Raw genomic sequence first — 70589 nt, 5'->3', positions numbered from 1 at the left:
AGATCTCTGGGGCAGGAGCTACTGTGGGGCTTATGTGGGTCAAATCAATGGGGCAGAGCTGCTCTTGGGAACATGTGGGTCAGATATATGGGGCAGGAGCTGCTGTGGGGCTGATGTGGGTTAGATCTATGGGGCAGGATCTGCTGTGGGGCTGATGTGGGTTAGATCTATGGGGCAGGAGCTGTTGTGGGTCTGATGGGGGTCAGATCTATGGGGCAGGAGCTACTGTGGGTAAGATTTATGAGTCAGGAGCTGCTGTGTGGCTGATGTGGGTCAGATCTATGGAGCAGGAGCTGCTGTGGGGCATATGTGGGTCAGACCTATGGGGCAGAGCTGCTCTTGGGAACATGTGGGTCATATCTATGGGGCAGGAGCTGCTGTGGGGCTGATGTGGGTCAGATCTATGGGGCAGGAGCTGCTGTGGGGCTGATGTGGGTCAGATCTATGGGGCAGGAGCTGCTGTGGGTCTGATGTGGGTAATATCTATGGGGCAGGAACAGATGTGGGCCTGATGTTGGTCAGATTTATGGAGCAGGAGCTGCTGTGTTGCAGATGTGGGTAAGATCTATGGTGCAGGAGCTGCTGTGGGGCAGATGTGGGTCAGATCTATGGTGTAGGAGCTGCTGTGGGGCTGATGTGGGTCAGATCTATGGGGCAGGAGCTGCTGTGGATAAGATCTATTTGGCAGGATCTGCTGTGGGGAATATTTGGGTCAGATCTATGGGGCAGGAGCTGCTGTGGGTCAGATCTATGGGGCAGGAACAGATGTGGGCCTGATTTTGGTCAGATTTATGGAGCAGGAGCTGCTGTGTTGCAGATGTGGGTCAGATCTATGGTGCAGGAGCTGCTGTGGGGCAGATGTAGGGCTTATCTATGGGGCAGGAGCTGCTGTGAGGCTGATGGGTGTTAGATCTATGGGGAGGAGCTGCTGTGGCGCTGATGTGGGTCAGAGCTATGGGGCCGGAGCTGCAGTGGGGCCGATGGGGGTCAGATCTATGGGGCAGGAGCTACTGTGGGGCTGATGTGGGTCAAATCAATGGGGCAGAGCTGCTCTTGGGAACATGTGGGTCAGATCTATGGGGCAGGAGCTGCTGTGGGGCTGATGTGGGTCATATCCTTGGGGCTGAAGCTGCTGTGGGTCATATCTATTGGGCAGCAGCTGCTTTACATATGATGTGTGTCAGATCAATGGGGCAGGAGCTGTTGTGGGGCTGATGGGGGTCAGATCTATGGGGCAGGAGCTACTGTGGGGCTGATGGGGGTCAGATCTATGGGGCAGGAGCTACTGTGGGGCTGATGTTGGTCTCATCTATGGGGCAGGAGCTGCTGTGCGACAGATGTGTGTCAGATCTATGGGGCAGGATCTGCTGTGGGGCTGATGTGGGAAAGATCTATGAGGAAGGAGATGCTTTGGGGCAGATGTGGGTCAGATCTATGGGGCAGGAGCTGCTGTGGGGCTGATGTGGGTCAGATCCTTGGGGCTGAAGCTGCTGTGGGTCATATCTAATGGGCAGCAGCTGCTTTACATATGATGTGTGTCAGATCTATGGGGCAGGAGCTGCTGTGGGGCTGATGTTGGTCTGATCTATGGGGCAGGAGCTGCTGCGGGGCTGATGGGGGTCAGATCTATGGGGCAGGAGCTGCTGTGGGGCTGATGTGGGTCAGATCTATGGGGCAGGAGCTGTTGTGGGGCTGATGGAGGTCAGATCTATGGGGCAGGAGATGCTGTGGGTCAGATCTATGGGGCAGGAGCTGCTGTGGGGCAGATCTATGGGGCAGGAGCTGCTGTGGGGCAGATGTGGGTCAGATCTATGGGGCAGGAGCTGCTGTGGGTCAGATCTATGGGGCAGGAACAGATGTGGGCCTGATGTTGGTCAGATTTATGGAGCAGGAGCTGCTGTGTTGCAGATGTGGGTCAGATCTATGGTGCAGGAGCTGCTGTGGGGCAGATGTAGGGCATATCTATGGGGCAGGAGCTGCTGTGAGGCTGATGGGTGTTAGATCTATGGGGAGGAGCTGCTGTGGTGCAGATGTGGGTCAGAGCTATGGGGCAGGAGCTGCTGTGGGGCAGAAGTGGGTAAGATCTATGGGGTAGGAGATGGTGTGTGGCTGATGTGGGTCAGATCTATGGGGCAGGAGCTGCTGTGGGTCAGATCTATGGGGCAGGAACAGATGTGGGCCTGATGTTGGTCAGATTTATGGAGCAGGAGCTGCTGTGTTGCAGATGTGGGTCAGATCTATGGTGCAGGAGCTGCTGTGGGGCAGATGTAGGGCATATCTATGGGGCAGGAGCTGCTGTGAGGCTGATGGGTGTTAGATCTATGGGGAGGAGCTGCTGTGGTGCAGATGTGGGTCAGAGCTATGGGGCAGGAGCTGCTGTGGGGCAGAAGTGGGTAAGATCTATGGGGTAGGAGATGGTGTGTGGCTGATGTGGGTCAGATCTATGGGGCAGGAGCTGCTGTGGGTCAGATCTATGGGGCAGGAACAGATGTGGGCCTGATGTTGGTCAGATTTATGGAGCAGGAGCTGCTGTGGGGCAGATGTAGGACTTATCTATGGTGTAGGAGCTGCTGTGGGGCTGATGTGGGTCAGATCTATGGGGCAGGAGATGCTTTGGGGCAGATTTTAGTCAGATCTATGGGGCAGGAGTTGCTGTGGGGCACATGTGGGTCAGATCCTTGGGGCTGAAGCTGCTGTGGGTCATATCTATTGGGCAGCAGCTGCTTTACATATGATGTGTGTCAGATCTATGGGGCAGGAGCTGCTGTGTGGCAAATGTGGGTCAGATCTATGGTGTAGGAGCTGCTGTGAGGCTGATGTGGGTCAGATCTATGGGGCAGGTGCTGCTGTGCGACAGATGTGGGTCAGATCTATGGGGCAGGAGCTGCTGTGGGGCTGATGTGTGTCAGATCCATGGGGCTGAAGCTGCTGTGGGTCATATCTATTGGGCAGCAGCTGCTTTACATATGATGTGTGTCAGATCTATGGGGCAGGAGCTGCTGTGGGGCTGATGTGGGTTAGATCTATGGGGCAGGAGCTGTTGTGGGGCTGATGGGGGTCAGATCTATGGGGCAGGAGCTACTGTGGGGCACATGTGGGTCAGACCTATGGGGCAGAAGCTGCAGAGGGGATGATGTAGGTCAGATCTATGGGGCAGGAGTGGTTGTGGGGCAGATGAGGGACATATCTATGGTGCAAAATCTGCTGTTGGACTGATGTGGGTCAGATCTATGAGTTTAGAGCTGCTGTGGGGCACATGTGGGTCAGATCTATGGGCCAGGAGCTGCTGCGGGGCTGATTTGGGTCAGATCTATGGGGCAGGAGCTGCTGTGGGTCAGATCTATGGGGCAGGAACAGATGTGGGCCTGATGTTGGTCAGATTTATTGAGCAGGAGCTGCTGTGTTGCAGATGTGGGTCAGATCTATGGTGCAGGAGCTGCTGTGGGGCAGATGTAGGGCTTATCTATGGGGCAGGAGCTGCTGTGAGGCTGATGGGTGTTAGATCTATGGGGAGGAGCTGCTGTGGTGCAGATGTGGGTCAGAGCTATGGGGCAGGAGCTGCAGTGTGGCAGATGTGGGTCAGATCTATGGTGTAGGAGCTGCTGTGGGGCTGATGTGGGTCAGATCTATGGGGCAGGAGATGCTTTGGGGCAGATTTTAGTCAGATCTATGGGGCAGGAGTTGCTGTGGGGCACATGTGGGTCAGATCCTTGGGGCTGAAGCTGCTGTGGGTCATATCTATTGGGCAGCAGCTGCTTTACATATGATGTGGGTCAGATCTATGGGGCAGGAGCTGCTGTGGGTCAGATCTATGGGGCAGGAACAGATGTGGGCCTGATGTTGGTCAGATTTATGGAGCAGGAGCTGCTGTGTTGCAGATGTGGGTCAGATCTATGGTGCAGGAGCTGCTGTGGGGCAGATATAGGGCATATCTATGGGGCAGGAGCTGCTGTGAGGCTGATGGGTGTTAGATCTATGGGGAGGAGCTGCTGTGGTGCAGATGTGGGTCAGAGCTATGGGGCAGGAGCTGCTGTGTGGCAGATGTGGGTCAGATCTATGTTGTAGGAGCTGCTGTGGGGCTGATGTGGGTCAGATCTATGGGGCAGGAGATGCTAAGGGGCATTTTTTTAGTCAGATCTTTGGGGCAGGAGTTGCTGTGGGTCTGATGTGGGTCACATCCTTGGGGCTGAAGCTGCTGTGGGTCATATCTATTGGGAAGCAGCTGCTTTACATATGATGTGTGTCAGATCTATGGGGCAGGAGCTGCTCGGCGGCGGCTGCTAGAGGTCGCTGCCTATGCGGCTCGCCTAGGTCGGCACGGTCTACCCGGCTCTGGGCGTGCCGTGCTGCTCGGCGGCGGCTGCTAGAGGTCGCTGCCTATGCGGCTCGACTAGGTCGGCACGGTCTACCCGGCTCCGAGCGGACCGTGGTGCTCGGCGGCGGCGGCTAGGGGTCGCTGCCCGTGCCTCTTGCGTGTAGCTGCCAGGTCTACCCGCTTTCGGCTAGGCTTTGCAGCCCTGTGAGATGGGGGGGCGCTAAAGCTTCGGAGCTTGCTGGGGGGTCGCTGTAGTTTCTTACCTACCGCTACGTCGACGTAGAGCGCCGCTTACCCTCGGCGCCGCTGCCGGTAGTCGGCGCCGTTCTTTTCCGAAGCCGTTTTTTCTTACGCCTTCCGTTTTCGTCTGCAGGAGCGAGCGCGTGCTCGTCTCCAGAGGCGGCAACGAGCGGGCGCAGGCGAGCGCGGTTGAGCGCCGGGCTGTGGATTTTTTCGGTTGCGGCTTCCCGCCGCTCTTTCGCCATCCCTCGCTACGCGGCCTGCCCGCAGTCCGGATTTCCGGCTCGAACGGACCCCGCTCAAGTGCGCCGGCACGGTCCAACCGCTCCCGGCGGGCACCGCTCGGCTCGGACGTTCCTCGGAATCAGCCAAATGTCGCTCCCGTGGCGTCTCCGCAGGCAAAAACGCATAGCCGGCGCCGCAAAGCTCGCGAGCCGCACCGAGCCGGGGAAACCGTGCCGTGGAGCAGCTGTGGGGCTGATGTGGGTGAGATCTATGGGGTAGGAGCTGCTGTGCGGCTGATGTGGGTCAGATCTATGGGCAGGAGCTGATGTAGGGAAGATTTGGGTCTGATCTATGGGTTAGGAACTGCTGTGGTTCAGATCTATGGGGCAGGAGCAGCTGTGGGGCACATGTGGGTCAGATCTATGGGGCAGCAGCTGTTGTGGGGCTGATGGGGGTCAGATCTATGGGGCAGGAGATGCTGTGGGTCAGATCTATGGGGCAGGAGCTGCTGTGGGGCAGATGTGGGTCAGATCTATGGGGCAGGAGCTGCTGTGGGTCAGATCTATGGGGCAGGAACAGATGTGGGCCTGATGTTGGTCAGATTTATGGAGCAGGAGCTGCTGTGTTGCAGATGTGGGTCAGAGCTATGGGGCAGGAGCTGCTGTGGGGCAGAAGTGGGTAAGATCTATGGGGTAGGAGATGGTGTGTGGCAGATGTGGGTCAGATCTATGGTGTAGGAGCTGCTGTGGGGCTGATGTGGGTCAGATCTATGGGGCAGGAGCTGCTGTGGTTAAGATCTATTTGGCAGGATCTGCTGTGGGGCAGATTTGGGTCAGATCTATGGGGCAGGAGCTGCAGTGGAGATGATGTACGTCAGATCTATGGGGCAGGAGCTGCTGTGGGGCTGATGTTGGTCTGATCTATGGGGCAGGAGCTGTTGTGGGTCATATCTATTGGGCAGCAGCTGCTTTACATATGATGTGTGTCAGATCTATGGGGCCGGAGCTGTAGTGGGGCTGATGGGGGTCAGATCTCTGGGGCAGGAGCTACTGTGGGGCTGATGTGGGTCAAATCAATGGGGCAGAGCTGCTCTTGGGAACATGTGGGTCAGATATATGGGGCAGGAGCTGCTGTGGGGCTGATGTGGGTTAGATCTATGGGGCAGGATCTGCTGTGGGGCTGATGTGGGTTAGATCTATGGGGCAGGAGCTGTTGTGGGTCTGATGGGGGTCAGATCTATGGGGCAGGAGCAACTGTGGGTAAGATTTATGAGTCAGGAGCTGCTGTGTGGCTGATGTGGGTCAGATCTATGGAGCAGGAGCTGCTGTGGGGCATATGTGGGTCAGACCTATGGGGCAGAGCTGCTCTTGGGAACATGTGGGTCATATCTATGGGGCAGGAGCTGCTGTGGGGCTGATGTGGGTCAGATCTATGGGGCAGGAGCTGCTGTGGGGCTGATGTGGGTCAGATCTATGGGGCAGGAGCTGCTGTGGGTCTGATGTGGGTAATATCTATGGGGCAGGAACAGATGTGGGCCTGATGTTGGTCAGATTTATGGAGCAGGAGCTGCTGTGTTGCAGATGTGGGTAAGATCTATGGTGCAGGAGCTGCTGTGGGGCAGATGTGGGTCAGATCTATGGTGTAGGAGCTGCTGTGGGGCTGATGTGGGTCAGATCTATGGGGCAGGAGCTGCTGTGGATAAGATCTATTTGGCAGGATCTGCTGTAGGGAATATTTGGGTCAGATCTATGGGGCAGGAGCTGCTGTGGGTCAGATCTATGGGGCAGGAACAGATGTGGGCCTGATGTTGGTCAGATTTATGGAGCAGGAGCTGCTGTGTTGCAGATGTGGGTCAGATCTATGGTGCAGGAGCTGCTGTGGGGCAGATGTAGGGCTTATCTATGGGGCAGGAGCTGCTGTGAGGCTGATGGGTGTTAGATCTATGGGGAGGAGCTGCTGTGGCGCTGATGTGGGTCAGAGCTATGGGGCCGGAGCGGCAGTGGGGCCGATGGGGGTCAGATCTATGGGGCAGGAGCTACTGTGGGGCTGATGTGGGTCAAATCAATGGGGCAGAGCTGCTCTTGGGAACATGTGGGTCAGATCTATGGGGCAGGAGCTGCTGTGGGGCTGATGTGGGTCATATCCTTGGGGCTGAAGCTGCTGTGGGTCATATCTATTGGGCAGCAGCTGCTTTACATATGATGTGTGTCAGATCAATGGGGCAGGAGCTGTTGTGGGGCTGATGGGGGTCAGATCTATGGGGCAGGAGCTACTGTGGGGCTGATGGGGGTCAGATCTATGGGGCAGGAGCTACTGTGGGGCTGATGTTGGTCTCATCTATGGGGCAGGAGCTGCTGTGCGACAGATGTGTGTCAGATCTATGGGGCAGGATCTGCTGTGGGGCTGATGTGGGAAAGATCTATGACGCAGGAGATGCTTTGGGGCAGATGTGGGTCAGATCTATGGGGCAGGAGCTGCTGTGGGGCTGATGTGGGTCAGATCCTTGGGGCTGAAGCTGCTGTGGGTCATATCTAATGGGCAGCAGCTGCTTTACATATGATGTGTGTCAGATCTATGGGGCAGGAGCTGCTGTGGGGCTGATGTTGGTCTGATCTATGGGGCAGGAGCTGCTGCGGGGCTGATGGGGGTCAGATCTATGGGGCAGGAGCTGCTGTGGGGCTGATGTGGGTCAGATCTATGGGGCAGGAGCTGTTGTGGGGCTGATGGAGGTCAGATCTATGGGGCAGGAGATGCTGTGGGTCAGATCTATGGGGCAGGAGCTGCTGTGGGGCAGATGTGGGTCAGATCTATGGGGCAGGAGCTGCTGTGGGTCAGATCTATGGGGCAGGAACAGATGTGGGCCTGATGTTGGTCAGATTTACGGAGCAGGAGCTGCTGTGTTGCAGATGTGGGTCAGATCTATGGTGCAGGAGCTGCTGTGGGGCAGATGTAGGGCTTATCTATGGGGCAGGAGCTGCTGTGAGGCTGATGGGTGTTAGATCTATGGGGAGGAGCTGCTGTGGGGCTGATGGGGGTCAGATCTATGGGGCAGGAGCTACTGTGGGGCTGATGTGGGTCAAATCAATGGGGCAGAGCTGCTCTTGGGAACATGTGGGTCAGATCTATGGGGCAGGAGCTGCTGTGGGGCTGATGTGGGTCAGATCTATAGGGCCGGAGCTGCTGTGCGACAGATGTGTGTCTGATCTATGGGGCAGGAGCTGCTGTGGGGCTGATGTGGGTAAGATCTATGGGGTAGGAGATGCTGTGTGGCAGATGTGGGTCAGATCTATGGTGTAGGAGCTGCTGTGGGGCTGACGTGGGTCAGATCTATGGGGCAGGAGCTGCTGTGGTTAAGATCTATTTGGCAGGATCTGCTGTGCGACAGATTTGGGTCAGATCTATGGGGCAGGAGCTGCAGTGGAGATGATGTACGTCAGATCTATGGGGCAGGAGCTGCTGTGGGGAACATGTGGGTTAGATCTATGGGGCAGGAGCTGTTGTGGGTCATATCTATTGGGCATCAGCTGCTTTACATATGATGTTTGTCAGATCTATGGGGCCGGAGCTGCAGTGGGGCTGATGGGGGTCAGATCTATGGGGCAGGAGCTACTGTGGGTCTGAAGTGGGTCAAATCAATGGGGCAGAGCTGCTCTTGGGAACATGTGGGTCAGATCTATGGGGCAGGAGCTGCTGTGGGGCTGATGTGGGTCAGATCTATGGGGCAGGAGCTACTGTGGGTCAGATTTATGAGTCAGGAGCTGCTGTGTGGCTGATGTGGGTCAGATCTATGGGGCAGGAGCTGCTGTGGGGCATATGTGGGTCAGATCTATATGGCAGGAGCTGCTGTGGGGCACATGTGGGTCAGACCTATGGGGCAGGAGTTGCTGTGGGGCAGATGAGGGACATATCTATGGTGCAAAATCTGCTGTTGGACTGATGTGGGTCAGATCTATGAGTTTGGAGCTGCTGTGGGGCACATGTGGGTCAGATCAATGGGCCAGGAGCTGCTGTGGGTCTGATGTGGGACAGATCTATGGGGCAGGAGCTGCTGTGGGGCTGCTGTGGGTTAGATCTATGGGGCAGGAGCTGTTGTGGGTCATATCTATTGGGCAGCAGCTGCTTTACATATGATGTGTGTCAGATCTATGGGGCCGGAGCTGCAGTGGGGCTGATGGGGGTCAGATCTATGGGGCAGGAGCTACTCTGGGGCTGATGTGGGTCAAATCAATGGGGCAGAGCTGCACTTGGGAAAATGTGGGTCAGATCTATGGGGCAGGAGATGCTGTGGGTCAGATCTATGGGGCAGGAACAGATGTGGGCCTGATGTTGGTCAGATTTATGGAGCAGGAGCTGCTGTGTTGCAAATGTGGGTCAGAGCTATGGGGCAGGAGCTGCTGTGGGGCAGAAGTGGGTAAGATCTATGGGGTAGGAGATGGTGTGTGGCAGATGTGGGTCAGATCTATGGTGTAGGAGCTGCTGTGGGGCTGATGTGGGTCAGATCTATGGGGCAGGAGCTGCTGTGGTTAAGATCTATTTGGCAGGATCTGCTGTGGGGCAGATTTGGGTCAGATCTATGGGGCAGGAGCTGCAGTGGAGATGATGTACGTCAGATCTATGGGGCAGGAGCTGCTGTGGGGCTGCTGTGGGTTAGATCTATGGGGCAGGAGCTGTTGTGGGTCATATCTATTGGGCAGCAGCTGCTTTACATATGATGTGTGTCAGATCTATGGGGCCGGAGCTGTAGTGGGGCTGATGGGGGTCAGATCTCTGGGGCAGGAGCTACTGTGGGGCTGATGTGGGTCAAATCAATGGGGCAGAGCTGCTCTTGGGAACATGTGGGTAAGATATATGGGGCAGGAGCTGCTGTGGGACTGATGTGGGTTAGATCTATGGGGCAGGATCTGCTGTGGGGCTGATGTGGGTTAGATCTATGGGGCAGGAGCTGTTGTGGGTCTGATGGGGGTCAGATCTATGGGGCAGGAGCTACTGTGGGTAAGATTTATGAGTCAGGAGCTGCTGTGTGGCTGATGTGGGTCAGATCTATGGAGCAGGAGCTGCTGTGGGGCATATGTGGGTCAGACCTATGGGGCAGAGCTGCTCTTGGGAACATGTGGGTCATATCTATGGGGCAGGAGCTGCTGTGGGGCTGATGTGGGTCAGATCTATGGGGCAGGAGCTGCTGTGGGGCTGATGTGGGTCAGATCTATGGGGCAGGAGCTGCTGTGGGGCTGATGTGGGTCAGATCTATGGGGCAGGAGCTGCTGTGGGGCTGATGTGGGTAATATCTATGGGGCAGGAACAGATGTGGGCCTGATGTTGGTCAGATTTATGGAGCAGGAGCTGCTGTGTTGCAGATGTGGGTAAGATCTATGGTGCAGGAGCTGCTGTGGGGCAGATGTGGGTCAGATCTATGGTGTAGGAGCTGCTGTGGGGCTGATGTGGGTCAGATCTATGGGGCAGGAGCTGCTGTGGATAAGATCTATTTGGCAGGATCTGCTGTGGGGAATATTTGGGTCAGATCTATGGGGCAGGAGCTGCTGTGGGTCAGATCTATGGGGCAGGAACAGATGTGGGCCTGATGTTGGTCAGATTTATGGAGCAGGAGCTGCTGTGTTGCAGATGTGGGTCAGATCTATGGTGCAGGAGCTGCTGTGGGGCAGATGTAGGGCTTATCTATGGGGCAGGAGCTGCTGTGAGGCTGATGGGTGTTAGATCTATGGGGAGGAGCAGCTGTGGCGCTGATGTGGGTCAGAGCTATGGGGCCGGAGCTGCAGTGGGGCCGATGGGGGTCAGATCTATGGGGCAGGAGCTACTGTGGGGCTGATGTGGGTCAAATCAATGGGGCAGAGCTGCTCTTGGGAACATGTGGGTCAGAGCTATGGGGCAGGAGCTGCTGTGGGGCTGATGTGGGTCATATCCTTGGGGCTGAAGCTGCTGTGGGTCATATCTATTGGGCAGCAGCTGCTTTACATATGATGTGTGTCAGATCAATGGGGCAGGAGCTGTTGTGGGGCTGATGTGGGTCAGATCTATGGGGCAGGAGCTACTGTGGGGCTGATGTTGGTCAGATCTTTGGGGCATGAGCTGCTGTGGGTCAGATCTATGGGGCAGGAACAGATGTGGGCCTGATGTTGGTCAGATTTATGGAGCAGGAGCTGCTGTGTTGCAGATGAGGGTCAGATCTATGGTGCAGGAGCTGCTGTGGGGCAGATATAGGGCTTATCTATGGGGCAGGAGCTGCTGTGAGGCTGATGGGTGTTAGATCTATGGGGAGGAGCTGCTGTGGTGCAGATGTGGGTCAGAGCTATGGGGCAGGAGCTGCTTTACATATGATGTGTGTCAGATCTATGGGGCAGGAGCTGCTGTGGGGCTGATGTGGGTTAGATCTATGGGGCAGGAGCTGTTGTGGGGCATATGTGGGTCAGATCTATGGGGCAGGAGCTACTGTGGGGCACATGTGGGTCAGACCTATGGGGCAGAAGCTGCAGAGGGGATGATGTAGGTCAGATCTATGGGGCAGGAGTTGCTGTGGGGCAGATGAGGGACATATCTATGGTGCAAAATCTGCTGTTGGACTGATGTGGGTCAGATCTATGAGTTTGGAGCTGCTGTGGGGCACATGTGGGTCAGATCTATGGGGCAGGAACTGCTGCGGGGCTGATTTGGGTCAGATCTATGGGGCAGGAGCTGCTGTGTGGCACATGTGGGTAAGAGCTATGGGGCAGGAGCTGCTGTGGGGCTGATGTGTGTAAGATCCTTGGGGCTGAAGCTGCTGTGGGTCATATCTATTGGGCAGCAGCTGCTTTACATATGATGTGTGACAGATCTATGGGGCAGGAGCTGCTGTGGGGCTGATGTGGGTTAGATCTATGGGGCAGGAGCTGTTGTGGGGCTGATGGGGGTCAGATCTATGGGGAAGGAGCTACTGTGGGGCTGATGGGGTTCAGGTCTATGGGGCAGGAGCTACTGTGGGGCTGATGTTGGTCTGATCTATGGGGCAGGAGCTGCTGTGAGACAGATGTGGGTCAGATCTATGGGGCAGGAGCTGCTGTGCGACATATGTGGGTCAGATCTATGGGGCAGGATCTGCTGTGGGGCTGATGTGGGAAAGATCTATGGGGCAGGAGCTGTTGTGGGGCTGATGGGGGTCAGATCTATGGGGCAGGAGCTACTGTGGGCCACATGTGGGTCAGACCTATGGGGCAGAAGCTGCAGAGGGGATGATGTGGGTCAGATCTATGGGGCAGGAGTTGCTGTGGGGCAGATGAGGGACATATCTATGGTGCAAAATCTGCTGTTGGACTGATGTGGGTCAGATCTATGAGTTTGGAGCTGCTGTGGGGCACATGTGGGTCAGATCTATGGGGCAGGAGCTGCTGTGGGGCTGATGTGGGTCAGATCTATGGGGCAGGAGCTGCTGTGGGTCAGATCTATTTGGCAGGATCTGCTGTGGGGCAGATTTGGGTCAGATCTATGGGGCAAGAGCTGCTGTGTGGCAAATGTGGGTCAGATCTATGGGGCATGAGCTGCTGTGGGTCAGATCTATGGGGCAGGAACAGATGTGGGCCTGATGTTGGTCAGATTTATGGAGCAGGAGCTGCTGTGTTGCAGATGAGGGTCAGATCTATGGTGCAGGAGCTGCTGTGGGGCAGATGTAGGGCTTATCTATGGGGCAGGAGCTGCTGTGAGGCTGATGGGTGTTAGATCTATGGGGAGGAGCTGCTGTGGTGCAGATGTGGGTCAGAGCTATGGGGCAGGAGCTGCTTTACATATGACGTGTGTCAGATCTATGGGACAGGAGCTGCTGTGGGGCTGATGTGGGTTAGATCTATGAGTTTGGAGCTGCTGTGGGGAACATGGGGGTCAGATCTATGGGCCAGGAGCTGCTGCGGGGCTGATTTGGGTCAGATCTATGGGGCAGGAGCTGCTGTGGGGCACATGTGGGTCAGAGCTATGGGGCAGGAGCTGCTGTGGGGCAGAAGTGGGTAAGATCTATCGGGTAGGAGATGGTGTGTGGCAGATGTGGGTCAGATCTATGGTGTAGGAGCTGCTGTGGGGCTGATGTGGGTCAGATCTATGGGGCAGGAGCTGCTGTGTGGAAAATGTGGGTCAGATCTATGGGGCAGGAGCTGCTGTGCGACAGATGTGGGTCAGATCTATGGGGCAGGAGCTGCTGTGGGTCAGATCTATGGGGCAGAGCTGCTCTTGGGAACATGTGGGTCAGATCTATGGGGCAGGAGCTGCTGTGGGGCAGATGTGGGTCAGATCTATAGGGCAGGAGCTGCTGTGCGACAGATGTGGTTCAGATCTATGGGGCAGGAGCTGCTGTGGGGCTGATGTGGGTCAGGTCCTTGGGGCTGAAGCTGCTGTGGGTCATATCTATTGGGCAGCAGCTGCTTTACATATGATGTGTGTCAGATCTATGGGGCAGGAGCTGCTGTGGGCCTGATGTGCGTTAGATCTATGGGGCAGGAGCTGTTGTGGGGCTGATGGGGGTCAGATCTATAGGGCAGGAGCTACTGTGGGGCTGATGGGGGTCAGATCTATGGGGCAGGAGCTACTGTGGGGCTGATGTTGGTCTGATCTATGGGGCAGGAGCTGCTGTGGGGCTGTTGTGGGTCAGATCCTTGGGGCTGAAGCTGCTGTGGGTCATATCTAATGGGCAGCAGCTGCTTTACATATGATGTGTGTCAGATCTATGGGGCAGGAGCTGCTGTGGGGCTGATGTTGGTCTGATCTATGGGGCAGGAGCTGCTGCGGGGCTGATGGGGGTCAGATCTATGGGGCAGGAGCTGCTGTGGGGCTGATGTGGGTCAGATCTATGGGGCAGGAGCTGTTGTGGGGCTGATGGGGGTCAGATCTATGGGGCAGGAGATGCTGTGGGTCAGATCTATGGGGCAGGAGCTGCTGTGGGGCAGATGTGGGTCAGATCTATGGGGCAGGAGCTGCTGTGGGTCAGATCTATGGGGCAGGAACAGATGTGGGCCTGATGTTGGTCAGATTTATGGAGCAGGAGCTGCTGTGTTGCAGATGTGGGTCAGATCTATGGTGCAGGAGCTGCTGTGGGGCAGATGTAGGGCATATCTATGGGGCAGGAGCTGCTGTGAGGCTGATGGGTGTTAGATCTATGGGGAGGAGCTGCTGTGGTGCAGATGTGGGTCAGAGCTATGGGGCAGGAGCTGCTGTGGGGCTGACGTGGGTCAGATCTATGGGGCAGGAGCTGCTGTGGTTAAGATCTATTTGGCAGGATCTGCTGTGCGACAGATTTGGGTCAGATCTATGGGGCAGGAGCTGCAGTGGAGATGATGTACGTCAGATCTATGGGGCAGGAGCTGCTGTGGGGCTGCTGTGGGTCAGATCTATGGGGCAGGAGCTGCTGTGGGGCTGATGTTGGTCTGATCTATGGGGCAGGAGCTGCTCTTGGGAACATGTGGGTCAGAGCTATGGGGCAGGAGCTGCTGTGGGGCTGATGTGGGTCATATCCTTGGGGCTGAAGCTGCTGTGGGTCATATCTATTGGGCAGCAGCTGCTTTACATATGATGTGTGTCAGATCAATGGGGCAGGAGCTGTTGTGGGACTGATGGGGGTCAGATCTATGGGGCAGGAGCTACTGTGGGTCTGATGGGGGTCAGATCTATGGGGCATGAGCTGCTGTGGGTCAGATCTATGGGGCAGGAACAGATGTGGGCCTGATGTTGGTCAGATTTATGGAGCAGGAGCTGCTGTGTTGCAGATGAGGGTCAGATCTATGGTGCAGGAGCTGCTGTGGGGCAGATATAGGGCTTATCTATGGGGCAGGAGCTGCTGTGAGGCTGATGGGTGTTAGATCTATGGGGAGGAGCTGCTGTGGTGCAGATGTGGGTCAGAGCTATGGGGCAGGAGCTGCTTTACATATGATGTGTGTCAGATCTATGGGGCAGGAGCTGCTGTGGGGCTGATGTGGGTTAGATCTATGGGGCAGGAGCTGTTGTGGGGCATATGTGGGTCAGTTCTATGGGGCAGGAGCTACTGTGGGGCACATATGGGTCAGACCTATGGGGCAGAAGCTGCAGAGGGGATGATGTAGGTCAGATCTATGGGGCAGGAGCTGCTGCGGGGAAGATTTGGGTCAGATCTATGGGGCAGGGGCTGTTGTGGGGCTGATGGGGGTCAGATCTATGGGGCAGGAGATGCTGTGGGTCAGATCTATGGGGCAGGAGCTGCTGTGGGGCAGATGTGGTTCAGATCTATGGGGCAGGAGCTGCTGTGGGTCAGATCTATGGGGCAGGAACAGATGTGGGCCTGATGTTGGTCAGATTTATGGAGCAGGAGCTGCTGTGTTGCAGATGTGGGTCAGATCTATGGTGCAGGAGCTGCTGTGGGGCAGATGTAGGGCATATCTATGGGGCAGGAGCTGCTGTGAGGCTGATGGGTGTTAGATCTATGGGGAGGAGCTGCTGTGGTGCAGATGTGGGTCAGAGCTATGGGGCAGGAGCTGCTTTACATATGATGTGTGTCAGATCTATGGGGCAGGAGCTGCTGTGGGGCTGATGTGTGTAAGATCTATGGGGCAGGAGCTGTTGTGGGGCATATGTGGGTCAGATCTATGGGGCAGGAGCTACTGTGGGGCACATGTGGGTCAGACCTATGGGGCAGAAGCTGCAGAGGGGATGATGTAGGTCAGATCTATGGGGCAGGAGTTGCTGTGGGTCAGATGAGGGACATATCTATGGTGCAAAATCTGCTGTTGGACTGATGTGGGTCAGATCTATGAGTTTGGAGCTGCTGTGGGGAACATGTGGGTCAGATCTATGGGCCAGGAGCTGCTGCGGGGCTGATTTGGGTCAGATCTATGGGGCAGGAGCTGCTGTGGGGCACATGTGGGTCAGAGCTATGGGGCAGGAGCTGCTGTGGGGCAGAAGTGGGTAAGATCTATCGGGTAGGAGATGGTGTGTGGCAGATGTGGGTCAGATCTATGGTGTAGGAGCTGCTGTGGGGCTGATGTGGGTAATATCTATGGGGCAGGAGCTGCAGTGTGGAAAATGTGGGTCAGATCTATGGGGCAGGAGCTGCTGTGCGACAGATGTGGGTCAGATCTATGGGGCAGGAGCTGCTGTGGGTCAGATCTATGGGGCAGAGCTGCTCTTGGGAACATGTGGGTCAGATCTATGGGGCAGGAGCTGCTGTGGGGCAGATGTGGGTCAGATCTATAGGGCAGGAGCTGCTGTGCGACTGATGTGGTTCAGATCTATGAAGCAGGAGCTGCTGTGGGGCTGATGTGGGTCAGGTCCTTGGGGCTGAAGCTGCTGTGGGTCATATCTATTGGGCAGCAGCTGCTTTACATATGATGTGTGTCAGATCTATGGGGCAGGAGCTGCTGTGGGCCTGATGTGCGTTAGATCTATGGGGCAGGAGCTGTTGTGGGGCTGATGGGGGTCAGATCTATGGGGCAGGAGCTACTGTGGGGCTGATGGGGGTAAGATCTATGGGGCAGGAGCTACTGTGGGGCTGATGTTGGTCTCATCTATGGGGCAGGAGCTGCTGTGCGACAGATGTGTGTCAGATCTATGGGGCAGGATCTGCTGTGGGGCTGATGTGGGAAAGATCTATGAGGCAGGAAATGCTTTGGGGCAGATGTGGGTCAGATCTATGGGGCAGGAGCTGCTGTGGGGCTGATGTGGGTCAGATCCTTGGGGCTGAAGCTGCTGTGGGTCATATCTAATGGGCAGCAGCTGCTTTACATACGATGTGTGTCAGATCTATGGGGCAGGAGCTGCTGTGGGGCTGATGTTGGTCTGATCTATGGGGCAGGAGCTGCTGCGGGGCTGATGGGGGTCAGATCTATGGGGCAGGAGCTGCTGTGGGGCTGATGTGGGTCAGATCTATGGGGCAGGAGCTGTTGTGGGGCTGATGGGGGTCAGATCTATGGGGCAGGAGATGCTGTGGGTCAGATCTATGGGGCAGGAGCTGCTGTGGGGCAGATGTGGGTCAGATCTATGGGGCAGGAGCTGCTGTGGGTCAGATCTATGGGGCAGGAACAGATGTGGGCCTGATGTTGGTCAGATTTATGGAGCAGGAGCTGCTGTGTTGCAGATGTGGGTCAGATCTATGGTGCAGGAGCTGCTGTGGGGCAGATGTAGGGCATATCTATGGGGCAGGAGCTGCTGTGAGGCTGATGGGTGTTAGATCTATGGGGAGGAGCTGCTGTGGTGCAGATGTGGGTCAGAGCTATGGGGCAGGAGCTGCTGTGGGTCAGAAGTGGGTAAAATCTATGGGGTAGGAGATGGTGTGTGGCAGATGTGGGTCAGATCTATGGTGTAGGAGCTGCTGTGGGGCTGACGTGGGTCAGATCTATGGGGCAGGAGCTGCTGTGGTTAAGATCTATTTGGCAGGATCTGCTGTGCGACAGATTTGGGTCAGATCTATGGGGCAGGATCTGCAGTGGAGATGATGTACGTCAGATCTATGGGGCAGGAGCTGCTGTGGGGCTGCTGTGGGTTAGATCTATGGGGCAGGAGCTGTTGTGGGTCATATCTATTGGGCAGCAGCTGCTTTACATATGATGTGTATCAGATCTATGGGGCCGGAGCTGCAGTGGGGCTGATGGGGGTCAGACCTATGGGGCAGGAGCTACTGTGGGTCTGAAGTGGGTCAAATCAATGGGGCAGAGCTGTTGTTGGGAACATGTGGGTCAGATCTATGGGGCAGGAGCTGCTGTGGGGCTGATGTGGGTCAGATCTATGGGGCTGAAGCTGCTGTGGGTCAGATCTATGGGGCAGAGCTGCTCTTGGGAACATGTGGGTCAGATCTATGGGGCAGGAGCTGCTGTGGGGCAGATGTGGGTCAGATCTATAGGGCAGGAGCTGCTGTGCGACAGATGTGGTTCAGATCTATGGGGCAGGAGCTGCTGTGGGGCTGATGTGGGTCAGGTCCTTGGGGCTGAAGCTGCTGTGGGTCATATCTATTGGGCAGCAGCTGCTTTACATATGATGTGTGTCAGATCTATGGGGCAGGAGCTGCTGTGGGCCTGATGTGCGTTAGATCTATGGGGCAGGAGCTGTTGTGGGGCTGATGGGGGTCAGATCTATGGGGCAGGAGCTACTGTGGGGCTGATGGGGGTCAGATCTATGGGGCAGGAGCTACTGTGGGGCTGATGTTGGTCTCATCTATGGGGCAGGAGCTGCTGTGCGACAGATGTGTGTCAGATCTATGGGGCAGGATCTGCTGTGGGGCTGATGTGGGAAAGATCTATGAGGCAGGAGATGCTTTGGGGCAGATGTGGGTCAGATCTATGGGGCAGGAGCTGCTGTGGGGCTGATGTGGGTCAGATCCTTGGGGCTGAAGCTGCTGTGGGTCATATCTAATGGGCAGCAGCTGCTTTACATATGATGTGTGTCAGATCTATGGGGCAGGAGCTGCTGTGGGGCTGATGTTGGTCTGATCTATGGGGCAGGAGCTGCTGCGGGGCTGATGGGGGTCAGATCTATGGGGCAGGAGCTGCTGTGGGGCTGATGTGGGTCAGATCTATGGGGCAGGAGCTGTTGTGGGGCTGATGGGGGTCAGATCTATGGGGCAGGAGATGCTGTGGGTCAGATCTATGGGGCAGGAGCTGCTGTGGGGCAGATGTGGGTCAGATCTATGGGGCAGGAGCTGCTGTGGGTCAGATCTATGGGGCAGGAACAGATGTGGGCCTGATGTTGGTCAGATTTATGGAGCAGGAGCTGCTGTGTTGCAGATGTGGGTCAGATCTATGGTGCAGGAGCTGCTGTGGGGCAGATGTAGGGCATATCTATGGGGCAGGAGCTGCTGTGAGGCTGATGGGTGTTAGATCTATGGGGAGGAGCTGCTGTGGTGCAGATGTGGGTCAGAGCTATAGGGCAGGAGCTGCTGTTGGTCAGAAGTGGGTAAAATCTATGGGGTAGGAGATGGTGTGTGGCAGATGTGGGTCAGATCTATGGTGTAGGAGCTGCTGTGGGGCTGACGTGGGTCAGATCTATGGGGCAGGAGCTGCTGTGGTTAAGATCTATTTGGCAGGATCTGCTGTGCGACAGATTTGGGTCAGATCTATGGGGCAGGATCTGCAGTGGAGATGATGTACGTCAGATCTATGGGGCAGGAGCTGCTGTGGGGCTGCTGTGGGTTAGATCTATGGGGCAGGAGCTGTTGTGGGTCATATCTATTGGGCAGCAGCTGCTTTACATATGATGTGTATCAGATCTATGGGGCCGGAGCTGCAGTGGGGCTGATGGGGGTCAGACCTATGGGGCAGGAGCTACTGTGGGTCTGAAGTGGGTCAAATCAATGGGGCAGAGCTGTTGTTGGGAACATGTGGGTCAGATCTATGGGGCAGGAGCTGCTGTGGGGCTGATTTTGGTCTGATCTATGGGGCAGGAGCTGCTGCGGGGCTGATTTGGGTCAGATCTATGGGGCAGGAGCTGCTGTGGGGCTGATGTGGGTCAGATCTATGGGGCAGGAGCTGATGTGGGGCTGATGTTTGTCTGATCTATGGGGCAGGAGCTGCTGTGGGGCTGATGTGGGTCAGATCTATGGGGCAGGAGCTACTGTAGGGCTGATGTTGGTCTGATCTATGGGGCAGGAGCTGCTGCGGGGCTGATTTGGGTCAGATCTATGGGGCAGGAGCTGCTGTGGGGCTGATGTGGGTTAGATCTATGGGGCAGGAGCTGTTGTGGGGCTGATGGGGGTCAGATCTATGGGGCAGGAGCTACTGTGGGTCAGATTTATGAGTCAGGAGCTGCTGTGTGGCTGATGTGGGTCAGATCTATGGGGCAGGAGCTGCTGTGGGGCATATGTGGGTCAGATCTATATGGCAGGAGCTGCTGTGGGGCACATGTGGGTCAGACCTATGGGGCAGGAGTTGCTGTGGGGCAGATGAGGGACATATCTAAGGCGCAAAATCTGCTGTTGGACTGATGTGGGTCAGATCTATGAGTTTGGAGCTGCTGTGGGGCACATGTGGGTCAGATCAATGGGCCAGGAGCTGCTGTGGGTCTGATGTGGGACAGATCTATGGGGCAGGAGCTGCTGTGGGGCTGCTGTGGGTTAGATCTATGGGGCAGGAGCTGTTGTGGGTCATATCTATTGGGCAGCAGCTGCTTTACATATGATGTGTGTCAGATCTATGGGGCCGGAGCTGCAGTGGGGCTGATGGGGGTCAGATCTATCGGGCAGGAGCTACTCTGGGGCTGATGTGGGTCAAATCAATGGGGCAGAGCTGCTCTTGGGAACATGTGGGTCAGATCTATGGGGCAGGAGATGCTGTGGGTCAGATCTATGGGGCAGGAGCTGCTGTGAGGCTGATGGGTGTTAGATCTATGGGGAGGAGCTGCTGTGGTGCAGATGTGGGTCAGAGCTATGGGGCAGGAGCTGCTGTGGGGCAGAAGTGGGTAAGATCTATGGGGCAGGAGATGGTGTGTGGAAGATGTGGGTCAGATCTATGGTGTAGGAGCTGCTGTGGGGCTGATGTGGGTCAGATCTATGGGGCAGGAGCTGCTGTGGTTAAGATCTATTTGGCAGGATCTGCTGTGGGGCAGATTTGGGTCAGATCTATGGGGCAGGAGCTGCAGTGGAGATGATGTACGTCAGATCTATGGGGCAGGAGCTGCTGTGGGGCTGCTGTGGGTCAAATCAATGGGGCCGAGCTGCTCTTGGGAATATGTGGGTCAGATCTATGGGGCAGGAGCTGCTGTGGGGCTGATGTGGGTCAGATCTATGGGGCAGGAGCTGCTGTGGGGCTGATGTGGGTCAGATCTATGGGGCAGGAGCTGCAGTGGGGCTGCTGTGGGTTAGATCTATGGGGCAGGAGCTGTTGTGGGTCATATCTATTGGGCAGCAGCTGCTTTACATATGATGTGTGTCAGATCTATGGGGCCGGAGCTGCAGTGGGGATGATGGGGGTCAGATCTCTGGGGCAGGAGCTACTGTGGGGCTGATGTGGGTCAAATCAATGGGGCAGAGCTGCTCTTGGGAACATGTGGGTCAGATCTATGGGGCAGGATCTGCTGTGCGACAGATGTGGGTCAGATCTATGGGGCAGGAGCTGCTGTGCGACAGATGTGGGTCAGATCTATGGGGCAGGAGCTGCTGTGGGGCTGATGTGGGTCAGATCCTTGGGGCTGAAGCTGCTGTGGGTCATATCTATTGGGCAGCAGCTGCTTTACATATGATGTGTGTCAGATCTATGGGGCAGGAGCTGCTGTGGGGCTGATGTGGGTCAGATCTATGGGGCAGGAGCTGTTGTGGGGCTGATGTGGGTCAGATCAATGGGGCAGGAGCTACTGTGGGGCTGATGGGAGTCAGATCTATGGGGCAGGAGCTACTGTGGGGCTGATGGGGGTCAGATCTATGGGGCAGGAGCTGCTGTGTGGCTGATGGGGGTCAGATCTATGGGGCAGGAGCTGCTGTGCGACATATGTGGGTCAGATCTATGGGGCAGGATCTGCTGTGGGGCTGATGTGGGAAAGATCTATGGGGCAGGAGATGCTTTGGGGCAGATTTTAGTCAGATCTATGGGGCAGGAGCTGCTGTGGGGCTGATGTGTGTCATATCCTTGGGGCGGAAGCTGCTATGGGTCATATCTATTGGGCAGCAGCTGCTTTACATATGATGTGTGTCAGATCTATGGGGCAGGAGCTGCTGTGGGGCTGCTGTGGGTCAGATCTATGGGGCAGGAGCTGTTGTGGGTCATATCTATTGGGCAGCAGCTGCTTTACATATGATGTGTGTCAGATCTATGGGGCAGGAGCTGCTGTGGGGCTGATGTGGGTCAGATCTATGTGGCAGGAGCTGTTGTGGGGCTGATGGGGGTCAGATCTATGGGGCAGGAGCTACTGTGGGTCAGATGTATGGGGCAGGAGATGCTGTGGGTCAGATCTATGGGGCAGGAGCTGCTGTGGGGAACATGTGGGTCAGGTCTATGGGGCAGGAGCCGCTGTTGGGCAGATGTGGGTCAGATCTATGCGTCAGCAGCTGCTGTGGGTCTGATGTGGGTCAGATCTATGGGGCAGGAGCTGCTATGGGGCTGATGTGGGTAATATCTATGGGGCAGGAACAGATGTGGGCCTGATGTTGGTCAGATTTATGGAGCAGGAGCTGCTGTGTTGCAGATGTGGGTAAGATCTATGGTGCAGGAGCTTCTGTGGGGCAGATGTGGGTCAGATCTATGGTGTAGGAGCTGCTGTGGGGCTGATGTGGGTCAGATCTATGGGGCAGGAGCTGCTGTGGTTAAGATCTATTTGGCAGGATCTGCTGTGGGGAATATTTGGGTCAGATTTTTGGGGCAGGAGCTGCTGTGTGGCAAATGTGGGTCAGATCTATGGGGCAGGAACAGATGTGGGCCTGATGTTGGTCAGATTTATGGAGCAGGAGCTGCTGTGTTTCAGATGTGGGTCAGATCTATGGTGCAGGAGCTGCTGTGGGGCAGATGTAGGGCTTATCTATGGGGCAGGAGCTGCTGTGAGGCTGATGGGTGTTAGATCTATGGGGAGGAGCTGCTGTGGGGCTGATGTGGGTAAGAGCTATGGGGCCGGAGCTGCAGTGGGGCCGATGGGGGTCAGATGTATGGGGCAGGAGCTACTGTGGGGCTGATGTGGGTCAAATCAATGGGGCAGAGCTGCTCTTGGGAACATGTGGGTCAGATCTATGGGGCAGGAGCTGCTGTGGGGCCAATGTGGGTCAGATCTATAGGGCAGGAGCTGCTGTGCGACAGATGTGGGTCAGATCTATGGGGCAGGTGCTGCTGTGGGGCTGATGTGGGTCAGATCTATGGGGCAGGAGCTGCTGTGGTTAAGATCTATTTGGCAGGATCTGCTGTGCGACAGATTTGGGTCAGATCTATGGGGCAGGAGCTGCTGTGGGGCTGCGGTGGGTTAGATCTATGGGGCAGGAGCTGTTGTGGGTCATATCTATTGGGCAGCAGCTGCTTTACATATGATGTGTGTCAGATCTATGAGGCCGGAGCTGCAGTGGGGCTGATGGGGGTCAGATCTATGGGGCAGGAGCTACTGTGGGTCTGAAGTGGGTCAAATCAATGGGGCAGAGCTGCTCTTGGGAACATGTGGGTCAGATCTATGGGGCAGGAGCTGCTGTGGGGCTGATGTGGGTCAGATCTATGGGGCAGGAGCTACTGTGGGGCTGATGTTGGTCTGATCTATGGGGCAGGAGCTGCTGCGGGGCTGATTTGGGTCAGATCTATGGGGCAGGAGCTGCTGTGGGGCTGATGTGGGTTAGATCTATGGGGCAGGAGCTGTTGTGGGGCTGATGGATGTCAGATCTTTGGGGCAGGAGCTACTGTGGGTCAGATTTATGAGTCAGGAGCTGCTGTGTGGCTGATGTGGGTCAGATCTATGGGGCAGGAGCTGCTGTGGGGCATATGTGGGTCAGATCTATATGGCAGGAGCTGCTGTGGGGCACATGTGGGTCAGACCTATGGGGCAGGAGTTGCTGTGGGGCAGATGAGGGACATATCTATGGTGCAAAATCTGCTGTTGGACTGATGTGGGTCAGATCTATGAGTTTGGAGCTGCTGTGGGGCGCATGTGGGTCAGATCTATGGGCCAGGAGCTGCTGCGGGGCTGATTTGGGTCAGATCTATGGGGCAGGAGCTGCTGTCTGGCTGCTGTGGGTTAGATCTATGGGGCAGGAGCTGTTGTGGGTCATATCTATTGGGCAGCAGCTGCTTTACATATGATGTGTGTCAGATCTATGGGGCCGGAGCTGCAGTGGGGCCGATGGGGGTCAGATCTATGGGGCAGGAGCTACTCTGGGGCTTATGTGGGTCAAATCAATGGGGCAGAGCTGCTCTTGGGAACATGTGGGTCAGATCTATGGGGCAGGAGATGCTGTGGGTCAGATCTATGGGGCAGGAGCTGCTGTGGGGAACATGTGGGTCAGGTCTATGTGGCAGGAGCTGCTGTGGGGCAGATGTGGGTCAGATCTATGGGTCAGCAGCTGCTGTGGGTCTGCAGTGTGTCAGATCTATGGGGCAGGAACAGATGTGTGCCTGATGTTGGTCAGATTTATGGAGCAGGAGCTGCTGTGTTGCAGATGTGGGTCAGATCTATGGTGCAGGAGCTGCTGTGGGGCAGAAGTGGGTAAGATCTATGGGGTAGGAGCTGCTGTGTGGCAGATGTGGGTCAGATCTATGGTGTAGGAGCTGCTGTGGGGCTGATGTGGGTCAGACCTATGGGGCAGGAACTGCTCTTGGGAACATGTGGGTCAGATCTATGGGGCAGGAGCTGCTGTGGGGCTGATGTGGGTCAGATCCTTGGGGCTGAAGCTGCTGTGGGTCATATCTATTGGGCAACAGCTGCTTTACATATGATGTGTGTCAGATCTATGGGGCAGGAGCTGCTGTGGGGCTGATGTGGGTCAGATCTATGGGGCAGGAGCTGCTGTGGGTCATATCTATTGGGCAACAGCTGCTTTACATATAGTGTGTGTCAGATCTATGGGGCAGGAGCTGCTGTGGGGCTGATGTGGGTCAGATCTATGGGGCAGGAGCTGTTGTGGGGCTGATGGGGGTCAGATCTATGGGGCAGGAGCTACTGTGGGGCTGTTGGGGGTCAGATCTATGGGGCAGGAGCTACTGTTGCGCTGATGTTGGTCTCATCTATGGGGCAGGAGCTGCTGTGCGACAGATGAGGGTCAGATCTATGGGGCAGGAGCTGCTGTGTGACATATGTGGGTCAGATCTATTGGGCAGGATCTGCTGTGGGGCTGATGTGGGTTAGATCTATAAGGCAGGAGATGCTTTGGGGCAGATGTGGGTCAGATCTATGAGGCAGGAGTTGCTGTGGGGCTGATGTGGGTCAGATCTATGGGGCAGGAGCTGCTGTGGGGCTGATGTGGTTTAGATCTATGGGGCAAGAGCTGTTGTGGGGCTGATGGGGTCAGATCTAAGAGGGCAGGAGCTACTGTGGGGCTGATGTTGGTCTGATCTATAAGGCAGGAGCTGCTGCGGGGTTGATTTGGGTCAGATCTATGGGGCAGGAGCTGCTGTGGGGCTGATATGGGTTAGATCTAGGGGGCAGGAGCTGTTGTGGGGCTGATGGGGGTCAGATCTATGGGGCAGGAGATGCTGTGGGTCAGATCTATGGGGCCGGAGCTGCTGTGGGGAACATGTGGGTCAGGTCTATGGGGCAGGAGCTGCTGTGGGGCAGATGTGGGTCAGATCTATGGGTCAGCAGCTGCTGTGGGTCTGATGTGGGTCAGATCTATGGGGCAGGAGCTGCTGTGGGGCTGATGTGGGTCATATCTATGGGGCAGGAGCTGCTGTGGGGCTGATGAATGTTAGATCTATGGGGCAGGAGCTGCTGTGGTGCAGATGTGGGTCAGATCTATGGGGCAGGAGCTACTGTGGGGCTGATGTTGGTCTCATCTATGGGGCAGGAGCTGCTGTGCGACAGATGTGGGTCAGATCTATGGGGCAGGATCTGCTGTGGGGCTGATGTGGGAAAGATCTATGGGGCAGGAGATGCTTTGGGGCAGATGTGGGTCAGATCTATGGGGCAGGAGCTGCTGTGGGTCATATCTATTGGGCAGCAGCTGCTTTACATATGATGTGTGTCAGATCTATGGGGCAGGAGCTGCTGTGGGGCTGATGTGGGTTAGATCAATGGGGCAGGAGCTACTGTGGGGCTGATGTTGGTCTGTTCTATGGGGCAGGAGCTGATGCGGGGCTGATTTGGGTAAGATCTATGGGGCAGGAGCTGCTGTGGGGCTGATGTGCGTTAGATCTAAGGGGCAGGAGCTGTTGTGGGGCTGATGGGGGTCAGATCTATGGGGCAGGAGATGCTGTGGGTCAGATCTATGGGGCAGGAGCTGCTGTTGGGCAGATGTGGGTCAGATCTATGCGTCAGCAGCTGCTGTGGGTCTGATGTGGGTCAGATCTATGGGGCAGGAGCTGCTGTGGGGCTGATGTGTGTAATATCTATGGGGCAGGAACAGATGTGGGCCTGATGTTGGTCAGATTTATGGAGCAGGAGCTGCTGTGTTGCAGATGTTGGTAAGATCTATGGTGCAGGAGCTGCTGTGGGGCAGATGTGGGTCAGATCTATGGTGCAGGAGCTGCTGTGGGGCAGATGTGGGTCAGATCTATGGGGCAGGAGCTGCTGTGTGGCAAATGTGGGTCAGATCTATGGGGCAGGAGCTGCTGTGGGTCAGATCTATGGGGCAGGAACAGATGTGGGCCTGATGTTGGTCAGATTTATTGAGCAGGAGCTGCTGTGTTGCAGATGTGGGTCAGATCTATGGTGCAGGAGCTGCTGTGGGGCAGATGTAGGGCTTATCTATGGGGCAGGAGCTGCTGTGAGGCTGATGGGTGTTAGATCTATGGGGAGGAGCTGCTGTGGGGCTGATGTGGGTCAGAGCTATGGGGCCGGAGCTGCAGTGGGGCCGATGGGGGTCAGATCTATGGGGCAGGAGCTACTGTGGGGCTGATGTGGGTCAAATCAATGGGGCAGAGCTGCTCTTGGGAACATGTGGGTCAGATCTATGGGGCAGGATCTGCTGTGGGGCTGATGTGGGTCAGATCTATAGGGCAGGAGCTGCTGTGCGACAGATGTGGGTCAGATCTATGGGGCAGGAGCTGCTGTGGGGCTGATGTGGGTCAGATCCTTGGGGCTGAAGCTGCTGTGGGTCATATCTATTGGGCAGCAGCTGCTTTACATATGATGTGTGTCAGATCTATGGGGCAGGAGCTGCTGTGGGGCTGATGTGGGTTAGATCAATAAGGCAGGAGCTGTTGTGGGGCTGATGGGGGTCAGATCTATGGGGCAGGAGCTACTGTGGGTCTGATGGGGGTCAGATCTATGGGGCAGGAGCTACTGTGGGGCTGATGTTGGTCTCATCTATGGGGCAGGAGCTGCTGTGCAACAGATGTGGGTCAGATCTATGGGGCAGGAGCTGCTGTGCGACATATGTGGGTCAGATCTATGGGGCAGGATCTGCTGTGGGGCTGATGTTGGTCTGATCTATGGGGCAGGAGATGCTGTGGGGCAGATGTGGGTTAGATCTATGGGGCAGGAGATGTTGTGGGGCTGATGGGGTCAGATCTATGGGGCAGGAGCTACTGTGGGGCTGATGTTGGTGTGATCTATGGGGCAGGAGCTGCTGTGGGGCAGATGTGGGTCAGATCCTTGGGGCTGAAGCTGCTGTGGGGCTGATGGGGGTCAGATCTATGGGGCAGGAGATGCTGTGTGTCAGATCTATGGGGCAGGAGCTGCTGTGGGGAACATGTGGGTCAGGTCTATGGGGCAGGAGCTGCTGTGGGGCAGATGTGGGTCAGTTCTATGGGTCAGCAGCTTCTGTGGGTCTGATGTGGGTCAGATCTATGGGGCAGGAGCTGCTGTGGGTCTGTTGTGGGTCAGATCTATGGGGCAGGAGCTGCTGTGGGGCTGATGTGGGTCAGATCTATGGGTCAGCAGCTGCTGTGGGGCAGATGTGGGTCAGATCTATGGGTCAGCAGCTGCTGTGGGTCTGATGTGGGTCAGATCTATGGGGCAGGAGCTGCTGTTGGGCTGCTGTGGGTCATATCTATGGGGCAGGAACAGATGTGGGCCTGATGTTGGTCAGATTTATGGAGCAGGAGGTTCTGTGTTGCAGATGTGGGTCAGATCTATGGGGCCGGAGCTGCAGTGGGGCTGATGGGGGTCAGATCTATGGGGCAGGAGCCACTCTGTGGCTGATGTGGGTCAAATCAATGGGGCAGAGATGCTCTTGGGAACATGTGGGTCAGATCAATGGGGCAGGAGCTGCTGTGCGACAGATGTCGGTCAGATCTATGGGGCAGGAGCTGCTGTGCGACATATGTGGGTCAGATCTATGGGGCAGGATCTGCTGTGGGGCTGATGTGGGACAGATCTATGGGTCAGCAGCTGCTGTGGGTCTGATGTGGGTCAGATCTATGGGGCAGGAGCTGCTGTGGGGCAGATATGGGTCAGATCTATGGGGCAGGATCTGCTGTGGGGCAGATTTGGGTCAGATCTATGGGGCAGGAGCTGCTGTGGGGCTGATGTGGGTCAGATCTATGGGGCAGGAGCTGCTGTGTGGCAAATGTGGGTCAGATCTATGGGGCAGGAGCTGCTGTGGGTCAGATTTATGGGGCAGGAACAGATGTGGGCCTGATGTTGGTCAGATTTATAGAGCAGGAGCTGCTGTGTTGCAGATGTGGGTCAGATCTATGGGGCAGGAGCTGTTGTGGGGCTGATGGGGTCAGATCTATGGGGCAGGAGCTACTGTGGGGAACATGTGGGTCAGGTCTATGGGGCAGGAGCTGTTGTGGGGCAGATGTGGGTACGATCTATGGGTCAGCAGCTGCCGTGGGTCTGATGTGGGTCAGATCTATTGGGCAGGAGCTGCTGAGGGGCTGATGTGGGTCAGATCTATGGGGCAGGAGCTGCTGTGGGTCAGATCTATGGGGCAGGAACAGATGTGGGTCAGATCTATGGGGCAGGAACTGATGTGGGCCTGTTGTTGGTCAGATTTATGGAGCAGGAGCTGCTGTGTTGCAGATGTGGGTCAGAGCTATGGGGCAGGAGCTTCTGTGGGGCAGAAGTGGGTTAGATCTATGGGGTAGGAGATGGTGTGTGGCAGATGTGGGTCAGATCTATGGTGTAGGAGCTGCTGTGGGGCTGATGTGCGTCAGATCTATGGGGCAGGAGCTACTGTGGGACTGATGGGGGTCAGATCTATGGGGCAGGAGCTACTGTGGGGCTGATGTTGGTCTCATCTATGGGGCTGGAGCTGCTGTGCGACAGATGTGGGTCAGATCTATGGGGCAGTTGCTGCTGTGCGACATATGTGGGTCAGATCTATGGGGCAGGATCTGTTGTGGGGCTGATGTGGGAAAGATCTATGGGGCAGGAGATGCATTGGGGCAGATGTGGGTCAGATCTATGGGGCAGGAGTTGCTGTGGGGCTGATGTGGGTCAGATCCTTGGGGCTGAAGCTGCTGTGGGTCATATATATTGGGCAGCAGCTGCTTTACATATGATGTGTGTCAGATCTATGGGGCCGGAGCTGCTGTGGGGCTGATGTGGGTCATATCTATGGGGCAGGAGCTGCTGTGGGGCTGATGTGGGTTAGATCTATGGGGTAGAAGCTGCTGTGGGGCTGATGGGGGTCAGATCTCTGGGGCAGGAGATGGTTTGTGTCAGATCTATGGGGCAGGAGCTGCTGTTGGGAACATGTGGGTCTGGTCTATGGGGCAGGAGCTGCTGTGGGGCAGATGTAGGTCATATCTATGGGTCAGCAGCTGCTGTGGGTCTGATGTGGGTCAGATCTATGGGTCAGGAGCTGCTGTGATGCAGATGTGGGTTAGATCTATGGTGCAGGAGCTGCTGTGGGGCAGATGTAGGGCATATCTATGGGGCAGGAGCTGCTGTGAGGCTGATGGGTGTTAGATCTATGGGGAGGAGCTGCTGTGGTGCAGATGTGGGTCAGAGCTATGGGGCAAAAGCTGCTGTGGGGCAGAAGTGGGTAAGATCTATGGGGTAGGAGATGGTGTGTGGCAGATGTGGGTCAGATCTATGGTGTAGGAGCTGCTGTGGGGCTGATGTGCGTCAGATCTATGGGGCAGGAGCTACTGTGGGACTGATGGGGGTCAGATCTATGGGGCAGGAGCTACTGTGGGGCTGATGTTGGTCTCATCTATGGGGCAGGAGCTGCTGTGCGACATATGTGGGTCAGATCTATGGGGCAGGATCTGCTGTGGGGCTGATGTGGGAAAGATCTATGGGGCAGGAGATGCTTTGGGGCAGATGTGGGTCAGATCCTTGGGGCTGAAGCTGCTGTGGGTCATATATATTGGGCAGCAGCTGCTTTACATATGATGTGTGTCAGATCTATGGGGCAGGAGCTGCTGTGGGGCTGATGTGGGTCAGATCTATGGGGCAGGAGCTGCTGTGGGGCTGATGTGGGTCAGATCTATGGGGTAGAAGCTTCTGTGGGGCTGATGGGGGTCAGATCTATGGGGCAGGAGAAGGTTTGTGTCAGATCTATGGGGAGGAGGTGCTGTGGGGAACATGTGGGTCTGGTCTATGGGGCAGGAGCTGCTGTGGGGCAGATGTAGGTCAGATCTATGGGTCAGCAGCTGCTGTGGGTCTGATGTGGGTCAGATCTATGGGGCAGGAGCTGCTGTGATGCAGATGTGGGTCTGATCTATGGTGCAGGAGCTGCTGTGGGGCAGATGTAGGGCATATCTATGGGGCAGGAGCTGCTGTGAGGCTGATGGGTGTTAGATCTATGGGGAGGAATCTGCTGTGGTGCAGATGTGGGTCAGAGCTATGGGGCAAAAGATGCTGTGGGGCAGAAGTGGGTAAGATCTATGGGGTAGGAGATGGTGTGTGGCAGATGTGGGTCAGATCTATGGTGTAGGAGCTGCTGTGGGGCTGATGTTGGTCAGATCTATGGTGCAGGAGCTGCTGTGGTTAAGATCTATTTGGCAGGATCTGCTGTGGGGCAGATTTGGGTGAGATCTATGGGGCAGGAGCTGCAGTGGAGATGATGTACGTCAGATCTATGGGGCAGGAGCTGCTGTGGGGCTGCTGTGGGTCAAATCAATGGGGCAGAGCTGCTCTTGGGAACATGTGGGTCAGATCTATGGGGCAGGAGCTGCTGTGGGGATGATGTGGGTCAGATCTATAGGGCAGGAGCTGCTGTGCGACAGATGTGGTTCAGATCAATGGGGCAGGAGCTGCTGTGGGGCTGATGTGGGTCAGGTCCTTGGGGCTGAAGCTCCTGTGGGTCATATCTATTGGGCAGCAGCTGCTTTACATATGATGTGTGTCAGATCTATGGGGCAGGAGCTGCTGTGGGGCTGATGTGGGTCAGATCTATGGGGCAGGAGCTGTTGTGGGGCTGATGTGGGTCAGATCTATGGGGCAGGAGCTGCTGTGGGGCTGATGTTGGTCTGATCTTTGGGGCAGGAGTTGCTGCGGGGCTGATGGGGGTCAGATCTATGGGGCAGGAGCTGCTGTGGGGCTGATGTGGGTCAGATCTATGGGGCAGGAGCTGTTGTGGGGCTGATGTGGGTCAGATCTATGGGGCAGGAGATGCTGTGGGTCAGATCTATGGGGCAGGAGCTGCTGTGGGGCTGATGTGGGTCAGATCTATGGGGCAGGAGCTACTGTGGGGCTGATGTTGGTCTGATCTATGGGGCAGGAGCTGCTGCGGGGCTGATTTGGGTCAGATCTATGGGGCAGGAGCTGCTGTGGGGCTGATGTGGGTTAGATCTATGGGGCAGGAGCTGTTGTGGGGCTGATGGGGGTCAGATCTATGGGGCAGGAGCTACTGTGGGTCAGATTTATGAGTCAGGAGCTCCTGTGGGGCTTATGTGGGTTAGATCTATGTGGTAGGAGCAGTTGTGGGGCTGATGGGGTCGGATCTATGGGGCAGGAGCTGCTGCGGGGCTGATTTGGGTAAGATCTATGGGGCAGGAGCTGCTGTGGGGCTGATGTGCGTTAGATCTAAGGGGCAGGAGCTGTTGTGGAGCTGATGGGGGTCAGATCTATGGGGCAGGAGATGCTGTGGGTCAGATCTCTGGGGCAGGAGCTGCTGTGGGGAACATGTGGGTCAGGTCTAAGGGGCAGGAGCTGCTGTGGGGCAGATGTGAGCAGATCTATGGGGCAGGAGCTGCTTTGGGTCAGATCTATGGGGCAGGAACAGATGTGGGCCTGATGTTGGTCAGATTTATGGAGCAGGAGCTGCTGTGTTGCAGATGTGGGTCAGATCTATGGTGCAGGAGCTGCTGTGGGGCAGATGTAGGGCATTTCTATGGGGCAGGAGCTGCTGTGAGGCTGATGGGTGTTAGATCTATTGGGAGGAGCTGCTGTGGTGCAGATGTGGGTCAGAGCTATGGGGCAGGAGCTGCTGTGGGGCAGATGTGGGTCAGATCTATGGTGTAGGATCTGCTGTGGGGCTGATGTGGGTCAGATCTATGGGGCAGGAGCTGCTGTGGTTAAGATCTATTTGGCAGGATCTGCTGTGGGGCAGATTTGGGTCAGATCTATGGGGCAGGAGCTGCAGTGGAGATGATGTACGTCAGATCTATGGGGTAGGAGCTGCTGTGGGGCTGCTGTGGGTTAGATCTATGGGGCAGGAGCTGTTGTGGGTCATATCTATTGGGCAGCAGCTGCTTTACATATGATGTGTGTCAGATCTATGGGGCCGGAGCTGCAGTGGGGCTGATGGGGGTCAGATCTATGGGGCAGGAGCTACTGTGGGGCTGATGTGGGTCAAATCAATGGGGCAGAGCTGCTCTTGGGAACATGTGGGTCAGATCTATGGGGCAGGAGCTGCTGTGGGGCTGATGCGGGTCAGATCTATAGGGCAGGAGCTGCTGTGCGACAGATGTGGGTCAGATCTATGGGGCAGGAGCTGCTGTGGGGCTGATGTGGGTCAGATCCTTGGGGCTGAAGCTGCTGTGGGTCATATCTATTGGGCAGCAGCTGCTTTACATATGATGTGTGTCAGATCTATGGGGCAGGAGCTGCTGTGGGGCTGATGTGGGTTAGATCTATGGGGCAGGAGATGCTGTGGGTCAGATCTATAGGGCAGGAGCTGCTGTGGGGAACATGTGGGTCAGGTCTATGGGGCAGGAGCTGCTGTTGGGCAGATGTGGGTCAGATCTATGCGTCAGCAGCTGCTGTGGGTCTTATGTGGGTCAGATCTATGGGGCAGGAGCTGCTGTGGGGCTGATGTGGGTTAGATCTATGGGGCAGGAGCTGTTGTGGGGCTGATGGGGGTCAGATCTATGGGGCAGGAGCTACTGTGGGGCACATGTGGGTCAGACCTATGGGGCAGAAGCTGCAGAGGGGATGATGTAGGTCAGATCTATGGGGCAGGAGTTGCTGTGGGGCAGATGAGGGACATATCTATGGTGCAATATCTGCTGTTGGACTGATGTGGGTCAGATCTATGAGTTTGGAGCTGCTGTGGGGCACATGTGGGTCAGAGCTATGGGGCAGGAGCTGATGTGGGGCAGAAGTGGGTAAGATCTATGGGGTAGGAGATGGTGTGTGGCAGATGTGGGTCAGATCTATGGTGTAGGAGATGCTGTGGGGCTGATGTTTGTCAGATTTATGGGGCAGGAGCTTCTGTGGTTAAGATCTATTTGGCAAGATCTGCTGTGGGGCAGATTTGGGTCAGATCTATGGGGCAGGAGCTGCTGTGTGGCAAATGTGGGTCAGATCTATGGGGCAGGAGCTGCTGTGGGTCAGATCTCTGGGGCAGGAACAGATGTGGGCCTGATGTTGGTCAGATTTATGGAGCAGGAGCTGCTGTGTTGCAGATGTGGGTCAGATCTATGGTGCAGGAGCTGCTGTGGGGCAGATGTAGGGCTTATCTATGGGGCAGGAGCTGCTGTGAGGCTGATGGGTGTTAGATCTATAGGGAGGAGCTGCTGTGGGGCTGATGTGGGTCAGAGCTATGGGGCAGGAGCTGCTGTGTGGCAGATGTGGGTCAGATCTATGGTGTAGGAGCTGCTGTGGGGCTGATGTGGGTCAGATCCTTGGGGCTGAAGCTGCTGTGGGTCATGTCTATTGTGCAGCAGCTGCTTTACATATGATGTGTGACAGATCTATGGGGCAGGAGCTGCTGTGGGGCTGATGTGGGTTAGATCTATGGGGCAGGAGCTGTTGTGGGGCTGATGGGGGTCAGATCTATGGGGCAGGAGCTACTGTGGGGCACATGTGGGTCAGACCTATGGGGCAGAAGCTGCAGAGGGGATGATGTAGGTCAGATCTATGGGGCAGGAGTTGCTGTGGGGCAGATGAGGGACATATCTATGGTGCAAAATCTGCTGTTGGACTGTAGTGGGTCAGATCTATGAGTTTGGAGCTGCTGTGGGGCACATGTGGGTCAGATCTATGGGCCAGGAGCTGCTGTGGGGCGGATTTGGGTCAGATCTATGAGGCAGGAGCTGCTGTGGGGCTGATGTGGGTCAGATCTATGGGGCAGGAGCTGCTGTGGGTCAGATCTATGGGGCAGGAACAGATGTGGGCCTGATGTTGGTCAGATTTATGGAGCAGGAGCTGCTGTGTTGCAGATGTGGGTCAGATCTATGGTGCAGGAGCTGCTGTGGGGCAGATGTAGGGCATATCTATGGGGCAGGAGCTGCTGTGAGGCTGATGGGTGTTAGATCTATGGGGAGGAGCTGCTGTGGTGCAGATGTGGGTCAGAGCTATGGGGCAGGAGCTGCTGTGGGGCAGAAGTGGGTAAGATCTATGGGGTAGGAGATGGTGTGTGGCTGATGTGGGTCAGATCTATGGGGCAGGAGCTGCTGTGGTTAAGATCTATTTGGCAGGATCTGCTGTGGGGCAGATTTGGGTCAGATCTATGGGGCAGGAGCTGCTGTGTGGCAAATGTGGGTCAGATCTATGAGGCAGGAGCTGCTGTGGGTCAGATCTATGGGGCAGGAACAGATGTGGGCCTGATGTTGGTCAGATTTATGGAGCAGGAGCTGCTGTGTTGCAGATGTGGGTCAGATCTATGGTGCAGGAGCTGCTGTGGGGCAGATGTAGGGCTTATCTATGGGGCAGGAGCTGCTGTGAGGCTGATGGGTGTTAGATCTATGGGGAGGAGCTGCTGTGGTGCAGATGTGGGTCAGAGCTATGGGGCAGGAGCTGCTGTGTGGCAGATGTGGGTCAGATCTATGGTGTAGGAGCTGCTGTGTGGCAGATGTGGGTCAGATCTATGGGGCAGGAGCTGCTGTGCGACAGATGTGGGTCAGATCTATGGGGCAGGTGCTGCTGTGCGACATATGTGGGTCTGATCTATGGGGCAGGATCTGCTGTGTGGCTGATGTGGGAAAGATCTATGGGGCAGGATATGCTTTGGGGCAGATGTGGGTCAGATCTATGGGGCAGGAGTTGCTGTGGGGCTGATGTGTGTCAGATCCTTGGGGCTGAAGCTGCTGTGGGTCATATCTATTGGGCAGCAGCTGCTTTAGATATGATGTGTGCCAGATCTATGGGGCAGGAGCTGCTGTTGGGCCGATGTTGGTCTGATCTATGGGGCAGGAGCTGCTGTGCGACAGATGTGTGTCAGATCTATGGGGCAGGTGCTGCTGTGCGACATATGTGGGTCAGATCTATGGGGCAGGAGCTGCTGTGGGGCTAATGTGGGTTAGATCTATGGGGCAGGAGCTGCTGTGGGGCAGAAGTGGGTAAGATCTATGGGGCAGGAGATGCTGTGTGGCAGATGTGGGTCAGATCTATGGGGCAGGAGCTGCTGTGGGTCAGATTTGGGTCAGATCTATGGGGCAGGAGCTGCTGTGGGTCAGATTTGGGTCAGATCTATGGGGCAGGAGCTGTTGTGGGGCTGATGGGGGTGAGATCTATGGGGCAGGATCTGCTGTGGGGCTGATGTGGGAAAGATCTATGGGGCAGGAGATACTTTGGGGCAGATGTGGGTCAGATCTATGGGGCAGGAGTTGCTGTGGGGCTGATGTGGGTCAGATCCTTGGGGCTGAAGCTGCTGTGGGTCATATCTATTGGGCAGCAGCTGCTTTACATATGATGTGTGTCAGATCTATGGGGCAGGAGATACTGTGGGGCTGATGTTGGTCTGATCTATGGGGCAGGAGCTGCTGCGGGGCTGATTTGGGTCAGATCTATGGGGCAGGAGATGCTGTGGGGCTGATGTGGGTTAGATCTATGGGGCAAGAGCTGTTGTGGGGCTGATGGGGGTCAGATCTATGGGGAAGGAGCTACTGTGGGGCTGATGGGGTTCAGGTCTATGGGGCAGGAGCTACTGTGGGGCTGATGTTGGTCTGATCTATGGGGCAGGAGCTGCTGTGCGACAGATGTGGGTCAGATCTATTGGGCAGGTGCTGCTGTGCGACATATGTGGGTCAGATCTATGAGGCAGGATCTGCTTTGGGGCAGATGTGGGTCAGATCTATGGGGCAGGAGATGGTGTGTGGCAAATGTGGGTCAAATCTATGGGGCAGGAGCTGCTGTGGGTCAGATCTATGGGGCAGGAACAGATGTGGGCCTGATGTTGGTCAGATTTATGGAGCAGGAGCTGCTGTGTTGCAGATGTAGGTCAGATCTATGGTGCAGGAGCTGCTGTGGGGCAGATGTAGGGCTTATCTATGGGGCAGGAGTTGCTGCGAGGCTGATGGGTGTTAGATCTATGGGGAGGAGCTGCTGTGGTGCAGATGTGGGTCAGAGCTATGGGGCAGGAGCTGCTGTGGGGCAGATGTAGGGCTTATCTATGGGGCAGGAGCTGCTGTGGGGCTGATGTGGGTTAGATCTATGGGGCAGGAGCTGTTGTGGGGCTGATGGGGGTCAGATCTATGGGGCAGGAGCTACTGTGGGGCTGATGGGGGTCTGATCTATGGGGCAGGAGCTGCTGTGCGACAGATGTGGGTCAGATCTATGGGGCAGGTGCTGCTGTGCGACATATGTGGGTCAGATCTATGGGGCAGGATCTGCTGTGGGGCTGATGTGGGAAAGATCTATGGGGCAAGAGATGCTTTGGGGCAGATGTGGGTCAGATCTATGGGGCAGGAGTTGCTGTGGGGCTGATGTGTGTCAGATCCTTGGGGCTGAAGCTGCTGTGGGTCATATCTATTGGGCAGCAGCTGCTTTACATATGATGTGTGTCAGATGTATGGGGCAGGAGCTGCTGTGGGGCTGATGTGGGTCAGATCTATGGGGCAGGAGCTGTTGTGGGGCTGATGGGGGTCAGATCTATGGGGCAGGAGCTACTGTGGGGCACATGTGGGTCAGACCTATGGGGCAGAAGCTGCAGAGGGGATGATGTAGGTCAGATCTATGGGGCAGGAGTGGTTGTGGGGCAGATGAGGGACATATCTATGGTGCAAAATATGCTGTTGGACTGATGTGGGTCAGATCTATGAGTTTGGAGCTGCTGTGGGGCACATGTGGGTCAGATCTATGGGCCAGGAGCTGCTGCGGGGCTGATTTGGGTCAGATCTATGGGTCAGGAGCTGCTGTGGGGCTGATGTGGGTCAGATCTATGGGGCAGGAGCTGCTGTGGGTCAGATCTATGGGACAGGAACAGATGTGGGCCTGATGTTGGTCAGATTTATGGAGCAGGAGCTGCTGTGTTGCAGATGTGGGTCAGATCTATGGTGCAGGAGCTGCTGTGGGGCAGATGTAGGGCTTATCTATGGGGCAGGAGCTGCTGTGAGGCTGATGGGTGTTAGATCTATGGGGAGGAGCTGCTGTGGTGCAGATGTGGGTCAGAGCTATGGGGCAGGAGCTGCTGTGTGGCAGATGTGGGTCAGATCTATGGTGTAGGAGCTGCTGTGGGGCTGATGTGGGTCAGATCTACGGGGCTGGAGATGCTTTGGGGCAGATTTTAGTCAGATCTATGGTGCAGGAGTTGCTGTGGGTCTGATGTGGGTCAGATCCTTGGGGCTGATGCTGCTGTGGGTCATATCTATTGGGCAGCAGCTGCTTTACATATGATGTGTGTCAGATCTATAAGGCAGGAGCTGCTCGGCGGCGGCTGCTAGAGGTCGCTGCCTATGCGGCTCGACGAGGTCGGCACGGTCTACCCAGCTCCTAGCGGGCTGTTGTGCTCGGCGGCGGGTGCTAGAGGTCGCTGCATATGCGGCTCGACTAGGTCGGCACGGTCTACCCGGCTCCGAGCGGGCCGTGGTGCTCGGCGGCGGCTGCTAGAGGTCGCTGCCTATGCGGCTCGACTAGGTCGGCACGGTCTACCCGGCTCTGAGCGGGCCGTGGTGCTTGGCGGCGGCTGCTAGAGGTCACTGCCTATGCGGCTCGACCAGGTCGGCACGGTCTACCCGGCTCCGAGCGAGCCGTGGTGCTCGGCGGCGGCTGCTAGAGGTCGCTGCCTATGCGGCTCGCCTAGGTCGGCACGATCTACCCGGCTCAGGGCGTGCCGTGCTGCTCGGCGGCGGCTGCTAGAGGTCGCTGCCTATGCGGCTTGACTAGGTCGGCACGGTCTACCCGGCTCCGAGCGGGCCGTGGTGCTCGGCGGCGGCTGCTAGAGGTCGCTGCCTATGCGGCTCGACTAGGTCGGCATGGTGTACCCGGCTCCGAGCGAGCCGTGGTGCTCGGCGGCGGCTGCTAGAGGTCGCTGCCTATGCGGCTCGACTAGTTCGGCACGGTCTACCCGGCTCAGGGCAGGCCGTGGTGCTCGGCAGCGGCTGCTAGAGGTCGCTGCCTATGCGGCTCGACTAGGTCGGCACGGTCTACCCGGCTCCGAGCGGGCCGTGGTGCTTGGCGGCGGCTACTAGAGGTCGCTGCCTATGCGGCTCGACCAGGTCGTCACGGTCTACCCTGCTCCGAGCGGGCCGTGGTGCTCGGCGGCGACTGCTAGAGGTCGCTGCCTATGCGGCTTGGCTAGGTCGGCACGGTCTACCCGGCTCAGGGCGTGCCGTGCTGCTCGGCGGCGGCTGCTAGATGTCGCTGCCTATGCGGCTTGACTAGGTCGACACGGTCTACCCGGCTCCGAGCGGGCCGTGCTGCTCGGCGGCGGCTGCTAGAGGTCGCTGCCTATGCGGCTCGACTAGGTCGGCACGGTCTACTCGGCTCCGAGCGGGCCGTGGTGCTCGGCGGCGGCTGCTAGAGGTCGCTGCCTATGCGGCTCGCCTAGGTCGGCACGGTCTACCCGGCTCCGAGCGGGCCGTGGTGCTCGGCGGCGGATGCTAGAGGTCGCTGCCTATGCGGCTCGACTAGGTCGGCACGGTCTACCCGGCTCAGGGCGTGCCGTGGTGCTCGGTGGCGGCGGCTAGGGGTCGCTGCCCGTGCCTCTTGCGTGTAGCTGCCAGGTATACCCGCTTTCGGCTAGGCTTTGCAGCCCTGTGAGATGGGGGGGCGCTAAAGCTTCGGAGCTTGCTGGGGGGTCGCTGTAGTTTCTTACCTACCGCTACGTCGACGTAGAGCGCCGCTTACCCTCGGCGCCGCTGCCGGTAGTCGGCGCCGTTCTTTTCCGAAGCCGTTTTTTCTTACGCCTTCCGTTTTCGTCTGCAGGAGCGAGCGCGTGCTCGTCTCCAGAGGCGGCAACGAGCGGGCGCAGGCGAGCGCGGTTGAGCGCCGGGCTGTGGATTTTTTCGGTTGCGGCTTCCCGCCGCTCTTTCGCCATCCCTCGCTACGCGGCCTGCCCGCAGTCCGGATTTCCGGCTCGAACGGACCCCGCTCAAGTGCGCCGGCACGGTCCAACCGCTCCCGGCGGGCACCGCTCGGCTCGGACGTTCCTCGGAATCAGCCAAATGTCGCTCCCGTGGCGTCTCCGCAGGCAAAAACGCATAGCCGGCGCCGCAAAGCTCGCGAGCCGCACCGAGCCGGGGAAACCGTGCCGTGGAGCAGCTGTGGGGCTGATGTGGGTGAGATCTATGGGGTAGGAGCTGCTGTGCGGCTGATGTTGGTCAGATCTATGGGCAGGAGTTGCTGTGGGGCTGATGTGGGTCAGATCCTTGGGGCTGAAGCTGCTGTGGGTCATATCTATTGGGCAGCAGCTGCTTTACATATGATGTGTGTCAGATCTATGGGGCAGGAGATACTGTGGGGCTGATGTTGGTCTGATCTATGGGGCAGGAGCTGCTGCGGGGCTGATTTGGGTCAGATCTATGGGGAAGGAGCTGCTGAGGGTCAGATTTATGAGTCAGGAGCTGCTGTGTGGCTGATGTGGGTCAGAACTATGGGGCAGGAGCTGCTGTGGGGCATATGTGGGTAAGATCTATATGGCAGGAGCTGCTGTGGGGCACATGTGGGTCAGACCTATGGGGCAGAAGCTGCAGAGGGGATGATGTAGGTCAGATCTATGGGGCAGGAGTTGCTGTGGGGCAGATGAGGGACATATCTATGGTGCAAAATCTGCTGTTGGACTGATGAGGGTCAGATCTATGAGTTTGGAGCTGCTGTGGGGCACATGTGGGTCAGATCTACAGGGCAGGAGCTGCTGTGGTTAAGATCTATTTGGCAGGATCTGCTGTGGGGCAGATTTGGGTCAGATCTATGGGGCAGGAGCTGCTGTGGGGTTGATGTGGGTCAGATCTATGGGGCAGGTGCTGCTGTGCGACATATGTGGGTCAGATCTATGGGGCAGGATCTGCTGTGGGGCTGATGTGGGAAAGATCTATGGGGCAGGAGATACTTTGGGGCAGATGTGGGTCAGATCTATGGGGCAGGAGTTGCTGTGGGGCTGATGTGTGTCAGATCCTTGGGGCTGAAGCTGCTGTGGGTCATATCTATTGGGCAGCAGCTGCTTTACATATGATGTGTGTCAGATCTATGGGGCAGGAGCTGCTGTGGGGGTGATGTGGGTTAGATCTATGGGGCAGGAGCTGTTGTGGGGTATATGTGGGTCAGATCTATGGTCCAGGAGCTGCTGCGGGGCTGATTTGGGTCAGATCTATGGGGCAGGAGCTGCTGTGGGGCTGATGTGGGTTAGATCTATGGGGCAAGAGCTGTTGTGGGGCTGATGGGGGTCAGATCTATGGGGAAGGAGCTACTGTGGGGCTGATGGGGTTCAGGTCTATGGAGCAGGAGCTGCTGTGTTGCAGATGTGGGTCAGATCTATGGTGCAGGAGCTGCTGTGGGGCAGATATAGGGCATATCTATGGGGCAGGAGCTGCTGTGAGGCTGATGGTTGTTAGATCTATGGGGAGGAGCTGCTGTGGTGCAGATGTGGGTCAGAGCTATGGGGCAGGAGCTGCTGTGGGGCAGATGTAGGGCTTATCTATGGGGCAGGAGCTGCTGTGGGGCTGATGTGGGTTAGATCTATGGTGCAGGAGCTGTTGTGGGGCTGATGGGGGTCAGATCTATGGGGCAGGAGCTACTGTGGGGCTGATGGGGGTCAGATCTATGGGGCAGGATCTACTGTGGGGCTGATGTTGGTCTCATCTATGGGGCAGGAGCTGCTGTGCGACAGATGTGTGTCATATCTATGGGGCAGGTGCTGCTGTGCGACATATGTGTGTCAGATCTATGGGGCAGGATCTGCTGTGGGGCTGATGTGGGAAAGATCTATGGGGCAGGAGATGCTTTGGGGCAGATGTGGGTCAGATCTATGGGGCAGGAGCTGCTGTGGGGCTGATGTGGGTCAGATCCTTGGGGCTGAAGCTGCTGTGGGTCATATCTAATGGGCAGCAGCTGCTTTACATATGATGTGTGTCAGATCTATGCGGCAGGAGCTGCTGTGGGGCTGATGTTGGTCTGATCTATGGGGCAGGAGCTGCTGCGGGGCTGATGGGGGTCAGATCTATGGGGCAGGAGCTGCTGTGGGTCTGATGTGGGTCAGATCTATGGGGCAGGAGCTGTTGTGGGGCTGATGGGGGTCAGATCTATGGGGCAGGAGATGCTGTGTGTCAGATCTATGGGGCAGGAGCTGCTGTGGGGCAGATGTGGGTCAGATCTATGGGGCAGGAGCTGCTGTGGGTCAGATCTATGGGGCAGGAACAGATGTGGGCCTGATGCTGGTCAGATTTATGGAGCAGGAGCTGCTGTGTTGCAGATGTGGGTCAGATCTATGGTGCAGGAGCTGCTGTGGGGCAGATGTAGGGCATATCTATGGGGCAGGATCTGCTGCGGGGCTGATTTGGGTCAGATCTATGGTTCAGCAGCTGCTGTGGGGCACATGTGGGTCAGATCTATGGGGCAGAAGCTGCTGTGGGGCTGATGTGGGTCAGATCTATGGGGCAGGAACAGATGTGGGCCTGATGTTGGTCTGATCTATGGGGCAGGAGCTGCTGTGTTGCAGATGTGGGTCAGATCTATGGTGCAGGAGCTGCTGTGGGGCAGATCTAGGGCATATCTATGGGGCAGGAGCTGCTGTGAGGCTGATGGGTGTTAGATCTATGGGGAGGAGCTGCTGTGGTGCAGATGTGGGTCAGAGCTATGGGGCAGGAGCTACTGTGGTTAAGATCTATTTGGCAGGATCTGCTGTGGGGCAGATTTGGGTGAGATCTATGGGGCAGGAGCTGCAGTGGAGATGATGTACGTCAGATCTATGGGGCAGGAGCTGCTGTGGGGCTGCTGTGGGTCAAATCAATGGGGCAGAGCTGCTCTTGGGAACATGTGGGTCAGATCTATGGGGCAGGAGCTGCTGTGGGGCTGATGTGGGTCAGATCTATGGGGCAGGAGCTGCTGTGGGGTTGATGTGGGTCAGATCTATGGGGCAGGTGCTGCTGTGCGACATATGTGGGTCAGATCTATGGGGCAGGATCTGCTGTGGGGCTGATGTGGGAAAGATCTATGGGGCAGGAGATACTTTGGGGCAGATGTGGGTCAGATCTATGGGGCAGGAGTTGCTGTGGGGCTGATGTGTGTCAGATCCTTGGGGCTGAAGCTGCTGTGGGTCATATCTATTGGGCAGCAGCTGCTTTACATATGATGTGTGTCAGATCTATGGGGCAGGAGCTGCTGTGGGGGTGATGTGGGTTAGATCTATGGGGCAGGAGCTGTTGTGGGGTATATGTGGGTCAGATCTATGGTCCAGGAGCTGCTGCGGGGCTGATTTGGGTCAGATCTATGGGGCAGGAGCTGCTGTGGGGCTGATGTGGGTTAGATCTATGGGGCAAGAGCTGTTGTGGGGCTGATGGGGGTCAGATCTATGGGGAAGGAGCTACTGTGGGGCTGATGGGGTTCAGGTCTATGGAGCAGGAGCTGCTGTGTTGCAGATGTGGGTCAGATCTATGGTGCAGGAGCTGCTGTGGGGCAGATATAGGGCATATCTATGGGGCAGGAGCTGCTGTGAGGCTGATGGTTGTTAGATCTATGGGGAGGAGCTGCTGTGGTGCAGATGTGGGTCAGAGCTATGGGGCAGGAGCTGTTGTGGGGCAGAAGTGGGTAAGATCTATGGAACAGGAGCTGCTGTGTGGCCGATGTGGGTCAGATCTATGGGGCAGGAGCTGCTGTGGCTCAGATTTGGGACAGATCTATGGGGCAGGAGCTGCTGTGTGGCAAATGTGGGTCAGATCTATGGGGCAGGAGCTGCTGTGGGTCAGATCTATGGGGCAGGAACAGATGTGGGCCTGATGTTGGTCAGATTTATGGAGCAGGAGCTGCTGTGTTGCAGATGTGGGTCAGTTCTATGGTGCAGGAGCTGCTGTGGGGCAGATGTAGGGCATATCTATGGGGCAGGAGCTGCTGTGAGGCTGATGGGTGTTAGATCTATGGGGAGGAGCTGCTGTGGTGCAGATGTGGGTCAGAGCTATGGGGCAGGAGCTGCTGTGGGGCAGATGTAGGGCTTATCTATGGGGCAGGAGCTGCTGTGGGGCTGATGTGGGTTAGATCTATGGTGCAGGAGCTGTTGTGGGGCTGATGGGGGTCAGATCTATGGGGCAGGAGCTACTGTGGGGCTGATGTTGGTCTCATCTATGTTGCAGGAGCTGCTGTGCGACAGATGTGTGTCATATCTATGGGGCAGGTGCTGCTGTGCGACATATGTGTGTCAGATCTATGGGGCAGGATCTGCTGTGGGGCTGATGTGGGAAAGATCTATGGGGCAGGAGCTGCTGTGGGGCTGATGTGGGTCAGATCCTCGGGGCTGAAGCTGCTGTGGGTCATATCTAATGGGCAGCAGCTGCTTTACATATGATGTGTGTCAGATCTATGCGGCAGGAGCTGCTGTGGGGCTGATGTTGGTCTGATCTATGGGGCAGGAGCTGCTGCGGGGCTGATGGGGGTCAGATCTATGGGGCAGGAGCTGCTGTGGGTCTGATGTGGGTCAGATCTATGGGGCAGGAGCTGTTGTGGGGCTGATGGGGGTCAGATCTATGGGGCAGGAGATGCTGTGTGTCAGATCTATGGGGCAGGAGCTGCTGTGGGGCAGATGTGGGTCAGATCTATGGGGCAGGAGCTGCTGTGGGTCAGATCTATGGGGCAGGAACAGATGTGGGCCTGATGTTGGTCAGATTTATGGAGCAGGAGCTGCTGTGTTGCAGATGTGGGTCAGATCTATGGTGCAGGAGCTGCTGTGGGGCAGATGTAGGGCATATCTATGGGGCAGGATCTGCTGCGGGGCTGATTTGGGTCAGATCTATGGTTCAGCAGCTGCTGTGGGGCACATGTGGGTCAGATCTATGGGGCAGAAGCTGCTGTGGGGCTGATGTGGGTCAGATCTATGGGGCAGGAACAGATGTGGGCCTGATGTTGGTCTGATCTATGGGGCAGGAGCTGCTGTGTTGCAGATGTGGGTCAGATCTATGGTGCAGGAGCTGCTGTGGGGCAGATCTAGGGCATATCTATGGGGCAGGAGCTGCTGTGAGGCTGATGGGTGTTAGATCTATGGGGAGGAGCTGCTGTGGTGCAGATGTGGGTCAGAGCTATGGGGCAGGAGCTACTGTGGTTAAGATCTATTTGGCAGGATCTGCTGTGGGGCAGATTTGGGTGAGATCTATGGGGCAGGAGCTGCAGTGGAGATGATGTACGTCAGATCTATGGGGCAGGAGCTGCTGTGGGGCTGCTGTGGGTCAAATCAATGGGGCAGAGCTGCTCTTGGGAACATGTGGGTCAGATCTATGGGGCAGGAGCTGCTGTGGGGCTGATGTGGGTCAGATCTATAGGGCAGGAGCTGCTGTGCGACAGATGTGGTTCAGATCTATGGGGCAGGAGCTGCTGTGGGGCTGATGTGGGTCAGGTCCTTGGGGCTGAAGCTGCTGTGGGTCATATCTATTGGGCAGCAGCTGCTTTACATATGATGTGTGTCAGATCTATGGGGCAGGAGCTGCTGTGGGCCTGATGTGCGTTAGATCTACGGGGCAGGAGCTGTTGTGGGGCTGAAGGGGGTCAGATCTATGGGGCAGGAGCTACTGTGGGGCTGATGGGGGTCAGATCTATGGGGCAGGAGCTACTGTGGGGCTGATGTTGGTCTCATCTATGGGGCAGGAGCTGCTGTGCGACAGATGTGTGTCAGATCTATGGGGCAGGAGCTGCTGTGCGACATATGTGTGTCAGATCTATGGGGCAGGAGCTGCTGTGGGGCTGATGTGGGAAAGATCTATGGGGCAGGAGATGCTTTGGGGCAGATGTGGGTCAGATCTATGGGGCAGGAGCTGCTGTGGGGCTGATGTGGGTCAGATCCTTGGGGCTGAAGCTGCTGTGGGTCATATCTAATGGGCAGCAGCTGCTTTACATATGATGTGTGTCAGATCTATGGGGCAGGAGCTGCTGTGGGGCTGATGTTGGTCTGATCTATGGGGCAGGAGCTGCTGCGGGGCTGATGGGGGTCAGATCTATGGGGCAGGAGCTGCTGTGGGGCTGATGTGGGTCAGATCTATGGAGCAGGAGATGTTGTGGGGCTGATGGGGGTCAGATCTATGGGGCAGGAGATGCTGTGGGTCAGATCTATGGGGCAGGAGCTACTGTGGGGCTGATGTTGGTCTCATCTATGGGGCAGGAGCTGCTGTGCGACAGATGTGTGTCAGATCTATGGGGCAGGAGCTGCTGTGCGACATATGTGTGTCAGATCTATGGGGCAGGAGCTGCTGTGGGGCTGATGTGGGAAAGATCTATGGGGCAGGAGATGCTTTGGCGCAGATTTTAGTCAGATCTATGGGGCAGGAGTTGCTGTGGGTCTGATGTGGGTCAGATCCTTGGGGCTGATGCTGCTGTGGGTCATATCTATTGGGCAGCAGCTGCTTTACATGTGATGTGTGTCAGATCTATGGGGCAGGATCTGCTGTGGGGCTGATGTGGGAAAGATCTATGGGGCAGGAGATGCTTTGGGGCAGATGTTGGTCAGATCTATGGGGCAGGAGCTGCTGTGGGGCTGATGTGGGTCAGATCCTTGGGGCTGAAGCTGCTGAGGGTCATATCTAATGGGCAGCAGCTGCTTTACATATGATGTGTGTCAGATCTATGGGGCAGGAGCTGCTGTGGGGCTGATGTTGGTCTGATCTATGGGGCAGGAGCTGCTGTGGGGCTGATGTGGGTCAGATTTTTGGGGCAGGAGCTGTTGTGGGGCTAATGGGGGTCAGATCTATGGGCCAGGAGCTGCTGTGGGTCAGATCTATGGGGCAGGATCTGCTGTGGGGCAGATGTGGGTCAGATCTATGGGGCAGGAGCTGCTGTGGGTCAGATCTATGGGGCAGGAACAGATGTGGGCCTGATGTTGGTCAGATTTATGGAGCAGGATCTGCTGTGTTGCAGATGTGGGTCAGATCTATGGTGCAGGAGCTGCTGTGGGGCAGATGTAGGGCATATCTATGGGGCAGGAGCTGCTGTGAGGCTGATGGTTGTTAGATCTATGGGGAGGAGCTGCTGTGGTGCAGATGTGGGTCAGAGCTATGGGGCAGGAGCAGCTGTGGGTCAGAAGTGGGTAAAATCTATGGGGTAGGAGATGGTGTGTGGCAGATGTGGGTCAGATCTATGGTGTAGGAGCTGCTGTGGGGCTGACGTGGGTCAGATCTATGGGGCAGGAGCTGCTGTGGTTAAGATCTATTTGGCAGGATCTGCTGTGCGACAGATTTGGTCAGATCTATGGGGCAGGAGCTGCAGTGGAGATGATGTACGTCAGATCTATGGGGCAGGAGCTGCTGTGGGGCTGCTGTGGGTTAGATCTATGGGGCAGGAGCTGTTGTGGGTCATATCTACTGGGCAGCAGCTGCTTTACATATGATGTGTGTCAGATCTATGGGGCCGGAGCTGCTGTGGGGCTGATGTTGGTCTGATCTATGGGGCAGGAGCTGCTGCGGGGCTGATTTGGGTCAGATCTATGGGGCAGGTGCTGCTGTGGGGCTGATGTGGGTCAGATCTATGGGGCAGGAGCTGCTGTGGGGCTGATGTTGTCTGATCTATGGGGCAGGAGCAGCTGTGGGGCTGATGTGGGTCAGATCTATGGGGCAGGAGCTACTGTGGGGCTGATGTTGGTCTGATCTATGGGGCAGGAGCTGCTGCGGGGCTGATTTGGGTCAGATCTATGGGGCAGGAGCTGCTGTGGGGCTGATGTGGGTTAGATCTATGGGGCAGGAGCTGTTGTGGGGCTGATGGGGGTCAGATCTATGGGGCAGGAGCTACTGTGGGTCAGATTTATGAGTCAGGAGCTGCTGTGTGGCTGATGTGGGTCAGATCTATGGGGCAGGAGCTGCTGTGGGGCATATGTGGGTCAGATCTATTTGGCAGGAGCTGCTGTGGGGCACATGTGGGTCAGACCTATGGGGCAGGAGTTGCTGTGGGGCAGATGAGGGACATATCTATGGTGCAAAATCTGCTGTTGGACTGATGTGGGTCAGATCTATGAGTTTGGAGCTGCTGTGGGGCACATGGGGGTCAGATCAATGGGCCAGGAGCTGCTGTTGGTCTGATGTGGGACAGATCTATGGGGCAGGAGCTGCTGTGGGTCAGATCTATGGGGCAGGAACAGATGTGGGCCTGATGTTGGTCAGATTTATGGAGCAGGAGCTGCTGTGTTGCAGATGTGGGTCAGATCTATGGTGCAGGAGCTGCTGTGGGGAAGATGTAGGGCATATCTATGGGGCAGGAGCTGCTGTGAGGCTGATGGGTGTTAGATCTATGGGGAGGAGCTGCTGTGGGGCTGATGTGGGTCAGAGCTATGGGGCAGGAGCTGCTGTGGGGCAGAAGTGGGTAAGATCTATGGGGTAGGAGATGGTGTGTGGCAGATGTGGGTCAGATCTATGGTGTAGGAGCTGCTGTGGGGCTGATGTGGGTCAGATCTATGGGGCAGGAGCTGCTGCGGTTAAGATCTATTTGGCAGGATCTGCTGTGGGGCAGATTTGAGTCAGATCTATGGGGCAGGAGCTGCTGTGGGGCATATGTGGGTCAGATCTATATGGCAGGAGCTGCTGTGGGGAACATGTGGGTCAGACCTATGGGGCAGGAGCAGCTCTTGGGAACATGTGGGTCAGATCTATGGGGCAGGAGCTGCTGTGGGGCTGATGTGGGTCAGATCTTTGGGGCTGAAGCTGCTGTGGGTCATATCTATTGGGCAGCAGCTGCTTTACATATGATGTGTGTCAGATCTATGGGGCAGGAGCTGCTGTGGGGCTGATGTGGGTCAGATCTATGGGGCAGGAGCTGTTGTGGGGCTGATGGGGGTCAGATCTATGGGGCAGGAGCTACTGTGGGTCTGTTGGGGGTCAGATCTATGGGGCAGGAGCTACTGTTGCGCTGATGTTGGTCTCATCTATGGGGCAGGAGCTGCTGTGCGACAGATGTGGGTCAGATCTATGGGGCAGGAGCTGCTGTGCGACATATGTGGGTCAGATCTATGGGGCAGGATCTGCTGTGGGGCTGATGTGGGTTAGATCTATGGGGCAGGAGATGCTTTGGGGCAGATGTGGGTCAGATCTATGAGGCAGGAGTTGCTGTGGGGCTGATGTGGGTCAGATCTATGGGGCAGGAGCTGCTGTGGGGCTGATGTGGGTTAGATCTATAGGGCAGGAGCTGTTGTGGGGCTGATGGGGTCAGATCTAAGAGGGCAGGAGCTACTGTGGGGCTGATGTTGGTCTGATCTATAAGGCAGGAGCTGCTGCGGGGCTGATTTGGGTCAAATCTATGGGGCAGGAGCTGCTGTGGGGCTGATATGGGTAAGATCTAGGGGGCAGGAGCTGTTGTGGTGCTGATGGGGGTCAGATCTATGGGGCAGGAGATGCTGTGGGACAAATCTATGGGGTCGGAGCTGCTGTGGGGAACATGTGGGTCAGGTCTATGGGGCAGGAGCTGCTGTGGGGCAGATGTGGGTCAGATCTATGGGTCAGCAGCTACTGTGGGTCTGATGTGGGTCAGATCTATGGGGCAGGAGCTGCTGTGGGGCTGATGTGGGTCATATCTATGGAACAGGAACAGATGTGGGCCTGATGTTGGTCAGATTTATGGAGCAGGATCTGCTGTGGGGCTGATGTGGGAAAGATCTATGGGGCAGGAGATGCTTTGGGGCAGATGTGGGTCAGATCTATGGGGCAGGAGCTACTGTGGGGCTGATGTTGGTCTGTTCTATGGGGCAGGAGCTGCTGCGGGGCGGATGTGGGTCAGATCTATGGTGTAGGAGCTGATGTGGGGCTGATGTGGGTCAGATCTATGGGGCAGGAGCTGCTGTGGTTAAGATCTATTTGGCAGGATCTGCTGTGGGGAATATTTGGGTCAGATCTATGGGGCAGGAGCTGCTGTGTGGTAAATGTGGGTCAGATCTATGGGGCAGGAGCTGCTGTGGGTCAGATCTATGGGGCAGGAACAGATGTGGGCCTGATGTTGGTCAGATTTATGGAGCAGGAGCTGCTGTGTTGCAGATGTGGGTCAGATCTATGGTGCAGGAGCTGCTGTGGGGCAGATGTAGGGCTTATCTATGGGGCAGGAGCTGCTGTGAGGCTGATGGGTGTTAGATCTATGGGGAGGAGCTGCTGTGGCGCTGATGTGGGTCAGAGCTATGGGGCCGGAGCTGCAGTGGGGCCAATGGGGGTCAGATCTATGGGGCAGGAGCTACTGTGGGGCTGATGTGGGTCAAATCAATGGGGCAGAGCTGCTCTTGGGAACATGTGGGTCAGATCTATGGGGCAGGAGCTGCTGTGGGGCTGATGTGGGTCAGATCTATAGGGCAGGAGCTGCTGTGCGACAGATGTGGGTCAGATCTATGGGGCAGGAGCTACTGTGGGTCTGATGGGGGTCAGATCTATGGGGCAGGATCTGCTGTGGGGCTGATGTTGGTCTGATCTATGGGGCAGGAGATGCTTTGGGGCAGATGTGTGTCAGATCTATGGGGCAGGAGCTGCTGTGGGGCAGATGTGGGTTAGATCTATGGGGCAGGAGATGTTGTGGGGCTGATGGGGTCAGATCTATGGGGCAGGAGCTACTGTGGGGCTGATGTTGGTGTGATCTATGGGGCAGGAGCTGCTGTGGGGCAGATGTGGGTTAGATCTATTGGGCAGGAGCTGTTGTGGGGCTGATGGGGGTCAGATCTATGGGGCAGCAGATGCTGTGTGTCAGATCTATGGGGCAGGAGCTGCTGTGGGGAACATGTGGGTCAGGTCTATGGGGCAGGAGCTGATGTGGGGCAGATGTGGGTCAGTTCTATGGGTCAGCAGCTTCTGTGGGTCTGATGTGGGTCAGATCTATGGGGCAGGAGCAGCTGTGGGTCTGTTGTGGGTCAGATCTATGGGGCAGGAGCTGCTGTGGGTCAGATCTATGGGGCAGGAACAGATGTGGGCCTGATGTTGGTCAGATTTATGGAGCAGGAGCTGCTGTGTTGTAGATGTGGGCAGATCTATGGGGCCGGAGCTGCAGTGGGGCTGATGGGGGTCAGATCTATGGGGCAGGATCTGCTGTGGGGCTGATGTGGGACAGATCTATGGGTAAGCAGCTGCTGTGGGTCTGATGTGGGTCAGATCTATAGGGCAGGAGCTGCTGTGGGGCAGATATGGGTCAGATCTATGGGGCAGGATCTGCTGTGGGGCAGATTTGGGTCAGATCTATGGGGCAGGAGCTGCTGTGGGGCTGATGTAGGTCAGATCTATGCGGCAGGAGCTGCAGTGGAGATGATGTACGTCAGATCTATGGGGCAGGAGCTGCTGTGGGGCTGCTGTGGGTTAGATCTATGGGGCAGGAGCTGTTGTGGGTCATATCTATTGGGCAGCAGCTGCTTTACATATGATGTGTGTCAGATCTATGGGGCCGGAGCTGCAGTGGGGCTGATGGGGGTCAGATCTATGGGGCAGGAGCTACTGTGCGGCTGATGTGGGTCAAATCAATGGGGCAGAGCTGCTCTTGGGAACATGTGGGTCAGATCTATGGGGCAGGTGATGCTGTGGGTCAGATCTATTGGGCAGGAGCTGCTGTGGGGAACATGTGGGTCAGGTCTATGGGGCAGGAGCTGCTGTGGGGCAGATGTGGGCAGATCTATGGGGCAGGAGCTCCTGTGGGTCAGATCTATGAGGCAGAAACAGATGTGGGCCTGATGTTGGTCAGATTTATGGAGCAGGAGCTGCTGTGTTGCAGATGTGGGTCAGATCTATGGTGCAGGAGCTGCTGTGGGGCAGATGTAGGGCATATCTATGGGGCAGGAGCTGCTGTGAGGCTGATGGGTGTTAGATCTATGGGGAGGAGCTGCTATGGTGCAGATGTGGGTCAGAGCTATGGGGCAGGAGCTGCTGTGTGGCAGATGTGGGTCAGATCTATGGTGTAGGAGCTGCTGTGGGGCTGATGTGGGAAAGATCTATGGGGCAGGAGATGCTTTGGGGCAGATGTGGGTCAGATCTATGGGGCAGGAGTTGCTGTGGGGCTGATGTGTGTCAGATCCTTGGGGCTGAAGCTGCTGTGGGTCATATCTATTGGGCAGCAGCTGCTTTACATATGATGTGTGACAGATCTATGGGGCAGGAGCTGCTGTGGGGCTGATGTGGGTTAGATCTATGGGGCGGGAGCTGTTGTGGGGCTGATGGGAGTCAGATCTATGGGGCAGGAGCTACTGTGGGGCTGATGGGGGGTCAGATCTATGGGGCAGGAGCTACTGTGGGGCTGATGTTGGTCTCATCTATGGGGCAGGATCTGCTGTGCGACAGATGTGGGTCAGATCTATGGGGCAGGTACTGCTGTGCGACATATGTGGGTCAGATCTATGGGGCAGGATCTGCTGTGGGGCTGATGTGGGAAAGATCTATCTGGCAGGAGATGCTTTGGGGCAGATGTGGGTCAGATCTATGGGGCAGGAGCTGCTGTGGGGCTGATGTGGGTCAGATCCTTGGGGCTGAAGCTGCTGTGGGTCATATCTAATGGGCAGCAGCTGCTTTACATATGATGTGTGTCAGATCTATGGGGCAGGAGCTGCTGTGTGGCTGATGTGGGTCAGATCTATGGGGCAGGAGCTGTTGTGGGGCTGATGGGGGTCAGATCTATGGGGCAGGAGATGCTGTGGGTCAGATCTATGGGGCAGGAGCTGCTGTGGGGCAGATGTGGGTCAGATCTATGGGGCAGGAGCTGCTGTGGGTCAGATCTATGGTGCAGGAACAGATGTGGGCCTGATGTTGGTCAGATTTATTGAGCAGGATCTGCTGTGTTGCAGATGTGGGTCAGATCTATGGTGCAGGAGCTGCTGTGGGGCAGATGTAGGGCATATCTATGGGGCAGGAGCTGCTGTGAGGCTGATGGGTGTTAGATCTATGGGGAGGAGCTGCTGTGGTGCAGATGTGGGTCAGACCTATGGAGCAGGAGCTGCTCTTGGGAACATGTGGGTCAGATCTATGGGGCAGGAGCTGCTGTGGGGCTGATGTGGGTCAGATCCTTGGGGCAGGAGCTGCTGTGGGGCTGATGTGGGTCAGATCTATGGGGCAGGAGCTGCTGTGGGGCTGATGTTGGTCAGATCTATGGGTCAGCAGCTCCTGTGGGTCTGATGTGGGTCAGGTCTATGGGGCAGGAGCTGCTGTGGGTCTGTTGTGGGTCAGATCTATGGGGCAGGAGCTGCTGTGGGGCTGATGTGGGTCAGATCTATGGATCAGCAGCTGCTGTGGGGCAGATGTGGGTCAGATCTATGGGGCAGGAGCTGCTGTGGGTCTGATGTGGGTCAGATCTATGGGGCAGGAGCTGCTGTGGGTCTGATGTGGGTCAGATCTATGGGGCAGGAGCTGCTGTGGGGCTGCTGTGGGTCATATCTCTGGGGCAGGAACAGATGTGGGCCTGATGTTGGTCAGATTTATGGAGCAGGAGCTGCTGTGTTGCAGATGTGGGTCAGATCTATGGGGCCGGAGCTGCAGTGGTGCTGATGGGGGTCAGATCTATGGGGCAGGAGATACTCTGGGGCTGATGTGGGTCAAATCAATGGGGCAGAGCTGCTCTTGGGAACATGTGGGTCAGATCTATGGGGCAGGAGCTGCTGTGCGACAGATGTCGGTCAGATCTATGGGGCAGGAGCTGCTGTGCGACATATGTGGGTCAGATCTATGGGGCAGGATCTGCTGTGGGGCTGATGTGGGACAGATCTATGGGTCAGCAGCTGCTGTGGGTCTGATGTGGGTCAGATCTATGGGGCAGGAGCTGCTGTGGGGCAGATATGGGTCAGATCTATGGGGCAGGATCTGCTGTGGGGCAGATTTGGGTCAGATCTATGGGGCAGGAGCTGCTGTGGGGCTGATGTGGGTCAGATCTATGGGGCAGGAGCTGCTGTGTGGCAAATGTGGGTCAGATCTATGGGGCAGGAGCTGCTGTGGGTCAGATCTATGGGGCAGGAACAGATGTGGGCCTGATGTTGGTCAGATTTATAGAGCAGGAGCTGCTGTGTTGCAGATGTGGGTCTGATCTATGGTGCAGGAGCTGCTGTGGGGCAGATGTAGGGCTTATCTATGGGGCAGGAGCTGCTGTGAGGCTGATGGGTGTTAGATCTATGGGGAGGAGCTGCTGTGGTGTAGATGTGGGTCAGATCTATGGGGCAGGAGCTGCTGTGGGGCTGATGTGGGTTAGTTCTATGGGGCAGGAGCTGCTGTGTGGCAGATGTGGGTCAGATCTATGGGGCAGGAGCTGCTGTGGGGCTGATGTGGGAAAGATCTATGGGGCAGGAGCTACTGTGAGGCTGATGTGGGTCAGATCTATGGGGCAGGAGCTGTTGTGGGGCTGATGTGGGTTAGATCTATGGGGCAGGAGCTGCTGTGGGGCTTATGTGGGAAAGATCTATGGGGCAGGAGATGCTTTGGGGCAGATGTGGGTCAGATTGATGGGGCAGGAGCTGCTGTGGGGCTGTTGTGGGTCAGATCCTTGGGGCTGAAGCTGCTGTGGGTCATATCTATTGGGCAGCAGCTGCTTTACATATGATGTGTGTCACATCTATGGGGCAGGAGCTGCTGTGGGGCGTATGTGTGTCAGATCTATGGGGCAGGAGCTGTTGTGGGGCTGATGGGGTCAGATCTATGGGGCAGGAGCTACTGTGGGGCTGATGTTGGTCTGATCTATGGGGCAGGAGCTGCTGTGGGGAACATGTGGGTCAGGTCTATGGGGCAGGAGCTGCTGTGGGGCAGATGTGGGTACGATCTATGGGTCAGCAGCTGCCGTGGGTCTGATGTGGGTCAGATCTATGGGGCAGGAGCTGCTGTGGGTTAGATCTATGGGGCAGGAACAGATGTGGGCCTGATGTTGGTCAGATTTATGGAGCAGGAGATGCTGTGTTGCAGATGTGGGTCAGATCTATGGTGCAGGAGCTGCTGTGGGGCCAATGTAGGGCATATCTATGGGGCAGGAGCTGCTGTGAGGCTGATGGGTGTTAAATCTATGGGGAGGAGCTGCTGTGGTGCAGATGTGGGTCAGAGCTATGAGGCAGGAGCTGCTGTGGGGCAGAAGTGGGTAAGATCTATGGGGTAGGAGATGGTGTGTGGCAGATGTGGGTCAGATCTATGGTGTAGGAGCTGCTGTGGGGCTGATGTGGTCGAGATCTATGGTGTAGGAGCTGCTGTGCAGCTGATGTGGGTCAGATCTATGGGCAGGAGCTGATGTAGGGAAGATTTGGGTCTGATCTATGGGTTAGGAACTGCTGTGGTTCAGATCTATGGGGCAGGAGCAGCTGTGGGGCACATGTGGGTCAGATCTATGGGTTAGGTGCTGCTTTGGGGAAAATGTGGGTCAGATCTATGGGGCAGGAGCTGCTGTGGGTCAGATTTGGGTCAGATCAATGGGGCAGGAGCTGCTGTGGGTCAGATTTATGAGTCAGGAGCTGCTGTGTGGCTGATGTGGGTCAGATCTATTGGGCAGGAGCTGTTGTGGGGCATATTTGGGTCAGATCTATGGGGCAGGAGCTGCTGTGTGGCAAATGTGGGTCAGATCTATGGGACAGGAGCTGCTGTGGGTTAGATCTATGGGGCAGGAACAGATGTGGGCCTGATGTTGGTCAGACTTATGGAGCAGGAGCTGCTGTGTTGCAGATGTGGGTCAGATCTATGGTGCAGGAGCTGCTGTGGGGCAGATGTAGGGCTTATCTATGGGGCAGGAGCTGCTGTGAGGCTGATGGGTGTTAGATCTATGGGGAGGAGCTGCTGTGGTACAGATGTGGGTCAGAGCTATGGGGAAGGAGCTGCTGTGTGGCAGATGTGGGTCAGATCTATGGTGTAGGAGCTGCTGTGGGGCTGATGTGGGTCAGATCTATGGGGCAGGTGCTGCTGTGTGACATATGTGGGTCAGATCTATGGGGCAGGATCTGCTGTGGGGCTGAAGTGGGAAAGATCTATGGGGCAGGAAATGGTTTGGGGCAGATGTGGGTCAGATCTATGGGGCAGGAGTTGCTGTGGGGCTGATGTGGGTCAGATCCTTGGGGCTGAAGCTGCTGTGGGTCATATCTATTGGGCAGCAGCTGCTTTACATATGATGTGTGTCAGATCTATGGGGCCGGAGCTGCAGTGGGGCTGATGGGGGTCAGATCTATAGGGCAGGAGCTACTGTGGGGCTGATGTGGGTCAAATCAATGGGGCAGAGCTGCTCTTGGGAACATGTGGGTCAGATCTATGGGGCAGGAGCTGCTGTGGGGCTGATGCGGGTATGATCTATAGGGCAGGAGCTGCTGTGCGACAGATGTGGGTCAGATCTATGGGGCAGGAGCTGCTGTGGGGCTGATGTGGGTCAGATCCTTGGGGCTGAAGCTGCTGTGGGTCATATCTATTGGGCAGCAGCTGCTTTACATATGATGTGTGTCAGATCTATGGGGCAGGAGCTGCTGTGGGGCTGATGTGGGTTAGATCTATGGGGCAGGAGATGCTGTGGGTCAGATCTATAGGACAGGAGCTGCTGTGGGGAACATGTGGGTCAGGTCTATGGGGCAGGAGCTGCTGTTGGGCAGATGTGGGTCAGATCTATGCGTCAGCAGCTGCTGTGGGTCTGATGTGGGTCAGATCTATGGGGCAGGAGCTGCTGTGGGGCTGATGTGGGTAATATCTATGGGGCAGGAACAGATGTGGGCCTGATGTTGGTCAGATTTATGGAGCAGGAGCTGCTGTGTTGCAGATGTGGGTCGGATCTATGGGGCAGGAGCTGCTGTGGTTCAGATGTGGGTCAGAGCTATGGGGCAGGAGCTGCTGTGGGGCAGAAGTGGGTAAGATCTATGGGGTAGGAGATGGTGTGTGGCAGATGTGGGTCAGATCTATGGTATAGGAGCTGCTGTGGCGCTGATGTGGGTCAGATTTATGGTGCAGGAGCTGCTGTGGTTAAGATCTATTTGGCAGGATCTGCTGTTGTGCAGATTTGGGTCAGATCTATGGGGCAGGAGCTGCTGTGTGGAAAATGTGGGTCAGATCTATGGGGCAGGAGCTGCTGTGGGTCAGTCCTATGGGGCAGGAACAGGTTTGGGCCTGATGTTGGTCAGATTTATGGAGCAGGAGCTGCTGTGTTGCAGATGAGGGTCAGATCTATGGTGCAGGAGCTGCTGTGGGGCAGATGTAGGGCTTATCTATGGGGCAGGAGCTGCTGTGAGGCTGATGGGTGTTAGATCTATGGGGCAGGTGCTGCTGTGCGACATATGTGGGTCAGATCTATGGGGCAGGATCTGCTGTGGGGCTGATGTGGGAAAGATCTATGGGGCAGGAGATGCTTTGGGGCAGATGTGGGTCAGATCTATGGGGCAGGAGCTGCTGTGGGGCTGATGTGGGTCAGATCCTTGGGGCTGAAGCTGCTGTGGGTCATATCTATTGGGCAGCAGCTGCTTTACATATGATGTGTGTCAGATCTATGGGGCAGGAGCTGCTGTGGGGAAGATATAGGGCATATCTATGGGGCAGGAGCTGCTGTGAGGCTGATGGGTGTTAGATCTATGGGGAGGAGCTGCTGTGGTGCAGATGTGGGTGAGTGCTATGGGGCAGGAGCTGCTGTGGGGCAGAAGTGGGTAAGATCTATGGTGTAGGAGATGGTGTGTGGCAGATGTGGGTCAGATCTATGGTGTAGGAGCTGCTGTGCAGCTGATGGTGGTCAGATCTATGGGCAGGAGCTGATGTAGGGAAGATTTGGGTCTGATCTATGGGTTTGGAACTGCTGTGGTTCAGATCTATGGGGCAGGAGCAGCTGTGGGGCACATGTGGGTCAGATCTATGGGTTAGGTGCTGCTTTGAGGAAAATGTGGGTCAGATCTATGGGGCAGGAGCTGCTGTGAGTCAGATTTGGGTCAGATCTATGGGGCAGGAGCTGCTGTGGGTCAGATTTATGAGTCAGGAGATGCTGTGTGGCTGATGTGGGTCAGATCTATGGGGCAGGAGCTGCTGTGGGGCATATGTGGGTCAGATCTATGGGGCAGGTGCTGCTGTGCGACATATGTGGGTCAGATCTATGGGGCAGGATCAGCTGTGGGGCTGATGTGGGTCAGATCTATGGGGCAAAAGCTGCTGTGGTTAAGATCTATTTGGCAGGATCTGCTGTGGGGCAGATTTGGGTCAGATCTATGGGGCAGGAGCTGCTGTGTGGCAAATGTGGGTCAGATCTATGGGGCAGGAGCTGCTGTGGGTTAGATCTATGGGGCAGGAGCTGCTGTGGGGCAGATATAGGGCTTATCTATGGGGCAGGAGCTGCTGTGAGGCTGATGGGTGTTAGATCTATTGGGAGGAGCTGCTGTGGTACAGATGTGGGTCAGAGCTATGGGGCAGGAGCTGCTGTGTGGCAGATGTGGGTCAGATCTATGGTGTAGGAGCTGCTGTGGGGCTGATGTGGGTCAGATCTATGGGGCAGGTGCTGCTGTGCGACATATGTGGGTCAGATCTATGGGGCAGGATCTGCTGTGGGGCTGATGTGGGAAAGATCTATGGGGCAGGAGATGGTTTGGGGCAGATGTGGGTCAGATCTATGGGGCAGGAGTTGCTGTGAGGCTGATGTGGGTCAGATCCTTGGGGCTGAAGCTGCTGTGGGTCATATCTATTGGGCAGCAGCTGCTTTACATATGATGTGTGTCAGATCTATGGGGCCGGAGCTGCAGTGGGGCTGATGGGGGTCAGATCTATGGGGCAGGAGCTACTGTGGGGCTGATGTGGGTCAAATCAATGGGGCAGAGCTGCTCTTGGGAACATGTGGGTCAGATCTATGGGGCAGGAGCTGCTGTGGGGCTGATGCGGGTCAGATATATAGGGCAGGAGCTGCTGTGCGACAGATGTGGGTCAGATCTATGGGGCAGGAGATGCTGTGGGGCTGATGTGGGTCAGATCCTTGGGGCTGAAGCTGCTGTGGGTCATATCTATTGGGCAGCAGCTGCTTTACATAAGATGTGTGTCAGATCTATGGGGCAGGAGCTGCTGTGGGGCTGATGTGGGTTAGATCTATGGGGCAGGAGATGCTGTGCGTCAGGTCTATGGGGCAGGAGCTGCTGTGGGGAACATGTGGGTCAGGTCTATGGGGCAGGAGCTGCTGTTGGGCAGATGTGGGTCAGATCTATGCGTCAGCAGCTGCTGTGGGTCTGATGTGGGTCAGATCTATGGGGCAGGAGCTGCTGTGGGGCTGATGTGGGTAATATCTATGGGGCAGGAACAGATGTGGGCCTGATGTTGGTCAGATTTATGGAGCAGGGGCTGCTGTGTTGCAGATGTGTGTCAGATCTATGGGGCAGGAGCTGCTGTGGGCCTGATGTGGGTTAGATCTATGGGGCAGGAGCTGTTGTGGGGCTGATGGGGGTCAGATCTATGGGGCAGGAGCTACTGTGGGGCACATGTGGGTCAGACCTACGGGGCAGAAGCTGAAGAGGGGATGATGTAGGTCAGATCTATGGGGCAGGAGTTGCTGTGGGGCAGATGAGGGACATATCTATGGTGCAAAATCTGCTGTTGGACTGATGAGGGTCAGATCTATGAGTTTGGAGCTGCTGTGGGGCACATGTGGGTCAGATCTATGGGCCAGGATCTGCTGCGGGGCTGATTTGGGTCAGATCTATAAGGCAGGAGCTGCTGTGGGGCACATGTGGGTCAGATCTATGGGGCAGGAGCTGCTGTGGGTCAGATCTATGGGGCAGGAACAGATGTGGGCCTGATGTTGGTCAGATTTATGGAGCAGGAGCTGCTGTGTTGCAGATGTGGGTCAGATCTATGGTGCAGGAGCTGCTGTGGGGCAGATATAGGGCATATCTATGGGGCAGGAGCTGCTGTGAGGCTGATGGGTGTTAGATCTATGGGGAGGTGCTGCTGTGGTGCAGATGTGGGTCAGAGCTATGGGGCAGGAGGTGCTGTGGGGCAGAGGTGGGTAAGATCTATCGGGTAGGAGATGGTGTGTGGCAGATGTGGGTCAGATCTATGGTGTAGGAGCTGCTGTGGGGCTGATGTGGGTCAGATCTGTGGGGCAGGAGCTGCTGTGGTTAAGATCTATTTGGCAGGATCTGGTGTGGGGCAGATTTGGGTCAGATCTATGGGGCAGGAGCTGCTGTGTGGCAAATGTGGGTCAGATCTATGGGGCAGGAGCTGCTGTGGGGCAGATGTAGGGCTTATCTATGGGGCAGGAGCTGCTGTGAGGCTGATGGGTGTTAGATCCATGGGGAGGAGCTGCTGTGATGCAGATGTGGGTAGAGCTATGGGGCAGGAGCTGCTGTGTGGCAGATGTGGGTCAGATCTATGGTGTAGGAGCTGCTGTGGGGCTGATGTGGGTCAGATCTATGGTGCAGGAGCTGCTGTGGTTAAGATCTATTTGGCAGGATCTGCTGTGGGGCAGATTTGGGTGAGATCTATGGGGCAGGAGCTGCAGTGGAGATGATGTACGTCAGATCTATGGGGCAGGAGCTGCTGTGGGGCTGCTGTGGGTCAAATCAATGGGGCCGAGCTGCTCTTGGGAATATGTGGGTCAGATCTATGGGGCAGGAGCTGCTGTGGGGCTGATGTGGGTCAGATCTATGGGGCAGGAGCTGCTGTGGGGCTGATGTGGGTCAGGTCCTTGGGGTTGAAGCTGCTGTGGGTCATATCTATTGGGCAGCAGCTGCTTTACATATGATGTGTGTCAGATCTATGGGGCAGGAGCTGCTGTGGGCCTGATGTGCGTTAGATCTACGGGGCAGGAGCTGTTGTGGAGCTGATGGGGGTCAGATCTATGGGGCAGGAGCTACTGTGGGGCTGATGGGGGTCAGATCTATGGGGCAGGAGCTACTGTGGGGCTGATGTTGGTCTAATCTATGGGGCAGGATCTGCTGTGCGACAGATGTGTGTCAGATCTATGGGGCAGGTGCTGCTGTGTGACATATGTGGGTCAGATCTATGGGGCAGGATCTGCTGTGGGGCTGATGTGGGAAAGATCTATGGGGCAGGAGATGCTTTGGGGCAGATGTGGGTCAGATCTATGGGGCAGGAGCTGCTGTGGGGCTGATGTGGGTCAGATCCTTGGGGCTGAAGCTGCTGTGGGTCATATCTAATGGGCAGCAGCTGCTTTACATATGATGTGTGTCAGATCTATGGGGCAGGAGCTGCTGTGGGGCTGATGTTGGTCTGATCTATGGGGCAGGAGCTGCTGCGGGGCTGATGGGGGTCAGATCTATGTGGCAGGAGCTGCTGTGGGGCTGATGTGGGTCATATCGATGGGGCAGGAGCTGTTGTGTTGCTAATGGGGGTCAGATCTATGGGCCAGGAGCTGCTGTGGGTCAGATCTATGGGGCAGTAGCTGCTGTGGGGCAGATGTGGGTCAGATCTATGGGGCAGGAGCTGCTGTGGGTCAGATCTATGGGGCAGGAACAGATGTGGGCCTGATGTTGGTCAGATTTATGGAGCAGGTTCTGCTGTGTTGCAGATGTGGGTCAGATCTCCGGTGCAGGATCTGCTGTGGGGCAGATGTAGGGCATATCTATGGGGCAGGAGCTGCTGTGAGGCTGATGGGTGTTAGATCTATGGGGAGGAGCTGCTGTGGTGCAGATGTGGGTCAGAGCTATGGGGCAGGAGCAGCTGTGGGTCAGAAGTGGGTAAGATCTATGGGGTAGGAGATGGTGTGTGGCAGATGTGGGTCAGATCTATGGTGTAGGAGCTGCTGTGGGGCTGACGTGGGTCAGATCTATGGGGCAGGAGCTGCTGTGGTTAAGATCTATTTGGCAGGATCTGCTGTGCGACAAATTTGGGTCAGATCTATGGGGCAGGAGCTGCAGTGGAGATGATGTACGTCAGATCTATGGGGCAGGAGCTGCTGTGGGGCTGCTGTGGGTTAGATCTATGGGGCAGGAGCTGTTGTGGGTCATATCTATTGGGCAGCAGCTGCTTTACATATGATGTGTGTCAGATCTATGGGGCCGGAGCTGCAGTGGGGCTGATGGGGGTCAGACCTATGGGGCAAGAGCTACTGTGGGTCTGAAGTGGGTCAAATCAATGGGGCAGAGCTGCTCTTGGGAACATGTGGGTCAGATCTATGGGGCAGGAGCTGCTGTGGGGCTGATGTGGGTCAGATCTATGGGGCAGGAGCTACTGTGGGGCTGATGTTGGTCTGATCTATTGGGCAGGAGCTGCTGCGGGGCTGATGTGGGTTAGATCTATGAGGCAGGAGCTGTTGTGGGGCTGATTTGGGTCAGATCTATGGGGCAGGAGCTGCTGTGGGGCTGATGTGGGTTAGATCTATGAGGCAGGAGCTGTTGTGGGGCTGATTTGGGTCAGATCTATGGGGCAGGAGCTACTGTGGGTCAGATTTATGAGTCAGGAGCTGCTGTGTGGCTGATGTGGGTCAGATCTTTGGGGCAGGAGCTGCTGTGGGGCATATGTGGGTCAGATCTATATGGCAGGAGCTGATGTGGGGCACATGTGGGTCAGACCTATGGGGCAGGAGTTGCTGTGGGGCAGATGAGGGACATATCTAAGGTGCAAAATCTGCTGTTGGACTGATGTGGGTCAGATCTATGAGTTTGGAGCTGCTGTGGGGCACATGTGGGTCAGATCAATGGGCCAGGAGCTGCTGTGGGTCTGATGTGGGACAGATCTATGGGGCAGGAGCTGCTGTGGGGCTGCTGTGGGTTAGATCTATGGGGCAGGAGCTGCTGTGGGGCTGCTGTGGGTCAGATCTATGGGGCAGGAGTTGCTGTGGGGCTGATGTGGGTCAGATCCTTGGGGCTGAAGCTGCTGTGGGTCATATCTATTGGGCAGCAGCTGCTTTACATATGATGTGTGTCAGATCTATGGGGCCGGAGCTGCAGTGGGGCTGATGGGGGTCAGATCTATGGGGCAGGAGCTGCTGTGGGGCTGATGTGGGTCAAATCAATGGGGCAGAGCTGCTCTTGGGAACATGTGGGTCAGATCTATGGGGCAGGAGCTGCTGTGGGGCTGATGTGGGTTAGATCTATGGGGCAGGTACTGCTGTGCGACATATGTGGGTCAGATCTATGGGGCAGGATCTGCTGTGGGGCTGATGTGGGAAAGATCTATGGAGCAGGAGATGCTTTGGGGCAGATGTGGGTCAGATCTATGGGGCAGGAGCTGCTGTGGGGCTGATGTGTGTCAGATCCTTGGGGCGGAAGCTGCTGTGGGTCATATCTATTGGGCAGCAGCTGCTTTACATATGATGTGTGTCAGATCTATGGGGCAGGAGCTGCTGTGGGGCTGATGTGGGTTAGATCTATGGGGCAGGAGCTGTTGTGGGGCTGATGGGGTCAGATCTATGGGGCAGAAGCTACTGTGGGGCTGATGTTGGTCTGTTCTATGGGGCAGGAGCTGCTGCGGGGCTGATTTGGGTAAGATCTATGGGGCAGGAGCTGCTGTGGGGCTGATGTGCGTTAGATCTAAGGGGCAGGAGCTGTTGTGGGGCTGATGGGGGTCAGATCTATGGGGCAGGAGATGCTGTGTGTCAGATCTATGGGGCAGGAGCTGCTGTGGGGAACATGTGGGTCAGGTCTATGGGGCAGGAGCTGCTGTTGGGCAGATGTGGGTCAGATCTATGCGTCTGCAGCTGCTGTGGGTCTGATGTGGGTCAGATCTATGGGGCAGGAGCTGCTGTGGGGCTGATGTGGGTAATATCTATGGGGCAGGAACAGATGTGGGCCTGATGTTGGTCAGATTTATGGAGCAGGAGCTGCTGTGTTGCAGATGTGGGTAAGATCTATGGTGCAGGAGCTGCTGTGGGGCAGATGTGGGTCAGATCTATGGTGTAGGAGCTGCTGTGGGGCTGATGTGGGTCAGATCTATGGTGTAGGAGCTGCTGTGGTTAAGATCTATTTGGCAGGATCTGCTGTGGGGAATATTTGGGTCAGATCTATGGGGCAGGAGCTGCTGTGTGGCAAATGTGGGTCAGATCTATGGGGCAGGAGCTGCTGTGTTGCAGATGTGGGTCAGATCTATGGTGCAGGAGCTGCTGTGGGGCAGATGTAGGGCTTATCTATGGGGCAGGAGCTGCTGTGAGGCTGATGGGTGTTAGATCTATGGGGAGGAGCTGCTGTGGGGTAGATGTGGGTCAGAGCTATGGGGCCGGAGCTGCTGTGGGGCCGATGGGGGTCAGATCTATGGGGCAGGAGCTACTGTGGGGCTGATGTGGGTCAAATCAATGGGGCAGAGCTGCTCTTGGGAACATGTGGGTCAGATCTATGGGGCAGGAGCTGCTGTGGGGCTGATGTGGGTCAGATCTATAGGGCAGGAGCTGCTGTGCGACAGATGTGGGTCAGATCTATGTGGCAGGAGCTGCTGTGGGGCTGATGTGGGTCAGATCTATGGGGCAGGATCTGCTGTGGGGCTGATCTTGGAAAGATCTATGGGGCAGGAGCTGCTGTGGGTCATATCTATTGGGCAGCAGCTGCTTTACATATGATGTGTGTCAGATCTATGGGGCCGGAGCTGCAGTGGGGCTGATGGGGGTCAGATCTATGGGGCAGGAGCTACTGTGCGACAGATGTGGGTCAGATCTATGGGGCAGGTGCTGCTGTGCGACATATGTGGGTCAGATCTATGGGGCAGGATCTGCTGTGGGGCTGATGTGGGAAAGATCTATGGGGCAGGAGATGCTTTGGGGCAGACGTGGGTCAGATCTATGGGGCAGGAGTTGCTGTGGGGCTGATGTGTGTCAGATCCTTGGGGCTGAAGCTGCTGTGGGTCATATCTATTGGGCAGCAGCTGCTTTACATATGATGTGTGTCAGATCTATGGGGCAGGAGCTGCTGTGGGTCAGATCCATGGGGCAGGAACAGATGTGGGCCTGATGTTGGTCAGATTTATGGAGCAGGAGCTGCTGTGTTGCAGATGTGGGTCAGATCTATGGTGCAGGAGCTGCTGTGGGGCAGATGTAGGGCTTATCTATGGGGCAGGAGCTACTGTGAGGCTGATGGGTGTTAGATCTATGGGGAGGAGATGCTGTGGTGCAGATGTGGGTCAGAGCTATGGGGCAGGAGCTGCTGTGGGTCAGATGTGGGTCAGATCTATGGTGTAGGAGCTGCTGTGGGGCTGATGTGGGTAATATCTATGGGGCAGGAACAGATGTGGGCCTGATGTTGGTCAGATTTATGGAGCAGGAGCTGCTGTGTTGCAGATGTGGGTAAGATCTATGGTGCAGGAGCTGCTGTGGGGCAGATGTGGGTCAGATCTATGGTGTAGGAGCTGCTGTGGTTAAGATCTATTTGGCAGGATCTGCTGTGGGGAATATTTGGGTCAGATCTATGGGGCAGGAGATGCTGTGTTGCAGATGTGGGTCAGATCTATGGTGCAGGAGCTGCTGTGGGGCAGATGTAGGGCTTATCTATGGGGCAGGAGCTGCTGTGGGTCATATCTATTGGGCAGCAGCTGCTTTACATATGATGTGTGTCAGATCTATGGGGCCGGAGCTGCTGTGGGGCCGATGGGGGTCAGATCTATGGGGCAGGAGCTACTGTGGGGCTGATGTGGGTCAAATCAATGGGGCAGAGCTGCTCTTGGGAACATGTGGGTCAGATCTATGGGGCAGGAGCTGCTGTGGGGCTGATGTGGGTCAGATCTATAGGGCAGGAGCTGCTGTGCGACAGATGTGGGTCAGATCTATGGGGCAGGAGCTGCTGTGGGGCTGATGTGGGTCAGATCTATGGGGCAGGAGCTGCTGTGGTTAAGATCTATTTGGCAGGATCTGCTGTGCGACAGATTTGGGTCAGATCTATGGGGCAGGAGCTGCTGTGGGGCTGCTGTGGGTTAGATCTATGGGGCAGGAGCTGCTGTGGGTCATATCTATTGGGCAGCAGCTGCTTTACATATGATGTGTGTCAGATCTATGGGGCCGGAGCTGCAGTGGGGCTGATGGGGGTCAGATCTATGGGGCAGGAGCTACTGTGGGGCTGATGTTGGTCTGATCTATGGGGCAGGAGCTACTGTGCGACAGATGTGGGTCAGATCTATGGGGCAGGTGCTGCTGTGCGACATATGTGGGTCAGATCTATGGGGCAGGATCTGCTGTGGGGCTGATGTGGGAAAGATCTATGGGGCAGGAGATGCTTTGGGGCAGACGTGGCTCAGATCTATGGGGCAGGAGTTGCTGTGGGGCTGATGTGTGTCAGATCCTTGGGGCTGAAGCTGCTGTGGGTCATATCTATTGGGCAGCAGCTGCTTTACATATGATGTGTGTCAGATCTATGGGGCAGGAGCTGCTGTGGGTCAGATCCATGGGGCAGGAACAGATGTGGGCCTGATGTTGGTCAGATTTATGGAGCAGGAGCTGCTGTGTTGCAGATGTGGGTCAGATCTATGGTGCAGGAGCTGCTGTGGGGCAGATGTAGGGCTTATCTATGGGGCAGGAGCTACTGTGAGGCTGATGGGTGTTAGATCTATGGGGAGGAGATGCTGTGGTGCAGATGTGGGTCAGAGCTATGGGGCAGGAGCTGCTGTGGGGCTGATTTGGGTCAGATCTATGGGGCAGGTGCTGCTGTGCGACATATGTGGGTCAGACCTATGGGGCAGGAGATGCTTTGGGGCAGATGTGGGTCAGATCTATGGGGCAGGAGCTGCTGTGGGGCTGCTGTGGGTCAGATCTATGGGGCAGGAGCTGTTGTGGGTCATATCTATTGGGCAGCAGCTGCTTTACATATGATGTGTGTCAGATCTATGGGGCAGGAGCTGCTGTGGGGCTGATGTGGGTTAGATCAATGGGGCAGGAGCTGTTGTGGGGCTGATGGGGTCAGATCTATGGGGCAGGAGCTACTGTGGGGCTGATGTTGGTCTGTTCTATGGGGCAGGAGCTGCTGCGGGGCTGATTTGGGTAAGATCTATGGGGCAGGAGCTGCTGTGGGGCTGATGTGCGTTAGATCTAAGGGGCAGGAGCTGTTGTTTTGCTGATGGGGGTCAGATCTATGGGGCAGGAGATGCTGTGGGTCTGATGTGGGTAATATCTATGGGGCAGGAACCGATGTGGGCCTGATGTTGGTCAGATTTATGGAGCAGGAGCTGCTATGTTGCAGATGTGGGTAAGATCTATGGTGCAGGAGCTTCTGTGGGGCAGATGTGGGTCAGATCTATGGTGTAGGAGCTGCTGTGGGGCTGATGTGGGTCAGATCTATGGGGCAGGAGTTGCTGTGGTTAAGATCTATTTGGCAGGATCTGCTGTGGGGAATATTTGGGTCAGATCTATGGGGCAGGATCTGCTGTGTGGCAAATGTGGGTCAGATCTATGGGGCAGGAGCTGCTGTGGGTCAGATCTATGGGGCAGGAACAGATGTGGGCCTGATGTTGGTCAGATTTATCGAGCAGGAGCTGCTGTGTTGCAGATGTGGGTCAGATCTATGGTGCAGGAGCTGCTGTGGGGCAGATGTAGGGCTTATCTATGGGGCAGGAGCTGCTGTGAGGCTGATGGGTGATAGATCTATGGGGAGGAGCTGCTGTGGGGCTGATGTGGGTCAGATCTATAGGGCAGGAGCTGCTGTGCGACAGATGTGGGTCAGATCTATGGGGCAGGAGCTGCTGTGGGGCTGATGTGGGTCAGATCTATGGGGCAGGAGCTGCTGTGGTTAAGATCTATTTGGCAGGATCTGCTGTGCGACAGATTTGGTCAGATCTATGGGGCAGGAGCTGCAGTGGAGATGATGTACGTCAGATCTATGGGGCAGGAGCTGCTGTGGGGCTGCTGTGGGTTAGATCTATGGGGCAGGAGCTGTTGTGGGTCATATCTATTGGGCAGCAGCTGCTTTACATATGATGTGTGTCAGATCTATGGGGCCGGAGCTGCAGTGGGGCTGATGGGGGTCAGATCTATGGGGCAGGAGCTACTGTGGGTCTGAAGTGGGTCAAATCAATGGGGCAGAGCTGCTCTTGGGAACATGTGGGTCAGATCTATGGGGCAGGAGCTGCTGTGGGGCTGATGTGGGTCAGATCTATGGGGCAGGAGCTACTGTGGGGCTGATGTTGGTCTGATCTATGGGGAAGGAGCTGCTGCGGGGCTGATTTGGGTCAGATCTATGGGGCAGGAGCTGCTGTGGGGCTGATGTGGGTTAGATCTATGGGGCAGGAGCTGTTGTGGGGCTGATGGGGGTCAGATCTATGAGCCAGGAGCTGCTGTGGGGCATATGTGGGTCAGACCTATGGGGCAGGAGTTGCTGTGGGGCAGATGAGGGACATATCTATGGTGCAAAATCTGCTGTTGGACTGATGTGGGTCAGATCTATGAGTTTGGAGCTGCTGTGGGGCACATGTGGGTCAGATCTATTGGCCAGGAGCTGCTGTGGGTCTGATTTGGGACAGATCTATGTGGCAGGAGCTGCTGTGGGGCTGCTGTGGGTTAGATCTATGGGGCAGGAGCTGCTGTGGGTCATATCTATTGGGCAGCAGCTGCTTTACATATGATGTGTGTCAGATCTATGGGGCCGGAGCTGCAGTGGGGCCGATGGGGGTCAGATCTATGGGGCAGAGCTGCTCTTGGGAACATGTGGGTCAGATCTATGGGGCAGAAGATGCTGTGGGTCAGATCTATGGGGCAGGAGCTGCTGTGGGGAACATGTGGGTCAGGTCTATGTGGCAGGAGCTGCTGTGGGGCAGATGTGGGTCAGATCTATGGGTCAGCAGCTGCTGTGGGTCTGCTGTGGGTCAGATCTATGGGGCAGGAACAGATGTGGGCCTGATGTTGGTCAGATTTATGGAGCAGGAGCTGCTGTGTTGCAGATGTGGGTCAGATCTATGGTGCAGGAGCTGCTGTGGGGCAGATGTAGGGCTTATCTATGGGGCAGGAGCTGATGTGAGGCTGATGGGTGTTAGATCTATGGGGAGGAGCTGCTGTGGTTCAGATGTGGGTCAGAGCTATGGGGCAGGAGCTGCTGTGGGGCAGATGTGGGTCAGATCTATGGTGTAGGAGCTGCTGTGGGGCTGATGTGGGTCAGATCTATGGGGCAGGATCTGCTGTGGTTAAGATCTATTTGGCAGGATCTGCTGTGGGGAATATTTGGGTCAGATCTATGGGGCAGGAGCTGCTGTGTGGCAAATGTGGGTCAGATCTATGGGGCAGGAGCTGCTGTGGGGCTGATGGGGGTCAGATCTATGGGGCAGGAGATGCTGTGTGTCAGATCTATGGGGCAGGAGCTGCTGTGGGGAACATGTGGGTCAGGTCTATGGGGCAGGAGCTGCTGTGCGACATATGTGGGTCAGATCTATGGGGCAGGATCTGCTGTGGGGCTGATGTGGGACAGATCTATGGGTCAGCAGCTGCTGTGGGTCTGATGTGGGTCAGATCTATGGGGCAGGAGCTGCTGTGGGGCAGATATGGGTCAGATCTATGGGGCAGGAGCTGCTGTGGGGCTGATGTGGGTCAGATCTATGGGGCAGGAGCTGCTGTGTGGCAAATGTGGGTCAGATCTATGGGGCAGGAGCTGCTGTGGGTCAGATCTATGGGGCAGGAACAGATGTGGGCCTGATGTTGGTCAGATTTATGGAGCAGGAGCTGCTGTGTTGCAGATGTGGGTCAGATCTATGGTGCAGGAGCTGCTGTGGGGCAGATGTAGGGCTTATCTATGGGGCAGGAGCTGCTGTGAGGCTGATGGGTGTTTGATCTATGGGGAGGAGCTGCTGTAGGGCTGATGTGGGTCATATCTATTGGGCAGCAGCTGCTTTACATATGATGTGTGTCAGATCTATGGGGCAGGAGCTGCAGTGGGGCTAATGGGGGTCAGATCTATGGGGCAGGAGCTACTGTGGGGATGATGTGGGTCAAATCAATGGGGCAGAGCTGCTCTTGGGAACATGTGGGTCAGATCTATGAGGCAGGAGCTGCTGTAGGGCTGATGTGGGTCAGATCTATAGGGCAGGAGCTGCTGTGGGTCATATCTATTGGGCAGCAGCTGCTTTACATATGATGTGTGTCAGATCTATGGGGCAGGAGCTGCTGTGGGGCTGATGTGGGTTAGATCTATGGGGCAGGAGCTGTTGTGGGGCTGATGGGGGTCAGATCTATGGGGCAGGAGCTACTGTGGGGCTGATGGGGGTCAGATCCATTGGGCAGGAGCTACTGTGGGGCTGATGTTGGTCTGATCTATGGGGCAGGAGCTGCTGTGCGACAGATGTGGGTCAGATATATGGGGCAGGAGCTGCTTTGCGACAGATGTGGGTCAGATCTATGGGGCAGGTGCTGCTGTGCCACATATGTGGGTCAGATCTATGGGGCAGCAGCTGCTGTGCGACAGATGTGGGTCAGATCTATGGGTCAGCAGCTGCTGCGGGTCTGATGTGGGTCAGATCTATGGGGCAGGAGCTGCTGTGGGGCTGATGTGGGTCAGATCTATGGGTCAGGAGCTGCTGTGGGTCAGATCTATGGGGCAGGAACAGATGTGGGCCTGATGTTGGTCAGATTTATGGAGCAGGAGCTGCTGTGTTGCAGATGTGGGTCAGATCTATGGTGCAGGAGCTGCTGTGGGGCAGATGTAGGGCTTATCTATGGGGCAGGAGCTGCTGTGAGGCTGTTGGGTGTTAGATCTATGGGGAGGAGCTGCTGTGGTGCAGATGTGGGTCAGAGCTATGGGGCAGGAGCTGCTTTGGGGCAGAAGTGGGTAAGATCTATGGGGTAGGAGATGGTGTGTGGCAGATGTGGGTCAGATCTATGGGGCAGGAGCTGCTGTGGGGCTGATGTGGGTCAGATCTGTGGGGCAGGAGCTGCTGTGGTTAAGATCTATTTGGCAGGATCTGCTGTGGGGCAGATTTGGGTCAGATCTATGGGGCAGGAGCGGCAGTGGAGATGATGTACGTCAGATCTATGGGTCAGGAGCTGCTGTGGGGCTGCTGTGGGTTAGATCTATGGGGCAGGAGCTGTTGTGGGTCATATCTATTGGGCAGCAGCTGCTTTACATATGATTTGTGTCAGATCTATGGGGCAGGAGCTGCAGTGGGGCTGATGAGTGTCAGATCTATGGGGCAGGAGCTACTGTGGGGCTGGTGTGGGTCAAATCAATGGGGCAGAGCTGCTCTTGGAAACTTTTGGGTCAGATCTCTGAGGCAGGAGCTGCTATGGGGCTGATGTGGGTCAGATCTATGGGGCAGGAGCTGCTGTGGGGCTGATGTGGGTCTGGTCCTTGGGGCTGAAGCTGCTGTGGGTCATATCTATTGGGCAGCAGCTGCTTTACATATGATGTGTGTCAGATCTATGGGGCAGGAGCTGCTGTGGGGCTGATATGGGTCAGATCTATGGGTCAGCAGCTGCTGTGGGTCTGATGTGGGTCAGATCTATAGGGCAGGAGCTGCTGTGGGGCTGATGTGGGTCAGATCTATGGGGCAGGAGCTGCTGTGGGTCAGATCTATGGGGCAGGAACAGATGTGGGCCTGATGTTGGTCAGATTTATGGAGCAGGAGCTGCTGTGTTGCAGATGTGGGTCAGATCTATGGTGCAGGAGCTGCTGTGGGGCAGATATAGGGCATATCTATGGGGCAGGACCTGCTGTGAGGCTGATGGGTGTTAGATCTATGGGGAGGAGCTGCTGTGGTGCAGATGTGTGTCAGATCTATGGGGCAGGAGCTGTTGTGGGGCTGATGGGGGTCAGATCTATGGGGCAGGAGCTGCTGTGCGACAGATGTGGGTCAGATCTATGGGGCAGGTGCTGCTGTGCGACATATGTGGGTCAGATCTATGGGGC

Source organism: Coturnix japonica, unplaced genomic scaffold, assembly GCF_054131305.1.
Source record: "Coturnix japonica strain WE unplaced genomic scaffold, WE-NBRP24 Scf066, whole genome shotgun sequence".
Classification (NCBI taxonomy): Eukaryota; Metazoa; Chordata; class Aves; order Galliformes; family Phasianidae; genus Coturnix; species Coturnix japonica.
Note: the sequence above shows the minus strand (reverse complement) of the source record.